Raw genomic sequence first — 68,761 nt, 5'->3', positions numbered from 1 at the left:
TTCAGGAAGTCCAGTTTGCAAAACTCACTGAGTCATGGGGAGTGTTGGGCGAGGCACAGAAATGTCTAAAGTGACTTCCAGGATATTGACTCAGGTTGTTCAGGAGGAAGGCCCTCCCACCAGTGGCAGGGGAGTGCACTCAGGACAATCGGGATGGGACAGAGATCTGTGAGGGTCTTCAGGGCAGACGTAGGACTGGAAGCACCAGGGCACGGGCTTACCCACGGGGTCACGCAGGAAGCAGCCAGAGGCCCGGAGCCTGGCAACAGGAAGCTGTATTTAAGATGCCTTGTGGGACAGTGTAATGTCATGGTCACAGGAGAAGCGGAGAATCAGGAAAAGGGAATGATGGCAATGAGGGGAGAGAGGTCAGGGGAGAGGAGGCAGCCATGGTGACAGCAAACGGTGGAATAGGACTCACAGTGATTCTAGAGAGTCCGGCCAGGGGGCGGGACCAGGGAGGGGATAAGGAGCCATGGGGTTTCATTCCATCAGACCCTTACAACATTCCCTTATCTGACCTCTGAGACATCAGTTGTGCCCCAGGTCTCTCCCACCTGTGCTATTTCCCCTGAAGATGCGGATGATCAGGTTCTGCGGAGCATCTGGAACAGGAACAAATAATTGGTCACCTGCAGTATTGTGAGGTGGTCACGAGCGGGGGCGGGGGGGGCCCGGGTATCCTCTCCATTTGAACCTGTGCTTCCAAGAATACTCCCTAAGTATCCCGCCCAAGCCCTGCCTCCCCCACCCCCAGCACCCACTGTCCTCAGGGACCCTGGCGTCCTGGCCTGGCACTCACAGGACACGTTGAGCTGGATGGTCCTCTCTGTGCTAACGTTAGCTCCGGGGAATCTCACTCGACAGGTGAGGTCGGTGCCGTGGTCCTGGGGCCCTGGGGTGAGGGTGAGCACTGAGAAGTGTGTCCTGTGGCCCAGGGAGGTGAGGGCATCCCCGATCCAGGAGAAGGTCGGCGGCGTCCCCTTCTTACAGGCCCAGGGCACGCTACAGGTAATCTTCTTGGGCTGGCCAGATTCTAGGGGCCCCTGGATGTGGATGTCAGGTGTCCGTGTGAGAGCTGAGGGAGAAAGAGAGACAGAGACGCAGGCCCTGCGTGTGCCCCCAGAAGCAGCCTCTACACCAGGCCAGCCGTTTCCTCCCAGCCAGGATTGAAATCAGGGGGTCCCCTCCCGGGCCTGCCCTGGGGCCCTCAGGACCCATGTATGTCCTCTCCTTGACCCCACTCCTTACCTGTCACACGCACAGAGAGCCGGTTCTTTAGGAAATTATATCTCACAGACGGCCCTCTCTCCACCCTAAAGAAGTATGTCCCCGAGTCCCTTCTCCGTGCGTCTCTGATGTCCAGGGAGCAGTCGTAGTCCCGGGGGTTTCCGAGGAGGCGGAATCGACCCTGGGTCTCCTTCTGCACTTTTCGACCTGGGTTGTTTGTGGCCACTGGAGCATCCTGTGCTACATTGGCCCCTTCCCGGAACCAGTAGCCATACACAGGGTAAGAGTCATTCCAACTATTCAGGGGATAGAGGAAATTGCAGGGCACGGAGACGCACAGACCCTCCTGCACCACCAGTGACTCCAGAACCTGCAGCCAGTATCTCCTCTCCTGAGCCCGGGACCCTGCAGGGAATTGAGTGTCAGTAGCGGCCCCGCCCGCCTGGCCCTCTCCCCTCCGCCCACTCACCTGCCCACAACAGGGGCAGCAGCAGAGGCAACAACATCTTAGAGACAGATGTCTGGGCTTCCTGTGGGTGAAGAAGGGAAGGCAGAGGGAGGCTGAGGGGGGCCCACGGGAAGCTGGGGAGGAGCACCAGGCCTCACGATTTCGCAAAAGGGGAACTGCCGCTGCGGAGCTCACCTCCCACCTGCAAGGTGCTGGTGACCCCCCGCACTCTCTCCTGGAGACCCAGGGAGGAGAGACCAGGAGCAGAACGCTGTGTCCTGCCCCCCGTCTCCACTCTTCCCTCCACCAACGGGGCCTGGACCAGGACCTCTGAGAGCATGTGAGGCATGGGACACGGTGAGTCTCCTAAGATCTTCCCATCTGAGGTGTTGTCTGAGCAGTGTTGTCTACACCAGGGAGCTAGTCAACTGCTGTCTACACCTGGAGGGCCAGAGCCTCATCCAGACCCTCGAGTGGTCGGTCCTGCGAGGTGGAGGACTCTTGAGGTCTGTGAACATCCGGGGTAGAAGGAAAGAAGGGATGCTGGGTGAAGTGAAGGCAGGAACCACTCATTTATTCATCCATTCCCCAAATGCTTAGTGAACATCTGTGTTGGGGGAGCTGGAAACACGACAGATGAGTCTGACCAGGTCAATCCGGTGACAGGGTCCCCACCCATGGTACCACTTCCTCCCTAGACGACGGTGCTGTCCCCATGGGGTGCAGAGCTGCAGGCATCTGTGACTTTGCTATGTGTCCTGGTGGCCTACTGGTTATTTTCTAAAAATCCAAGTGCAGGATTATTTTGGACTTGCGGTAAACAGGAACAACTCTTTTCAGGTTGCAGAACTTAAAGCGGTTCCCGTTAAGGAACCACCCCCCATTTCCCCTTCCCCCCAGCCCCGGAAACCACTGTTGTACTTCCTGTCTCCAGGAATTTGACTACTTTAGAGACCTCATATAAATGGAATCATTTCAATCGGCCATAACGTCCTCAGGGTTCATCCGTGTGGCGGCATGTGTCAGAATTTCTGCCCTTTTTAAGGCTGAATAATATTCCATGATGGGTTAGAACACATTTCGTTTATCTGTTCAGCTGTTGAGGGACACTTGGGCTGCTTTTTACCTGGCTATCGTGAATAATAGTGCTACGAACATGGGTGTGTAAATATCTCTTGGCCCCTGCTCTCGATCCTGCATATGCACCCAGAGGTGGGGCCACTGGACCATATGGTAATTCTAATACTAATTACACACACACACACACACACACAACACACACAGGGGAGGGGGAGGGGCAGATAGAGAAGGAGAGAGAGAGAGAGAGAGAGAGAGAGAGAGAATCCCAGACAGGCTCTGCATTGTCAGCATGGAGTCTGATGCAGAGCTCAATCCCACAAGGGTGAGATCATAACCTGAGCCAAAATCAAGAGTCAGACACTCGACTGACTGAATGAGCCCACCCCGGTGCCCCCGTGTTTAACTCTTGAAGGAAAGTCCAAAGAGTTTTCCACAAGGCTGCACCATTTTTCATTCCTGCAAGCCATGTGCATGGGTTCCCATGTGTCCACATCTTTGCCAACACTGGTTTCCTACTTTCTTCTTTTAAGTAGAACATCTGTCCTAACAGATGTGGTTTAGACTTGCATCTCGCTAGTGACTAATGATGTTGATTATTTTTTTCATGTGCTCCTTGGGGGTTTGTGTATCTTCTTTGCCGAAGTGTCTATTCAAGTCCTTTGAAAATTTTTTTAATGTGTATTTATTTTTGAGAGACAGAGACAGAGTGTGAGTGGATGAGGGGCAGAGAAAGAGGGGGAGACACAAAATCAGAAACAGGCTCCAGGCTCTGAGCTGTCAGCACAGAGCCCCAGGTGGGGCTTGAACTGGGGACGAGCAAGAGCATGACCTGAGCTGGAGTCGGATGCTCGACCGACTGAGCCCCCCAGGCGCCCCAACTCAAGTCCTTTGGATGACAGAGATTTTGAAGTTGTGTTCATGGTTGTACCCTGGCACCCATGAAAGTGCTGGCACGTAGCAGGTGTTCAACGATACTTGCCGGATGAGTCTATGAGTGGGGCTCCTTGGTTAAGCCTCCAACTCCTGATCTTGGCTCCGGTCGTGATCTCACAGTTGGTGAGTTCAAGCCCCGCATCGGGTTTTGCGCTGATGGCGTGGAGCCTGCTTGGGATTCTGTCTTTCCTTCTCTCTGCCCTCCCCTGCTTTTGCTCTCTCCCTCTCTCTCTCAAAATAAATAAGTAAATAAACTTAAAAAAAAAAAGAAACAAATATTTTTTAAAAATAAGTCTATGAGTAAATGACTGGCTATCACTCTTCCACTCAAAACCATACAACCACACATATGCACACATACACACACAGGTGAGTGGCATTTAAGACTGATCCTGAAGGTAATTAGGACTTGGAGAGGCAGGAATGGGGAGGGAACGGCATTTCAGGAGAAGGAACAGCATAGGCAAAGCCTCAGAGTCAGGAAAACCCTAACCCAGCTGGGTGTGGAGACGTTGTAAGATGCAGGGAGAGGTAGGGACCTGGGTGGAGAGTTCAGTGGGAAAGAGACCACATCAGGTCTTCAAATCTAGCCTGTTTGCCCCTCAGTTTGGACTGTGGAGAGGAATCCTAGGTCTTCATACTGTGGAGAAAGTGGATGATAATGGTGTCCCGAGACTCAATGTGTTGAGGACGGGGGGGGGGAGGCAAGAGACAGGTGCGTTAGAGGCCCGGGGAAAAGAGGAGGCTGCAGGAACAAGCAGGGTCAGGATGGGGAGGAGACGGGAGCTAGGATGAGCTTAGAGGAAGGATGGACAAGACCAGGTGATGTAGTGGACCAGGCAGAACAGAGGGAGGTCACGGTGGAGAACCACACCCCGGTTCTGGCCTTATAGATGAGGCCGTGCCAGCCATGTGAGGGAATCCCAGCGGAGATGAAGGTTCAAGAGGAACGTGGCAGCTCAACCTCCACTGTGCTGAGTGAAGCAATCCCGGGGCCATCCTGGAGGAGGTGATGGTGGGATGTTGGGTGGTGAGCTGCCCACATGACTCACCTGAGGGATTAACTGGGCGTGGTGTTGGCCTCCTCCACGCCCCCTGCAGGCCTGGCTTCTCCTTCCTGAGGAATCTCAGTCTGAGAGAAGACACTGGGGCCTTTCGGTCTGGTCCTGGGAATGCAGGGCCAACTGATTCACTCCGGTTCCCAGTTAAGGGGCTGGAGGGCAGACGAGGTGGGAGAGTGCAGGTCTGGCCCCGTAGACGGCTATGAGCACAGCAGGCGCAGCCCGTCCCGTCCTGGACACTGTGGAATCCTCACACCTGGTCAGCCTCCCCCCTGCCCTGCCCTCTGACCTGTTCAGTCCCTCCTGCGCTGGTTCTGGGACTCGGCCACAATCCCCACCCTCCTCAGGCCTCCCCTCCCCCTGGGGCAGTGCTCACACGAGGACGATGAGGCGAAGGAGGATGGATTCGTGGATTCATGAGCTTGACTGCTACACCGTGTCCTCTGCTCCCGGCTGGTCTCTGGACATCGGTCCCCCAGGCCCCCCTGCGTCACCGCTGTGGCACCCCATGTGCCTGAGCCGCACGCTACCCCGTGCCCTGGCCTTCCAGCAGCTGGACAGCGGGCTCTGGGGCTGCCTGCTCGGGGACCAGTGAGCCAAATGGCATTGAGGGGTTAGGGTCCACTGTGCAGCCCCTGGACACTCACCCTGCAGAGAGAGGCTCAGGGAGGCGTGCTGGGAGCCCACCGCACTCCGAGCTCAGCAGGTGTATTCCCCTTCATCTCTCTCCTGTGCCCGAGGCAGCTCCAGCACCCCAGGGTTCCAGGGCTTCGAGGAGCACAGGGTCAGCTCCCCGGGGCCCAGCTCAGCCTGACTGGGGGGGTTTGCTGTTGACACAGACCAGGCGCAGGGACTGGTCCTCCAGGACTGAAAGAGATGAGCCATTCTCCAAGGGCTGTGGTGGCGGAGAAAAAGAGACTGAGGGTCAGAGAGACAAAGAAATTGATACAGGTGGACACCAGCAGAGAGGGGCAGACTCAGACACACAGACATGGATGGAGATCGAGACTCTGGGCGTCTCCCTTTGGGAGAGGGATCCAGGGAGAGGCACTGAGCATAAGCCCAGAGGCTGCTCAGGCCCCTACTTTCTCTGCACTTTATATCTGACATAGCTTTATCTCTGCCCGGATGGACTCTGTCTGGCTGGATTCAGGCCCCAGGAAGCACAGGCAGAGGGTCCTGGGCTTTCAGGACACCCGTGCACGTGGTCATTCCTGCCCTAAATGCCGCGTCCTTCCATCAGGACCCACACTGACCCAGCGAACTCTGTCCTTTCTTCGGATTTCCACTTGACACTTGTTTACTGACTTAACAAGTCATCTCCAAGGGGACTTAGTCTTACATTTTTTTTTTTTTTTACATTTATTTAGTTTTGAGAGACAGAGAGAGACAGAGCACGAGGTGGGGGGAGGGGCAGCTAGAGAGAGGGAGACACAGAATCTGAAGCGGGCTCCAGGCTCTGAGCTGTCAGCACTGAGCCCGAAGCGAGGCTTGAACTCACGAACCGTGAGATCATAACCCCAGCCGAAGTCGGACACTTAACCGACTGAGCCACCCAGGTACCCCAAGGGGTCTTACTCTTAGAAACTCATGGTCTGGTGGGGAACAAGGACCCAGGAACAGGAGATCCCAACACCACCTGACTCATGTTGAGGTGGTGGGGACACTGGGCTGGGCAGCCTTGGAGCTGGCAATGTAAATGAGACTGGCAGATCCAGGAGGGCCTCCTGGAGGAGGTAGCTTCTGAAGTCAAGTGTGAGAGGCAAGCAGGGGCGGCAAAATGATGACAGGGCTGGGAAGAGCACGGCAAGAAGGAGGAACAGAGAGTGCAAAGACAACCAAGGACAGAACATGTCCAAAGAAAATCTAAGAGGACCTACCGAATCGGCGCTAAGGAGTGTAGGATAGAGGAGGGCCTTCAGAGAGGACACCACAGGGGGAAAGGCAGACAGTTTATTTTTAAAAACTCAAAGTGGTGGTGGGGGGGTGGCACCTGGGCGGCTCCGTTGGTTAAGCCACTGACTTGGGTTCAGGTCATGATCTCGAAGTTTGTGCGTTCGAGCCCCACATCTGGCTCTGAGCTGACAGCTTGGAGCCTGCTTGGGATTCTCTCCCTCTCCCTCTCTGTCTGCCCCTCCCTCCCCCCCCCCCAATAAATAAATAAACATTTTAAAAAGGTACAAACTGGGGTGCCTGGGTGGCTCAGTCAGTTAAGCGTCTGACTTCGGCTCAGGTCATGATCTCACAGCTGGTGAGTTTGAGCCCCGCATCAGGCTCTGTGCTGACAGCTCAGAGCCCGGAGCCTGCTTCGGATTCTGTGTCTCCCTCTCTCTCTGCCCCTCCCCTACTTGCATTCTGTCTCTCTTTTTCTCTCAAAAATAAATAACCATTAAACGTTTTTTTAAAAATAACATAAAATAAACATTAAAGGTTTTTTATAAAGGTAAAAACTTCCAGTTATAAAATAAATAAATCCTGGGGATGTAATGCACAAGGTGATTATAGTTAACAATACCGCGTTGCATATTAGAAAGTTGCCGAGAGAATAGATCTTGAAGCCCTCAAAACAAGAAAAAAAAATTGTAACTATGTACGATGATGTTCCCAGTTTTACCAAGGCGATCATTTTGCAACATATACAAATATCCAATCGTGCCGTTACACACCTGAAACTAATAAGTTGTTATATGTCAAGTTGTTATGCCTCAATAGGAAAAAAATTGAACACGTGACCCAGCTACTTACCTTTCAGGAATTTATCCCAAAGGCATAGACACACACCTGAGAAAGTGGGTACGAGTACAAGATTACCGATTGCAGCGTTTCCATTAATAGAATAAAACGAACGCCATGATGTTCCGTTAGTGGAAGGCTCACGCAGAAGCAGAACCCGCCCACGTGAAGGAATACTGCGCAGTCACAGAGCAGAAGGAGGACAGTCTGTGTTACTGACGGCAAAGGGCCCCTTAGATCCTTAGCAAACACACTGAGGCTCAGAGCATTCTCTGCACACGAGACACTTTCCGGGAGGGAACTGGACATCTGAGGCCGACTTTGCTGTGCGTTTTGAATACGTGTCCGTGTGAATAGATTAGCTGTTCAAAAGTACTCAGATAAATGGTTGGTAGGAAAATAAAAGGTGAGGGCGTCCGGAGGTGCATGATAAGGGGCAGTTCTGCCGGGCGAGTGTCGCCCTGTTCTTGCTCTCCTGATAACAGGGGGGAGGGGACAGCTGCTCACAGGGCCATGGGGGCCGGGGAGGGGGAGGGCCCCTGGGGGACCCACAAGAGGGACCCGGCCCTGCCCTTGCTCCCTGCACCCTAGGAGGAGCCCCTATCCTACCTGTGCCGTTTTCTTGGAAGACAGCGACGGTCAAGTTCCACGGAGAATCTGGGACAGAAAGACATGGCAGATTGGCGGCAACGGAGAGGGCTGGTGGACATTGGCCCTCAGTCCCCACGGGAGCTGCATAAATGGGAAGAGGGTGGAGATCCTCCTGACCCCCTCCCAGCCCACATGCCAGGACCTGACACCCAATGTCCCAGGCCCTGACCCCCCAGCCAACTGCCCTCAGGACCCCATCAGGGATCCGGGTGGCCCTGGCCCAGTTCTCACAGGACACGTTGAGGTGAATGGTCCTCATTGTGGTCACTCCGGTCCCAGGCAAGGTCACCTGACAGGTGAGCTCAGTGCCATGGTTCTGCAGCCGTGGGGTGAGGGTGAGCACAGAGGAGAGGTGGGTCTTGGGGCCCAGGGAAGTGAGGGCCGCTGACGTCCAGGAGAAGATGGGGGGCGTGCCCCACTCACAGGCCCAGGGCACAGAGCAGGTCAGGTTACTGGGGCATCCAGACTCCAGGGTCCCCGAGATAAGGATGTCAGGTGTCTGGGTCAGGGCTGGGGGGAGATGGGGAGACACGGGGATCAGGAGGAGGGTCCGAGGTGCAGCCTTGAGAGAAGCCTCAAGCTTTGGTCCAGCCCCTGCCTCTGAGCCCCAACATGCATTACCCCCAGCCCCTCCCGGGTTGTCCTGGGACCCCCAACCTTCCCCTGTGGCTTCTCCCACAATCTGCTCCTTACCTGTCACACGCACGGAGAGCTGGTCACGTGTGTAAGTATATCTCACAGAAGGCCCTCTCTCCACCCTAAAGACATATGTCCCCGAGTCCCCTCTCCGTACATCTCTGATGTCCAGGGAGCAGTCGTAGTCCTGGGGGTTTCCGAGGAGGCGGAATCGGCCCTGGGACTCCTGCTGCACTTTTCCATCTGGGTTGTTTGTGGCCACTAGAACATCCTGTTGTACACCGGCCCCTTTCCGGAACCAGTAGCCGAGAGCTGGGGTAGACTCAGACCAGCCTTCCCAGGGATAGAAGCATCTGCAGGACACTCGCACACACAGGCCCTCCTGCCCCTTTGCGTCCTGCACTTGCAGCCAGTAATCCCCCTGTGGCCCCCTCCCGGCCCCCCTCTGGCCCTCGGCCCCCTCTCTCCCCCAGAGCAGGGCCAACAGCAGCAGAAGCATGTCTGGGCTTGGAGGTGCCGGGTCCCCGGGGAGCCTGTTTCTCCGGGTCTGTCTCTTAGAAGCTAAGAGCTGCAAGATTGAGAGGAGGCCCCGACAGGAAGGTGACAGTGATGTCAGAACAGTGGCCCTCGTCAGAGAAGGAACCTCGCACGCAGACGCTGTCAGGGCCGGGACAGCCCTTGGGAATCAGCCATCCACCACCGCATCTCCACTGCTGGGGACCCTGGGCCTAGAGGCCAGAGAGGGTGAGAGCCTCGCCCAAATTCACACCCTGTGCAGGGCTCGAGCCCCATCTCCTGCCTTCCTGTCAATGCCCCTCCCTTCTGGGGTCATTTTTTTGCAAAGTGAAAAAGGGTTCCTTCCTTTGGGCCAGACCACCTGAATCACAGGCCGTACATGTCTGTAGAAGTCAGTGCTGCCGGTGGGGCGGGGGGGGGGGGGCATCAGGACCTGGGAGATGGGGGAGGCTAGAAGGGGATATGAGGAGGCCCACTGTCCTCCCTCCCTCGGAATCCACGTGGTGGGCATCCCTTCCCTGCTCACGAGGTCACACACTAGCCCCAGGCACGGCCTCAAGAGTCGCTGTAAAACAGTAAGTGTCCAGCACCTGGAGCTCTCTGTGACAAGTAACTGTAATTCTGTGATTATTTGTGCTTTGTGTGTTTCAAAATTCCATTTGTAGATGCCTACATATTACACTTGTATATTTGGGGTGTGTGTGAATTAAGCCTTTGATCTTTATGAAGTGCCCATTGTTTTTAATGTTTATTTATTTATTTATTTATTTTAATGTTTATTTATTTTTGAGACAGAGAGAGACAGAGCATGAACGGGGGAGGGTCAGAGAGAGGGAGACACAGAATCTGAAACATGCTCCAGGCTCTGAGCCGTCAGCACAGAGCCCAACGCGGGGCTCGAACTCACGGACCGTGAGATCATGACCTGAGCTGAAGTCGGACGCTCAACCGACTGAGCCACTCAGGCGCCCTGAATGTTTATTTATTTTTGAGAGAGAGGGTGCCCGCACGAGAGGGGGAGGGGCAGAGAGAGAGGGGGGCAGAGGATCTGAAGCAGGCTGGAACTCACGAACCTTGAGATCATGACCTGAGCACAAGTAGGACGCTAAACTGACTGAGCCACGCAGGCGCCCTACTAAGTGCCCATTCTTGATGCCTTTTGCCTCAAAGACTCATTCATCTGATTTTAGGACACCAACACCAGCTTTCTTTTGTTTCGTGCTTGCATGGTGCATGGTATCTCTTTCGACATCTTGTCATTTCAACCTTTCTGAATCTTTCCATTTTATTTTTTTAAGCTTACTTATTTATTTTGAGAGGAAGAGAGAGAGAGATACCATGCTGGGCGGGGCAGGGAGAGAGGGAGAGTGAATCCCAAGCGGGCTCTGCCCTGCCAGCACAGAGCCTGATACGGGGCTTGAATTCATGAACCGTGAGATCACAACCTAAGTCAATGTTGGAAGCTTAACCAACTGGGCCATCTAGGTACCCCTACGTTTTATTTTATTTTATTTTATTTTATTTTATTTTATTTTATTTTATTTTTATTTATTTTTATAATTTTTTTAACATTTATTCATTTTTGGGAGACAGAGAGAGATAGACTGTGAGCAGGGGAGGGGCAGAGAGAGAGGGAAACAGAGAATCCAAAGCAGGCTCCAGGCTCTGAGCTGTCAGCACAGAACCTGATGCGGGACTTGAACTCACAGACTGTGAGATCATGACCTGAGCTGAAGTCGGACGCTCAACCGACTGAGCCACCCAGGCGCCCCTACATTTTATTTTTTTTAATTAATTTTTATTTTATTTGAGAGAGAGGGGATGCACAAGCAGGGGAGAGGGGCAGAGAGAAAGAGAGAGAGAGAGAGAGAGAGAGAGAGAGAGAGAGAGAGAGAGAGAAAGAATCCCAAGCAGACTCCAGTGCAGAGCCCGACATGGGGCTCGAACTGATGAAACTGTGAGATCATGACCTGAACCGAAATAAGAGTTGGACGCTTAACTGACTGAGCCACCCAGGCGCCCCTGAATCCTGACATTTCAGGGGCGCCTTACCCACCTCATCACTCCAATATCTAAACATGGGGAGGCAGTCTTTCATTAACTTATGTTGCTTTGCATCCTCCAAACACATAGGGAGAAGTCCATTCTCTTCTGAGAAGAGATAGGGCGGGAATTTGACTGGCCAGGACACACTACTTACTGTTCAGTGGGAAGCTGGACAAGACACCAGGACACTAGGAAACTAGAAGGAATTGACAGAAGGGATACGACCAGGACTCTCAAGGTGACTACAGGAGTAGGGTCTTTAAAGGAACAATTTCAGATAAAATGAGGTCGCTAGGGTGGGCCCTAATCCAGTATATGTGGCGTCCTTATAAGAAGAAGAAATTGGGGCTCCTGGGTGGCTCAGTCGGTTAAGCGTCCGACTTCGGCTCAGGGCATGATCTCATGGCTTGTGAGTTCGAGCCCCGCATCAGGCTCTGTGCTGATGGCTCGGAGCCTGGAGCCTGTTTCAGATTCCACGTCTCCCTCTCTCTGCCCCTCCCCTGTTCACACTCTGTCTCTGTCTCTCCCAAAAATAAATAAACGTTAAAAAAATTTTTTTTTCAGAAGAAGAAATTGAGGGGCACCTGGGTGGCTCAGTTGGTTGAGCCTCTGACTTCAGCTCCGGTCATGATCTCATGGTTCGTGAGTTGGAGCCCTGCACTGGGCTCTGTGCTATCAGCAGAACCTGCTTCGAATCCTCATCCTCTGTCCTTCTCTCTCTCTCTCTCTCTCTCTCTGCCTCTCCCCTGCTTGCACTCTCTCTCTCAAAAAGAAAAAACACGTTAAAAAATGTTTAAAAAAATAAAAAGAAGAAGAAATTGAGACACGGACACACAGAGGGAAGACCAGGTAAGTTCACAGGGAGAAGACGGCCATCTACAAGCCAAGGAGAGAGACCTCTGCTGACACGTGATCTCAGACTTCCAGGCTCCAGAACTATGAGACAAACAATTCCTCACTTGTATGTCTTGATCTCTGAGTACTCGGTGTTGATGCCTTCCTGTTCCCGAGGCTTCAGCTTGGGAAATCGGAGGAAAGCATAGTGGAGTTCCTGTTCTTCTCCTGAAATGGGGCTAGTCCCAGCAGGAGCTGGGGGGTCTGCAGGGATGTCTGTCCAGACCCGGTGCCGATGCGCCTGAGTGAAAGGAAGAGGAGGAATTTGGAGCCAGTCAGCAGGGTCTGGGAGAAAGCAGCCAAGGGCCAGAAGGGGAAGGGCCCTGATGGAACTTTTATCATTCACCCATTCATTTATTTTTGAATGTTTAATAATTAAGGTTGGCCAGCCCTTAGTCGGTGTTTATCTTAACTGCATTACGTTTTTAAATTTTTTTTGTTTTTTTTTTTTTAATGTATTTAGTTTTGAGGGAATGAGAGCAGGGGAGGGGCAGAGACAGAAGGGAACAGTGGGCTCCACACCGACAGCAGAGAGCTCAGTGAGGGGCTTGAACCCATGACCTGTGAGACCACAACCTGAACCAAAGTCAAAGTCAGGTGCTTAACCAACTGGGCCACCCAGGTGTCCCTACTTTTTTTTTTTTTAAAGGCTGGGAGAAGATATTATTATCACATTCATCACACAAATAGTAAAACCAAGGCTAAGAGAGATTATATACATACATTGTCCTAAAGACACCTATCTCTATAAATGCACCACTGGGGCTCCTGGGTGGCTCGGTCAGTTAAGCATCGGATCTTGATTTGGGCTCAGGTCATGATCTCAGGGTCTTGAGATGGAACCCAGTGTCAGCAGGCTTTGTGCTCAGCACAGAGCCTGCTTAAGATTCTTTCCCTCCCTCTCTCTCTCTGCCCTTCCCCTGATCACTCTCTCAAAATAAAGTAAAATAAAATAAAATAAAATAAAATAAAGGCACCATTGAGCCAAGACTCAAAACCAATTCTTTCCAATGATAGTACCGTCCTTTGTCCAGCCAGTGTGTGAGGTGCAGTGCGTGGGGTGACAAAGAAAGCAGATAACAGATCCTGGTACCACACAGCTTATGGTTTCCTAGGAGAGGCAATTACTAAACAAATAGAAAACAAATACGTTCCAAGTTCTACATCTGGGTTAGGAGACATTTAGAAATATGAAGCAAGGCCATGGATGACATATCCCGTTTCTGGACAAGCTCTAGAAGGTGGAGCAGAGGTCAGTTCCCGCAGTCAAGATGGCAACCAGACACCCTCGCCCACACCTGCTCCCTGCCCGTGACACCCTCAGGCGACAGCAGCAAGAAACAAGTTCTCACAGGGGCGCCTGGGTTACTCAGTCGGTTGGGCGTCCAGCTCTTGGTTTCGGCTCAGGTCACGATCTCGAAGTTTGTGAGTTCGAGCCTTGCATCTGGCTCCTTGCTGACAGCGCAGAGGCTGCTTGGGACTCACTCTCTCCCTCTCTCTACGCTCTTCCCCCACTTGCAAGCTCTAGCTCTCTTTCTCTCTCAAAAATAAATAAATAAGCTTAAGAAAAAAAAAAAAAAGAAACAAGCCCTCACACAGGCGCTGAGAGAGGCAAAACGAGAAGTAATTCTCGGATTAAGAGGAAACTGTTGGGCATTTCTCTGGTCTCTGGGGACACAAGAGGGAATAAAACAATAGCTATAAAACAAACCGCTCTTAGGACTTATTTGCTAGAGGAGGTAACGACTCTGACTGTAGTAATGAATGCTGTGCTTACTCCGTGCCAGCTACTGTTCTAGACACTTCTTGTAACTACCCTCTATACTCTTAACATTCCCATGTCACCAAAAATAAACGGAGGTGTCTGCCACTTGCCCAAGGTCACCCAGTTTGTCCGTAGGGAAAGATGGGATTTGAATGCAGGAGTCCAGCTCGAGTCCATGCTTTGAACCACTATACTGTACTGACTACAAGAGACGTTCGCTTAAAGGAAAAAAATTGAGAATTTGAAGGTAAAGAAATGGAAGATATATGTCGTGATTCACGACAAGATGGGGATTTAGCTCATGTTAAGGGTTCTGTTCCCCAAGATCCACCAAGGAGAAACAAGACAGGGAATTACGTAAACTAAACTTTTAAAATGATATGGGGGGGGGGGCGCACCTGGGTGGCTCAGTCAGTTAAGCGTCCAACTCTTGGTTTCGGCTCAGGTCAGGATCTCACAGTTCATGGGCTCGAGCCCCATGTTGGGCTCTGTGCTGACAGCATGGAGCTTGCTTGGGATTCTCTCTCTCCCTCTCTCTCTCTCTCTCTGCCCCTCCCCTGCTTGTGCTCTCCCTCCCTTTTGAAGTAAATAAATAAACTTAAAAAAAAGATTTTGTGTGTACTTGTTCTACCAGTTACGGAGAGAAGAGTTTGAAATCATCAGCTACGATTGCCAGTATGTCTATTTCTCCTTGCTGTTCTGTCAGTTTTCAAGTATACTTATTTTGATGAATGGTGCTCTGTTATGGAAGGAATACATGTTTAGGATTTTTGTGTCTTTTCATGAAGTGATAGAAACCAGATAAATTAGTAAATATTGCATGATTCCTTTTTTTGTTTTTAGGGTTTTTTTTTAATGTTTATTCACTATTGAGAGACAGAGAGGGAGCATGAGCAGGGGAGGGGCAGAGAGAGGAAGACACAGAATCCGAACCAGGCTCCAGGTTCCAAGCTGTTAGCACAGAGCCTGACACGGGGCTAGAACTCACAAACTGCAAGATCATGACCTGAGCCGAAGTCGGACACATGACTGACTGAGCCACCCAGGTGCCCCTGCATGATTCCTTTTATATAAAGTCCCAGAAGGGACAAAAGTAATCCACAGTGATAAAAATCAGTGATTTCTGGAAAGGTTGAACTGACCAGGCAGGGGAACAAAGGAATTTAGGGACATGATGGAAATGTTCTACATCTTTTTTTTTAATGGTTTATTTCTTTTTAGTTTATTTATTTATTTTGAGAGCTAGAGAGAGAGCAGGGGAGGGGCAGAAAAAGAGAGAGACAGAGAATCCCAAGCAGCTGATAGCACGGGGCTCGAACCCATGGGGCTCGAACCCATGAATTGTGAGATCATGCCCTGAGCCAAACCAAGAGTCAGACGCTTAACCACCTGAGCCTCTCAGGTGCCCTGGAAATGTTCCACATCTTGATCGAGAACACGGTTACAGGGCAAACACGTTTGTCAAAATTCACATTCAAATGGGTGCGTTTTATTATACGTAAAGTGCATATAATAAATGAGGTTGATATTTATCTACCATCGACAGTGGGAGATTTGAAGGATGCAAAATGGGAGTGATGTGCAAAATGTGACTTCGGGGTGCCCCAGTCTCTACCCTAGGGCTCGAGTCACCACTTCCCTACTCAGTGGGTCTCACCCACGCTAAGCTTGGGCCCTTACGCTTCTGGGTAACCAATGCCACAAGAAAAAGGCTAATAGTCCAGGGGAATGCAATACTCTGACATAGGAGGCATAAATACCCCCCAACGAGCAACCGGATTATATCCCCACTCCATCAGAAGCACAAGGATTAGAGCAGTTGAGTCAATAATTTAAAACTGGAACTGGAGCAAGTGTTGGATGTTAAAAAGGGAAATGCTCGATTATTCGCTGAGGGCGGCTTCCAAAAGGCATAGGCTGGATAGGAGCTCGTGGTCTGTCACTCACCCCAGAGCCTGAGTCACCGGCTGGGTTCAAATCCATGATTTGCACTGGCTGGGCTGCTCTCTTCCTGAGGGTCTTCACTCTAAGGGAACAGCCCCGGGACTTTCAGTCTGGTTATTTGGGGCGTGCAGCGGGCAGACCATCCCCTGCATCCCACAAAGAGCATAGAAGGAGGCAGGTGGGTGTGGGTCCAGTCTCCAAGTGCTTCCCCTAATCCAAGAGCCGGACCAGGGGCTGGGAAGAGAACCCAGGTTTGGCCCGATTGGCTACGGGATGCTTCACTCCACCACGCAGCCTCCTTCCCTGGCTCTTGGAGTTCCAACCAGCCCGAGTTCCTCTAGCTCGGGCTCTGTAAGATTCCATGACCTCATGCCCTTTCCACTCCAGGCCTCTCCCTCCATCCCTGGAGCCCACTCTCACCTGAAGATGAGACAAAGGCAGAGAGAAAATAGCAGGGTCATGATGCCCGCTCCCCCGACGGCTCCCAGGACGCCACTGGCCCTGGGTTCTGGCTTATCTGCAGAAAATTTGAGTTCTGTGTAAGCTCCAGTTCCAATACATGACATCCTGTGTCCCCCCGCCACCCATCACATGGCATTCCATTGCCCTGTGCACGCTGGACCGGCCCCTTCCCCTAGCCTCAGGACTAAAGATCTTAAGCCTACAACTGCTCCATTTGGGGCCCTAGGTGCCTCCCTGCCCCAGCCCCATCTCTCTGAAGCTCTTGGGGGCTGAATTTTGTCCCCTGCCAAATTCCTATGCTGAAGTCCCAGCCCTCTGGTACATCCCTCCACCCTCACAATGTGACTTTCCTTGCAACAGGGTCTTTACAAAGGTAATCAAGTTAAAATGGGATGGCTAGGGTGGGTCCTAACCCAATATGACTAGTGTCCTCATAAAATGGGGACACAGACGCGCACCCAAGAGGGTGCCAGGGAAACGTGAAGGCGGAGAAGGGGTGATGCTTGCACAAGCTGAGGAGCATCAAAGATTGCCAGCAAACACCAGAAGCCAGGGGGAGGCTGGAACAGGTTCTCACAGTCTCAGAAGGAACTGATCTGTGGACACCTTGATTCTATCCAGAACTGGGAGACAGTAAATCTCCATTGTTTGAACTGCCCAGTTTGAGGGACTTTGTCACAGCTTCCCTAGCAAGGGATGTAGTGCAAGGACCAAGCTCCTAGTCCTCCAGGTAACACCCCCCACCCACCCCACCTCCCCACAGCCCCCAGACCTGGCTGCAGCACCAGGACAGCGGTGCTCTGGGCCCCGTCCTCATTCCGGGCCTCGCAGCTGAGTCTGAGGTCAGAGCCCAGTGGCCCCCTGAGGCTCAGGGAGCTGTTGGCCCAGGGCCCCTCAGAGCTGGAGGTGACGGTCAAGGAGGCGTCGCTGTGGTTCCCCTCCAGCAGCCCCTCCCCCAGCCGCCAGCTCAGGGTGGGGGCCGGCCGGGCTCGGGCGGAGCAGGTGCAGCCCAGCCCCTCGCCCTCCCAGGAGCAGGAGGGGCCGAGCAGCCGCGGGGGGCCTGCAGGGGGGGGGAGGGGCAGGGTCAGCGACGCCTCTGCTCCCCAGGCTCCGGGCGTCTCGCACCCCCCACCCTGGGGGTCCCCACACTCACAGACCACAGAGAGAAGCAGGGAGACGTGCTGGGAGCCCAGCGAGTTCTGAGCTCGGCAGGTGAGGACTCCTTCCTCCGCAGCCCCGACTTGAGGCAGCTCCAGGATGTGGGTCCTGTACACGGGGGTGGCATTCAGGGCAGGGGACCCCCGGAACCAGCTCAGCTCGGCGGGGGGGTTGCCGGCAGCAGCACAGAGCAGCCGCAGGTCCTGGCCCTCCCGGATGAGAAGGTTCGAGGTGTTTTGCAGAGTCTCTAGGGCTTTGGGGGAGAGAGATGCAGAGAGGGAGAGAGGAGTTGGGTGAGGCCGGTGACTCTCTCCTCTTGTGATGTCCACACTCGTTCTGAGGAGGGGACTGGCAGAGTCCAGGCAGCAGGCCTGCAGTCGAGACCGGGATGGTTTGCCCGGGAGCTGCCCCCACCGTCCAGCAGATGGAGGCCCGAGGGCTGAGACAGGGGATACATATGGTGCACAAACATTAACTTCAGGGAGTCCAAGTTTGTGCAGGCCTCTGGCCGGCCCACCGCTCCCTTTGTCTGAACTCAGTGTCCGGCTTCTTGTATGTGTCTCAGGCCTGTTCCTGGCCAGCAGAAGCTTGAGAGCCAAGTAGGGCTGTCCTGGCAGAGCCCGGGTTTCACCTCAGCCCCGGAGAAAAGAGGTTCTTTCCTACCTATTCTGTTTCCTTGGAAGATCCTGATGGCCGTGTTCTGTGGAGCATCTGGACAGAAGGATGAGGCTGCCTCGGCATTCATGGCGACGGAGGAGTGGGTGGTGGGCCATTCCCCCAGGACCCGGGGCCACAGATAAAGGGATTCCCTTCCCGCTTAGCTACCAAGACCCCACTGTTAAACCACAGCCTAGCTCTGCCCTGGCCCCACCCCTCAGGCACCTGGGTGCTCCTGGCCCTCCACTCACAGGTGACATTGAGCTGGATGGTCCTTTCCACCATCACACCAATTGCAGGGAATTGCACTTGACAGGTGAGGTTGGTGCCGTGGTCCTGGGGCCGTGGGGTGAGGGTGAGCACTGAGGAGAGGCGCGTCCTGGGACCCAGGGAGGTGAAGGCGGCTGACGTCCAGGAGAAGATGGGGGGCATTCCCCGCTCGCAGGCCCAGGGCACAGAGCAGTTCAGGTTCCCGGGGCGGCCGGACTCCAGGGTCCCCGGGGTAAGGATGTGAGGTGTGTGGGTCAGAGCTGGTGAGGACAGACACAATGTTGGGGCCCCTCGGTGTTTTGTCAGCCCGCCCCAGTGTCTTGTCATGCCCGTCTCCACTCCACACCACCCCCAAAGGGCACAGAACCTTCATTTTTCCATCTCTGATGCCCCACACCCTGGGGTCTTTCCCTGGGCCCCTCCCATACCTGTCACATTCAGAGAAAGCATATTATATAGATATGAGTGTGTTTCGACACGTAAGAAGTAAGTCCCACTGTCCCCCATGTTGACATCTGTGATGTACAGGGAGCAGTCCTTGGTCTGGGGGTCCCCAAGGAGGAAGAACCGGCCCTGGGTCCTCTCATGCAGCTTCCTGTCTGGTTTGTTTGTGGCCACTGGAGGATCGTAGTAAACATTTGCCCCTTTCTGGAACCAAGATATGGGGATGAATCCAAAGCTAAACCAGGGCAAAAAAAATCTGCAGCGCACGTGGACACACAAGCCCTCCTGGACAGTCACGGACTCCTGTAGCTCCAGCTGGTAGCCCAGAACCCGAAGCAGGGGCCCTGGAGAGAGAGGAAAAGACTCAGCTCGGAGCTTCGATGCCTCCCCCAAATGGGGTTCCCTCTCCCCTCGGTTCACTCACCTCCACACAGCAGCAGCAGCCACAGCGGCATCCCTCTGTCATGCCCTGGGACAGTTTGCCTTCTGTGGCCCCTCTGACAGAGAAAGGAATCCGTGGGCTGTGGGAGGACAGAGGAAGTTCAGACAGGAAGCCTGTGGTAGGTACAAGAGGCCACAAACCTAGAAAAGAGAACTTCAGACTCACAGTCAGCTGTGATTAATCTTTGAGATAATCTGGTCCCCTTTCTGCGTGGGGCAGGCGGGTCCTGAGACTCGGAGGAGGCAAGGGTCTTGCTCAAGTAAGGCAGTAAGGAAGGACAGGAGCCCCCAAGCCCTGCGTCCTGGGCTCATGCCCAGTTGTCTGTAGCCGAGAGCTGTTAACTGGACAGGAAGCTGGTCCTGAAGTCAGGTGCGGCCGCTCACCGCTTGGAAATAAATAATAGTCATGTAAACCAGTATAACTAAAACTAATATAATACTGCATGTTAACTATACTGGAATTAAAAGAAAAGAAAAAAAATCAATACTCGAAAGACGAGTCGATGGTGCTTTATTCAGGAAGCTGGCAACCTGGGAAGACGGCACAGGAAAAGGGAGGGGAGCTGAGTGCAGGAGAAGCAGGTGCCCAAGTGGTTAGTCATGGACCTGATACATGACCCTGAACAGACTGGCTGGCATCCATGGCAGCTGTCTTCGAATGGAGTCCCGCCTCTCTTCTGGGAAAGTCTGGTCCTTCACTCCTCAAGGTCAGTGAGCTGCAAACCTCAAAGAAAGCAAGCTAGTTCTGGTACAGATAAAGGGTCTGAAGTCAGCAAGCAAGGAGTGCATAAGCTTGAAGCAAGTTCACCCTTCCAGCAGGTCGGAGTGTTGTTACAATCCCACCTGGCCAGCCCCTCCGGAGAGTCAGAGCCTCGGGACCCTCGTGGAAGTGCCCTCCTCGGGATGGGTCTCAGGCTAGCCTACATAGTGTAAGAGGTATGAAAGAGTCGTCATCTGGACAAGTAACACACACCCTCACTTATATCGTTCATTCATTCATTCACTCACAAACTATCATAGAAATAAAAAAAAGGACAGATTTGAATCAGTCCTGACCCTCGACTAGTTCAAGCAGTGGGAGAAGACAGACAAGCTTGAGCTTTATCTGAAGGCAATGGGGAGCCATGGAAGGTTCTTGAGCAGGAAAGGGGCAGGATCATATAGTAATCAACATGATCCCTCTGAGGCCAGTGTAGGGAAGAGCCGGAAGGGAGAGGCTGGAGGCCAAAAGGTCAGAGAGGAAACTGTTGTGACTTTGGGGAAAAGGAAAACCCAAGCCCACGTGGAGACAGCAGCCTTGGTGATGGAAGCAAGAGTGATTTAAGACACTTTCAGGAACTGAAAATGAAAGATAGGTGCGGTGGGTGGGGGAGGGACTACTGGAGTGACTCCCGGAGCCCCACCCCAACTTCACCCTGACTTGGAGCTCTGAGACCCCACCTCTGCCCTGAGCAGCAGAAACTCCACTTGCATCACTGCCCCAGAGCAGAGTCTTTCTTCCCTACCTGCGCCATTTCCTACCAGGGCCCAACAGCGAGATTCTTATCAATATTTGGACCAGAGAATGACACCATGTTCTAATTCAATGGTGGGAAGGGGCTGGTTTTAATCCTTTGTTTGGATCCACAGAGGGGTGGTGAGGGGAGGCTGTCCGTGGGCTTTCTTCTCCTTCCTCAAGCCAGGTCTCTGGCCAGGCATCAGGTCACATAGGCCCTCGGGGACCCAGGTGTCCTGACCAGCAACAGTAGTAGGTGCTGAGCCAGGTGGTGGCTGAGCTTAGCTAAGCAAGATACCTAAGTAGGCAATTGAAGCAACAATGAGTCGAAATGAAAGGTAACAACAAGGCCTTTAATCACACACTGCGATGGTATATTGTACAAGCAAGAAGCTAAATCGGAGAAAGCACCCCCCGCTTTCCATTTCCTCCCCCCCAGAGAAAGGTGGTTGGGGGCTAAAGGGAAAAAAATATGATTGTCAAGGAAAAAATTATTTGTGACACTTATTAAGGAAAGGTAAAGACTGTATTTGGGGCCACAGGAACCACCACAATGGGGTGTGGCAGGAGGGGAGAGAGGCCAGTACTCCACTCTGAATACAGTAAGGAAAAGTGGGAATTTATCACCAAGGAGTAGGGGGTGGGTCAGTGGAAGGAGAATTACTGAGAGGAAATGACTGCAAGGGATGGGGGTGGGGAGCTAGGGGTAGCAAGTGCAGAGTCTGGGTGGGGAAAGTGTCTTCAAGTTTTCCTCCTCCTTCCCCCATCAGGAGGCCTCAGTGGAGGCACCTGAAGAACCCAGATAAAAAGAGGTAGGAATGAAGGCAGCTGGCCTAGGGTGCAAAGCATATGACCAGCCAGAGATGTCTGAGTCCTTGACGGGAGGAACTCCCTTCTGGGATTTTGATGCACTGGCTGTCACCAAGTCTGGAGTGGGGAGGGCAGCTTCCCAGCCCCCCACCCCCACCCGCAGGGGTCTGCCCTCCAGGGAAAGCCTTCATATTTGCCTATGATCAGGCCTGGAAAATCACATACATGCTTTAACCATGGGCTGACCTTCTCAGATGGTTCTGTCCATCACAGACCTAGGGAGGTCACCTGATGTGTAGTGCTGGGGTTGTGATCTTGGGATCTGAAGACATGAATGAGTACTCAGGGGTGGGGGTCTTGGGGTCTGGGGAGGAGAGAAGCATCCTCTTACGCAAGCTCCTGGCAAAGTGCTAATTATATTCTGAATTGACTCTGCACTACATGTTAGAAGGGTGTAGACTTGGGGCATCTGGTACAAGCTGGAGAAGATGAAAAGACTCAGACCCTGGAGTGTGATCCTGGGTACAACCTCTACAGTGTCCTCTCCTTCTATGAGCCTCAGGGCTCTGTACACCTTCCCCACCCTCTAGATAAGGAGATGAGTTCCCATCTCTGGGGTTCTTTCCTGGGGAGTTTTGGCTGTTTGTCATGTTCAGAGACAGTCTCATATATTGGAAGCCATATTTCTCTATCCTTTCCTTTTTTTTTTTTTTTTTTTTTAGTAATCTCTACACAGGGGTGGCTGGGTGGCTCAGTCAGTTAAGCATCTGACTCTTAATTTCCGCTCAGGTCATGATCTCACAGTTCATGAGTTCCAACCCCCTCATTGGGCTCCTCACTAAGAGTGCAGATTAAAGAAGTAATCTCTACACCCAACATAGGGCTCAAACCCACAATCCCGAGATCAAGAGTTGTATGCTCCACTAACTGAGCCAGCCAGGCGCCCCCATATTTCTGTATCCTAAACTATTTCCACTCATCTGAATTTGGGGAAATCTGATGCTCAGAGACCAACTGGGGGCCCCTCCAAGAGGAGGTTCTCACTTTTTGGTTTTGATAGGGTCTGTGGCCAGAGAAGGATTATGATGTTTTTCGGATCTGAAGGTGGGTGTGGATGGGTCAAAGTCGGTCCAGAATGGGATAGGAGTCACAGGCCTCCTTCACTGTCACTGATGGAAGGATACAAATCATACTTACACCATCCTCCGGGGACCATGGTAGCAAGCAGAGTGTCTGACCACAGCCCCACTCAGACCTCTTCCTCAGACCTCTCTTGCCCTCACAGTTGTGGCCACCACAGCAGCATTGGCATCTCTGGGATGCAGAGAATAGTCTAGATAGATTCCCTTAACACTTTATGATTATCCTCTCCCAGCTTGGAGGGGGAGGCATCTGAGGGATGGTAGAAGGGGGGATGCTTTCTGGATTCAATGAATGGTTTCTGTCCCCAGCTTCTCCCTTCAACAGGGAGACCTCTCTCTCCCTCAGGCCACTGCAGAGGAAGTGAAAGTGGAGCCCTTAACTCTCTGAACCACATTGTGTGTGTGTGGGGGGGGGCAGGGGGTTTCCTTCCTCCTGTGCCCCAGAACCCTGCCTCTCAACTTCTGAAGACCAGTCCACTTCCTTCAAGAGAGATGTGGAGTTTAAATGTCTGTTTTCCCCAGAGAGGTTTCTGGGAGACCCTCTTTTTTTTTTTTTAATGTTTAGTTTTGAAAGAGAGAGAGCTTGAACAGGATAGAGAGAGGGAGACAGAGGATCTGAAGCAGGCTCTATGCTGCCAGCAGAGAGCCTGATGTGGGGTTCAAACCCACAGATAATGAGATCATGACCTGAGCTGAAGTCAGAGGCTTAACTGACTGAGCCTTCCAGGCGCCCCTCTTGGAGACTCTCTTATGAAGATGGAGGAACAGAACACCAAGACACTCCTGGGAACAAATCCTCTCCATGTCAGACCCACCCTGGAGACCTCAGGAAGTACTGGCTGAACTGTTGAATTCGTCTGCAGGGATAGAGGTTGGGACTGAGCCTGGAGCCCTGACTCCAGCTCCAGACTTGAATCTGTAGCCCGGGTTCAGGGTGAGGTAGAACTTGTGACTGGGTCTTTACCTCTTCTCACATTTCCCTTGAGCTCTGCACATACAGAATCTCTCTCCCCCTTTCCCCCACACTCTTCCAGGTGCCACAATTCCTCTCCTCCATGGAGGCTCACTTAGCTTCCCAGTCTCCCAGGGACAGTGCTCCATCTCTGAGGTCACAGAACTCTTCCCAATCTAAGCAAGGTCCCACATGTGCCTAAACACTTTGAATGTCTTCCTTGGCTCCCAAAGACAATGCCTCAGTCAGCTCCTGATATTCCATTCCTTCATTTATCTGACAGACACAGAGGCATATTTTTAAACCATCTTTCAGGATTTGGGACACAGCTAGAATCAGGAAAGGGTGGTGAGTCTTGTTCTCAGTCCTCCAGAGCTCCATTTGGGTATTGGCCAGAGACTGAGCGAGAGAGAGAGAGAGAGAGAGAGAGAGAAGAAGAAGAAGGAGGAGGAGGAGGAGGAGGAGGAGGAGGAGGAGGAGGAGGAGGAAAGAGGGACACGTGGAGAGGAAGAGGGAGAGAGAGACAGGAGGGGGGAGGGAAAGAGAAGGGGGGAGGGAAAGGGGGAGGAAGAGATCAGCTTATTGGGGAGAGAATCCCTTCCTGTCTGTAAGAGGTGAGGAAGAGAATAAAGGTTTATCCCAGACAAGGAGGGATCTCTGAAGAGATTGGGGGTCGAGTTGGCCCCTAGAGGCAAGAAACCAAGGGCATGTGAGCAGTCCCACACGAAGGGTATGACTGACCCTAAGGCCCTAATTTTCCGGCGGTGGCAAGGAGTCTAGGAAGGGCAAAGCTAGACTGGAGCGGGGGTGGTGGGCACCTATCCCGTTCAAATCCGTCCGCAAGCCTCTCTCAATTCTCCCAGCACCTGCCCACCGGGGAGCGCGCTCTCCCGCCCAAAGCTGGATGTGGCGCTGTCCGTGGTGCTGAAGCAGGATGCGGTCCCGAGTTCAGGAATATCTGGGCGGTGTGGAAGGGTCTCAGTCCAGGAAAGCTGCTGAGTCAGGACTGGGCCCACCTAGGAGTGAGAAAACCAGGGAGGAGCCGGCCCCTCTCCCTCCTCTTTATTTGCCCCGGAGAATGTCTGGTGGGCTCTGCCAAGCCGCTGAAATCGAAGCTCCTAGCAGCCCATCTCTAGACATCGTGTTCTGTGAGAAAAATAAAGGCCCCTTGGGGCACCTGGGTGGCTCAGTCGGTTAAGCGGCCAACTTTGGCTCCGGGCATGATCTCAGGATTCATGGGTCCGAGCCCCGCGTCTGGCTCTGTGCTGATAGCTCGGAGCCTGCTTCAGATTCTGTCTCTCTCTCTCTCTCTTCCCCTCCCCTGTTCATCTCCCCCCCCCTCAAAAATAAATAAACATAACAAAGAAAGAAAGAAAGAAAGAAAGAAAGAAAGAAAGAAAGAAAGAAAGAAAGAAAAATAAAACCCTATTTATTAAGGTTCCTGAAATTCTGCCTCGTAATTTAGAGCAAAATGCATTCCTCATTGATACATTATGTGGAAAGTGGAGATGATTCTTCCAATTCTATTTGAAGCCAACATGACATTTTCCAATGCATTTAAATCTGCAGACACCCCATAAGAGTGCCTGGTATGATGGACTTTTTTTCACTTTTGCTAATTCAAGATTAGAAAAGTAGTTTTATATTTATATTTTCTTTATTTTGCATTGGTGTGATTATAAACAACTTTTCCCATCCGTTTCTTTTTTTAAATTTTTTGTTTATTTATTTTTGAGAGAGACAGAGCACGAGCAGGAGAGGGCAGAGAGAGGGAGACACAGCATCTGAAACAGGCTCCAGGCTCTGAGCTGTCAGCACAGAGCCTGACGCAGGGCTCAAACTCACAAACCATGAGATCATGACCTGAGCTGAAGTTGGACGCTTAACCAACTGAGCCACCCAGGCGCACCGCTCCCCCCCCCCCATAGACTATTTTTTAGAACAGTTTTCATTTTACAGAAAATTGAGCAGATAGTACAGAGAGTTCCCATATATACCCACTTCTCATCACAGTCTCCCCTTTATTAACATCTTGCATTAGCATAATACATTTATTACAATTAAGGACTCAATATTGATACATCATTATCAACTAAAGTCCATAGTTCAAACTAAGGTTCTGTTAGTGTATTGTACAGTCTTATGGGTTTGGACAAAAGCATAATATCATGTATCCACCATTACCCTATCTTACATACATGTTATCATATATGCATGACATATACTCATCATATATAACATGCAAATATATTTGTGTATAACAAATACATTTTGTATAGTGTATTTATATATAGTACCCAGGTTTTAATGAGTTTTGATAAATGTATTCACCCCCCCCCCCAATCAAGATGTAGAATATTTTCATCACTACACACATTTCCATCATACTGCTCCCTCCCTGAGGCAGCCTTTACTGATTTCTATCGCCGTAGCTTAGTTTGGGTCACACTAGGACTTCATAAGATGGAATCATATTGTAGACTCTTTTACATCTGGCTTCTTGTGATGCCTGCATGCTATCGTATACATCAGTGGGTCACTTGTTTTATTGCTGAGTAGTATCTCAGGAGCAGGGAACCCAGAATCTGCTGCTTCCTATGTCTGCCCTCAAGTTTTAGAGAACTGTTCCCGGAGCTTCTGCATACCTTGTACAGTCCATCCTGCTCCTCTGGGGCCTCAGCAGGCATGTCCTTTGGGCTTTATCTCTCAGTCTCTCTTGCTGACAACTCCACTTCCCCCAGGCTGGGTGAGCATCTGGTGGCTCCCATCAGAGCTGCTGGGAAGAGTCTGGCTGGGGTGTGAAGAGACCTGCAGCCTCGGTGATGTGGTCTGACCTGGGGGTTCTGCAGAGACACCAAAAAGTCCTGGAGAGGCAATACCCATATGGTCTCCACGTAAAATTTCCGGGCACCCTTAGGTAAAGGTCATTGTGCTAGACGGTGAGAGTAGTCAAGGCTCAAACTCAGAAAAATCAAACTCTACTACTAAGAAAAAGAAAGAAAAAAGAAAGAAAATACCAGGAGATTTGGACTAAGCTTAATGAAATTTATGATGATGACGAGTGTTGTGATGTAGTAACTCAGGCTAAGGAGGCAGCTCAATGAGACAACAATCAAGAGGGGCTTCCCGGAGGAAGAGGGACTTAAGCAGAGTAAGATGGACAAGTAGAAGTGTATATCTGATGATTTTGGAGTAGAAAAGCATGCTAGGAAGAAGGAAGAGCAGAGCAAAGACAGCTGTGGATCGAAATGGCCTTGGATTTTCAGGTTGTGGAAATTAATCCCGTAAGGCAAGAGGGAAGGAGTGTGTGTGGAAATGTGGAGGGCAGAGGTGAAAAGAGGAAAACTTGGCAGGATATAAATATAAGCATAAATATAAATATGTGTGTTTATACACACATACATTGTGTATTATATATACATTATATATAATCTCAGAGTTGGGAATGACAGCATTAGAAGTTGACTTATAAACTAAACTACAGGGGTACCTGGGGGGCTCAGTCAGTTAAGCACTCAACTCTTGATTTCAGCTCATGTCATGATCTCACAGTTAGTGGGTTTGAGCCCCACGTCGGGTTCTGTGCTGACAGCTCAGAGCCTGGAACCTGCTTCGGATTCTGTGTCTCCCTTTCTCTGCCCCTCGCCTGCTCACACTCTGTCTCAATCTCTCAAAAATAAATAAACATTAAAAAAAAATTCAACAAGTCTTTCTTGGGGGCCTCCTGGCTCACTCAGTCGGTGGAGCGTGCAACTCTTGATCTTGGGGTTGTGAGGTCTAGCACCATGTTGGGTGTAGAGATTACTTAAAAATAAAATCCTTCATTTTTTTTTCCTTGGGCACATGATAGGAACCTAATATTTGTTGAATGAATGAAATAGAATATTTTTCTCCAGTGACAGCTCATTCTTATTACGTAAAAGCACTGTTTCGAACATTTTGAATACGATCATTGTAGAGGCTGCTTTTAGGCAACAGCAACGGGATAGAGAAAGGGCCCACAGAGACCAACAGAGCATCAACTGAAAACAACCAGGCCCATCAGGGTGATGCGGTTTGGCAGTGGTGGTGGGGGTCCGGAGCTGATGGCCAAGAAAGAATTCTTGAGACGTCCTTGGTGCAAAAAGGTGACTTATTAAAGGACAGGACCCTTGGGCAGAAAGAGCCACACTGGGATTATGAAGAGTGACTGATTATATACTATGGAATTGGGGGAGGGAAGACGAAAGGGAGGCCTCCAGGACTTTCATGTGCTAAAGAGGACTCCTAAGATAAGGGAGGCCTTGCTATTGTTAAGCTAAGGTTGTTTTCCCTCCTGTAGGACATTAACTTTTGGACAGTAGGGGGTTCCTGGAGAAATGTTCTACTCTGTATTTGCCTCAAGTATTTGTCAATGGGCTGTAGGTTATGAGGAAATCTAATTTTACCTCCCATTTCCTTCTTGCCTTTGTTCCCCACATCACTATGGAGAGGAGGGTGATGTTGGGGCTCCAGGGAACTGAGTCTATGGGTTTCTGGAAGATTGCCTTTTTCTTGTAATTTACTAAGACATAGGTAAACTGATGGAGACTCCTGTCCTGCATGACTGTGCTCTCTATCAGTTAACCATTCATTTCCCCCTTTCCTTTGTTCTTGGGCAGCCGGGAGTCCCTGAGGGATATCACACATATCCCACCTGGCAGGGTGTTTGTGGGGTGAAGGCTTGCCTTCTGCTCCCACATCAAGGTGACCCACCTCAAAATATCCATAGGCCCTAACTAATCAATGGGTTACTTACAACCAGGCACAGTTACCAAATACCAAAAGGACCTTCCCCCTTAAAATTCTTTTTTAATGTTTATTATTTTTGAGAGAGAGAGAGACAGAGAGCAAGCAGGGGAGGGGCAGAGAGAGAGAGGGAGACACGGAATCGGAAGCAGGCTCCAGGCTCTGAATTGCCAGCACAGAGCCTGATGCAGGGCTCGAACTCACAGACTGCTAGATCATTACCTGAGCCTCTCAACCGACTGAGCCACCCAGACGCCACACTTACCCCTTTAAATACAGCCCCCACCCACTACCTCCCTGCAGCCAGTGTCTCCCTCACTGTTTTTCCCCAGTTCCCTTCTGGTGTATTCATTAAACTTCTATTTCCTTTGTTCTGCCTTGGGTGGATTCTTTCACTACCCATGCCACCACGCGGCTTTCACACAAATCCGGTTAGGTACCCCGCCAAAAGCACAACTTTATGAAACAAGAAACTGAAGAACAGAGGGGTTAACTAACTTGCCCAAATCTGAACAGCTGGCTTCAAACGCAGGGAGTCCAGCTCCAGAATCTTTGTACTGGATTATTATACATACATTATACATAATACATAAATGATGTGGAAATATTGGGGTTTGGAGCTGATCACCAAGAATTCTTAAGATGTCTTTGGGGCACAAAAGGGTTTTTATATTAAAGCACGGGGACAGGACCCAAGGGCAGAAAGAGCTGCATTGGGGTTGTGAGGAGTGACTGATTACATACTTGGGAATTGGGAGAAGTAAAGATTGGGAAAGTTTCCAAAAGGATTTTCATATGCTAAAGAAGATGTTCGGGATCCCGGAAGTCTTAGCTACCGCAAGCTAAGATTGTTTTTCCCTCTAGCAAAGCAGTAACATTAAAACAGTCGGGAGTTCCTAGAGGAACATCCTACTCACCTGTCTCAAGTATCTGTCAATGGGCTGCAGGTTATAAGGAAATTTAATTTTATCTACTTTTCCTTCTGCCTTTGTTCCCCACAACAGCAAATGCCTACAGAACTTTGTAAATAAATAATTAGACAATGGGGACTGAGAAACAGAAAGAGAGGAATTACTTCTGAACACTAGGTCTGGCTTTGTCTCTCTCTCTTTCTGTCTCTACCATTTTCTTACCACGGCTGCAGCGCACTGGGGAATGGCTCCTCTCTATCAGTCCTGAAGGGCCAGTCCCTGTGTTTGGTCTGCGTGATTGTCAGCAACTCCTGCCAGACTAAGCTGGACCCTTGAGAAGCAAGCCCCCAGCCTACCCAGTCCTCAGAGCCTGGGGTCCCAGCTGCCTCCAGGGGAATCTGGTGATGGATGGAGAGTTTGAGTGCCAGACTCAACACCCTCTGGGATCCCATTTGCCTCTCACCATTAGCATCTCTGTTGCAGGGTGAGTTGTGGTAGGGAAGAGGGAGCAGAACACCTGGATTTTGAGCATTTATTTATTTTTCATTTTTTAAAGCTTTCTTTAAAATTGTTTATTTCTTAAGATTTTATTTTTAAGTAAACTCTACACCCAGTGCGGGACTCCAACTCACAACCCGGAGATCAAGAGTCGCATGCTCCACCGACTGAGCCAGCCAGGCACCTCCTGAGTGTGGAGTTTTAAATCAGTGTGAAAATACAAAGAAAAGGTATTTTTCGGGATATACAATGCCAGTGTCTCCTAGAAATACATATGCAAACAAGTAAGTAATACATCTGCCAAGGTGGGATGGATCCCAAGACTTGGTGAGGTTGCAAACGCCCTCCCTGGCTGTACGGAATGGAAGTCTTTGGAAAATGGCGGCCTCCGGTATCATAATCCTCATGGACGCGGCCATGTCCTTCCCTTGACAACCGCTGTAAGAAGATGAACCGCCGAATAGACTGTAGTGCGCCATGATAACTACTGGCAGGGCGTGGCCTCACGGCTTCTACTAAGCCTGCGCACCATTCAATCGCCGGAGCGCCAAGAAACGCCCACGGGAATCGAACCCAGGCCGGAAGTGGCCCAGCGCGGCCATTTCGCTTAGGTTGTTAACTGGGTCTAACCTGTCCGTCGCCTGCGTGGGACGCTGCGGTGATTTAGGATGTCAGCAGTGGACGTCTTGTGGGGCCAATGAGGGGAACTCGGCTTGCGGTGAGTGTGACGGGCTCGGGGGACGAGTGGCGAGGGTCTGCGAGTGATGGGGTCTTTAGTGACGGGAGCTGTGGGGTAGGCGGCGGCTGCTAATCTGAGTTAGGTGATTGGCTCGGTCATTGTCAGTCTTTGCGTGTTTTCCGTGTGTGTAAGTATTTGGGGGGAACTTAAATTCCAAGTGTGTTTTAATACCAACTTTTATACTGTTGGTCCTTGACAGTCGTTCATTTGAGGACGGCGAACTGGCTTCTTGGACGGGCCTCAGGTGGCACTGGGGACGCTGGGGGAGTGACTCCCTGGAGGCAGTGATTGATGCAGGGGCAAGCGGCTTCAGGGATTGGGGGACTTGGAGGGCCCCATTGTAACATCGGGGACTAGTGTACTTGGGGACCTATAGAAATCAGTAGAGTGGGGCGCTGAGGGTAGCTTATGGGAGCCCATCCACTGGAGGCCTAGGGAATCTGTTATGGGGGTTTCCAAGGTCTCTCCTTAGGTCCCTGTGGACGTGATAAGGGTCAGAAATTGACAGTGGAACAGATGGATGAGGATCTCCTATTGGGTTGCATTAATTGGAAGCCGGTGTTGGGGATTATTCCGGGTCCTGTGCAACTCAGTCCCTGGGAGAGAGACATTTCTTGGCAGCCTGTGGAGCCTGGCTGTGACCGTGTTGTGTCGGGGGAGGCATTAGGCGACCTTCTGGCCATCCTGTGGTTCACTCTTCGGGGATTTCTGGAGGCCCTTGCTGTCATGACTGCATTTGGGTGCGGCGTTGGAAGGCAATTTATTATGTATTGTCAAGACATGGTAGGTGATGGGGTCCTGCAGGTTTTGGGGTGAAGGTAGGGGTTAAGTGCAGTAAACTTACTTTATTTTGGGAGGGAGAGGTAGAGAGCAAGCAGGGGAGGGGCGGAGAGAGAATCCCAAGCAGGCTCCGCTCGGTCAGCGTGTAGCCGGATGCTGGGCTCGAACGCAAAAACATTGAGATCATGACCTGAACCGAAACCAAGAGTCAGGCGCTTAACCGCCTGAGCCACGCAGGCGCCCCATAAGTACAGTAAATTTAAGTCTTATCTTTGTTAGAAAAGTCCGGGCTGTCTAGGGTGTTGTGGATGGGCACGGAAATGTCCAGAAGCTTAGACACACTAACGTGGCCGGCTCAAAGCCTCAGCTCTCTGAAGACAATGGGAGAAAGAGATGGTGTTTATGGAAGCTGACCGGGTAGGGGACCACGTGGGATAGAGGCAGCTGTGTGCAATTTAGGAGGCACACCTGGGGCGCTCAGTCGGTTAAGCATCTGACTTCGGCTTGGGTCATTATCTCACGGTTGGTGAGTTTGAGCCCCGAGTCGGCCTCTGTGCTGACAGCTCGGAGCCTGCTTCGGATTCTGTGTTTCGCTCTCTCTCTCTCTCTCTGCCCCCTTCCCCGCTCACTCTCTGCCTCCCTCTCTCTCTCTCAAATATAAATAAACATTGAAAAATAATGTTTAAAAAAAAAAAAAGGCAGAGGAAGGTCTGGTTCTCTTTCCTTCCTTCTGCGGACTGAGTGACCGCAAGGCAAATTATGTAACAGCACTCAGCTTCAGTTTCCTCATCCACAAAATGGGTAGAATCGTGATGGTAATGTTTAGTTGACAGGGTTACGTGCAAATAGAACCAGGTACCTGATAACCTTACTTAACTTGCTGATTTTTATCCAGCGTTCACCGCGTGCCGCGCAGGTGCCGGAGGCGTCGTAAGCCTCATCAGCACGCACCAGTTTCCCGTTGCCTGTGATAAAAACTTGCATTTCCATTTTGGAAACTGCAGTTAAAGTAATATCTTCATATTCTCACAGCTAAAAGGTGGCAGAGCTACAATTCAACCGTCCTCTAGAGCAAACTCTTACTGTGATTAGGATCTTGGGGCGCCTGGGTGGCTCAGTGGGTTGAGTCTCCGACTTCGGCTCAGGTCACGATCTCGCGGTCCGTGAATTCGAGCCCCGCGTCGGGCTCTGTGCTGACAGCTCAGAGCCTGGAGCCTGGTTCAGATTCTGTGTCTCCCTCTCTCTCTGACCCTCCCCCCATTCATGCTCTGTCTCCCTCTGTCTCAAAAATAAACGTTAAAAAAAAAAGTTAAAAGAAAAAACGTAAAAAAAAAAACTGGGATCTTCTGAGCTTTTATTCCATAGCAGTGGGGTTTTGGAGTGGTGGTGGGGGTTCAGAGCTGACGGCCAAGAAATCTTCAGGGGCGCCTGCGTGGCTCATTTGGTTGAGCGTCTGACTTCGGCTCAGGTCATGGTCTCGCGGTTTCTGGATTCGAACCCCGCGTCGGGCTCAGTGCTGACAGCTCAGAGCCTGCAGCCTGCTGCGGATTCTGTGTCTCCCTCTTTCTCTCTCTCTGCCCCTCCCCCGCTGGTGCGTGCATGCACGTGTTCTCTCTCTGTCTCTCTCTCTCTCAAAAATAAACATTAAAAAAAAAAAATCTTAAGACAGAGGTCTTTGATACACAATGGTGATTTTATTAAAGCATGGGAACAGGACCCGTGGGCGGAAAGAGCCACACTGGGGCTGTGACAGGTGACTGGTTATATACTATGGAGTTGGGGGAGGGAAAGGCAAAAGGAGGTTTCCAAAAACGATTTTCATGTGCTAAAGAAAAGAAGACTTATAAGATACTAGAAGCCTAGCTGTTGTTAAGCTAAAGTTGTTTTTCTCTATCAAAGCATTAAGACTGTAGGGAGTTCTGGGAGGAATGTTTCACTCTGGCCTCCATGCACTGCAGGTTATAAGGAAACTTAATCTTATTTACCGTTTCCTTCTTGCCTTTGTTCCCCACATCTTTATGCAGGGGAGGGTGATGTTAAGGCTTCAGGAGACTGAGTCTGGGTTTCTGGAGGTTAGGCTATTGATAAGATTGTCTTTTTCTTGTAATTTACCAAGACTTACGTAAACCCACCGGATTCCTGTCCTGCTTGACTGTGACCTCGGTCAGTTAACCATTCGTTTTCCCTTTTCCTTTGTTCTTGGGCAGCCACAGGTGCCTGAGGGATATCACCTGTATCCCACCTGGTGGGGGTGGGGGTTGCGGATGTTAGCTTGCCTTATGATCCCACATCAATAGTATCTAGCATAGGGGCACCTGGGTGGCTCAGTCAGTTAAGCGTGGCTCAGGTCATGATCCCAGGGTCGTGGGATCCAGCCCCGCATCAGGCTCTGTGCTGAAAGCTTGGAGCCTGCTTGGGATTCTGTTTCCCTCTCTTTCTCAAAATAAATAAATAAACATTAAAAAAAAAAATTATGTCTAGCACAATGGCCTTCCCCGAAGGACTCTCGAAAATACTTGCCTGGAGCAAATGTTCGATGAATGACTGTGTGGGTGTTCCCTTTCCAGGACTTTACGGTGGCTCTGCAGAGCCCCCGGATCAGACCACACCAGTGACGCTGCCGGTCTCCTTAGAAGCCCAGCCAGACTCTCCCCCGCAGCTCTGACTGAAGCCTCCAGGTGCCCACCCAGCTTTGGGCTCCCGGGAAGAAAGGACTTGCCCACAAGAGAGACCGAGAAGTGAAGCCTAGAGGAGACATGACTGCTGGCGAGAATTTGCCCCAGAGGTCCCAGGCCCTGGGTTCAGAGGAGCAGGATGGACCATGCGAGGTAAGCAGGAGCCACTCCAGGGACAGTTTCCAGAAATTGAGGGCAGATACAGAAAGCAGCAGATTCTGGACTTTGTGTCGCTCAGACCATGTGCATCCGCCTGCTGAGGGCGGGCCACGGGGGCTGATGTCCCCTCGTTCACAGGCCATCTGTATTGTAGAGGAAACCAAACCGGGCTGATGGAGGGGAGGGTTGGCCCTGGGGCAGAGGAAGAGGAAAAGGTAGCTCCTGATCCAGGTGAGAAGCCCCAGCCACTGGCAGGGAAATGCGAAACTTCATCCACCACTGGGTGTGTCCGCGTGTTCTCAGCCGCTTGCCCCCTACCTGACTTCTCTTTACCTGCTGGCAGGGGTTTGCTTGGTTTCCCATCTCCGCATGGTTTACAGGAACATAGCATACTAGAGCAAGAACTGCCTTCTAAGGACACGTGTGGGTTTTCCTGTTTTCACGATGAATAAAAATGCCAGAGAATAGTGTTTCTAAGTTGCCCCCAGATATTAATATTTAATATATGGAAATAAGAAAGAAAGATTCTTGGGTATACTCAAGACTTCCTAAATTACAAGTTAGTCTGTATTTAAAGACATTGTGTGTTGTTGTTTTTTTTTAATTTTTTTTTTTTTAACGTTTATTTATTTTTGAGACAGAGAGAGACAGAGCATGAACAGGGGAGGGTCAGAGAGAGGGAGACACAGAATCCGAAACAGGCTCCAGGCTCCGAGCTGTCAGCACAGAGCCCGACGCGGGGCTCGAACTCACGGGCTGTGAGATCATGACCTGAGCCGAAGTCGGACGCTTAACCGACTGAGCCACCCAGGCGCCCCAAGACATTGTGTGTTTTAAAACAGTAATGGATGGCCATAATAATAAACCGTGTGTCACTGCCTTGTGATGGGTTTATAATCAGTTACAGAGAGATGTCCTGTTTTTTAAGTATAGTAAATGCATGGGTTATTACCACTGTGAACCAACATACTGTGAGAAGATTATATATTTCAATTATGTTTAAAATCCACTCCACCTGACAGAAACATTTGATAATAGAAAACATCAAAGAACATTAAAACTATTAAAAATAAATGCCGAGTAAAAATCATTTAAAAATTAAAAGATATTGCCGCAGATACTTAAAAGTCATTCTTTTTTAAAAAATGTTTATTTTGGGGGCACCTGGGTGGCTCAGTCGGTTAAGCGGCCGACTTCGGCTCAGGTCATGATCTCGCGGTCTGTGAGTTCGAGCCCCGCGTCGGGCTCTGTGCTGACAGCTCAGAGCCTGGAGCCTGTTTCAGATTCTGTGTCTCCCTCTCTCTGACCCTCCCCTGTTCATGCTCTGTCTCTGTGTCAAAAATAAATAAACGTTAAAAAAAAAAAAAAAAGTTTATTTTTTGGGGCGCCTGGGTGGCTCCCTCGGTTAAATGTCTGACTTCGACTGAGGTCATGATTTCAGGGTTCGAGGGTTTGAGCCCCTCATCGGGCTGTGTGCTGACAGCTCAGAGCCTGGAGCCTGCTTCCGATTCTTTGGCTCTCTCTCTGCTCTCTCTCTGCCCCTCCCGTTTGCACTGTCTCCTCTCTCAAATACATAAATAAAAACTTAAAATGTTTATTTCTTTTTGAGAGTGAGAGCGTGAGCAGGGAAGGGGCAGAGAGAGGAAGACAGAGAATCCCAAGCAGGCTCTGCACTGTCCACACAGAGCCTGATGTGGGGCTTGAACTCCGAAACCATGAAGTCATGACCTAGAATCAGGAGTCAGACGCTTAACCTACTGAGCCACCCAGGTGCCCCCTAAAAGGCATGCCAAAAATGAAAAGGTAAAACACCCAAATTTCACCCAGAACTGTCCGAGATCTTTGTTGTGTGACTGTTAGTTTGCTCGGGCTGCCGTCACGAAGTGCTACAGCCTGGGTGGCATAAACAACAGAAATGTATTTTCTCATGATTCCAGGGGCTGGAAATGCAAAGTCAAGATGTCATCAGGGTTCTTCCTTCTGAGGCCTCTCTCCCTGGCTTGTAGATGGATGGCTTCTGACTGTCCTCGTGTGATCTTCCCTCTGTGGGGGTCTGTGTCTCATTTCCTTTCCTTTTTTTTTTCTTCTTTTTTTCCCTTAATGTTTACTTATCTATTTTGAGAGAGGGAGAGAGGATCCAAAGCAGGCTCCTTACGGGGGAGGAGCTTGATTTCATGAACTGAGATCGAGACCCGAGCTGAAATCAAGTCAGCTGCTAAACTAGTGGCTTAACCATCTGAGCCACCCAGGTGCCCCTTAATCTTTTATCAGGACCCCCAGTCATACAGGATCAGAGCCCACTCTACTGACCTCATTTTAACTTGGTTACCTCTTTTATTTATTTTTTTGAATGTTTCTTTATTTTTGAGAGAGAGGTAGAGACAGTGCCAGCGGAGGAGGGTGGGGCAGAGAGAGAGAGACACACACACACACGTACACAGAATCCGTAGCAGGTTCTAGGCTCTGAACCCACAAACCACGAGATCATGACCTGAGCCAAAGTCAGACAGACAGACAACCAACTGAGACACCCAGGCTTTTAAAAGACCATGTCTCCATGGTACTGGGGGTTAGGACTTCGCCATAAGAATTTTCTTGGGTGCGGGGAGCTTGGAGGGGAGACACAGTTGAGCCCATAAACGGTGACAAACAGTACATCGTAGGTAAATGCCTTTCCTTTTGCCTTGACATGTGTTGAACTGTTAAGAGCAGGATTGAAAGCGTGTTCAAGTGGGTGTTATGATACATGTTAGTTACTTCATATCGGCTCATTTCCTTTTAGATGATGAAAATAATTTTGCCGGCTTGCCCTGGTTTTCGTTTTGCCGTTTCAGTAGATCCTCCCGTTGCTAATTCAGATTTTCACTCAGCTTCTCGGTTCGTGTTAGGCTATTTGCCACCAACATTCGCATAGTCTTTTCATCGTGGTCTTCCCTCGGCTTCTGCCAATATTGTGTTGTTATTCTCTACTTTTTAAGCCTGTTAATCTGATCCAAAATAAATAGATGCCACGGCTGCTTTAATTTGTATTTTTTATGTTGTTGTTGCTTTATTGGTCTTTTTAAATTGGAGTATAGGGGCGCCTGGGTGGCTCAGTGGGTTGAGTCTCCGACTTCGGCTCAGGTCACGATCTCGCGGTCCGTGAGTTCGAGCCCCGCGTTGGGCTCTGGGCTGATGGCTCAGAGCCTGGAGCCTGCTTCCGATTCTGTGTCTCCCTCTCTCTCTGCCCTTCCCCTGTTCATGCTCTGTCTCTCTCTGTCTCAAAAAATAAATGTTAAAAAAAAAAAAATTTTTTTTTAAATTGGAGTATAGTGACACAATGGTACATCGGTAACAAGTGTACAACATATTAAATTGACAAGTGCTGTCATCTGTCACCACAAGTGTTCCCTACGCTGTATCTTTTATCCTTGAGACTCACTGGTTCCATAGCTGGAAGCCTGTACTCCCCACTCCCCACCTTTGCCCACCTCCCCATCCTCCTCCTCTTCGGCAGCCACTAGTTCTCTGTGTTTATGGGTCTGTTTCTACTTTGCTTGTTCATTCGTTTTGTTTTTTAGATTCCACATACAGGTGAAATCATACGGTATTTGTCTCTGACTTATTTCACTTAGCACAAGACCCTCCCGGTCTATACACGGTATATACACACACGTATGTCTAACATTTATATGCACACCACATCTTCTTTATTCATTCACCTGTTGATAGATACTTAGGTTGCTTCCATATCTTGGCTGGTGTAAATAATGTTGCAATAAACATAGGTTACCTCTTAAAAGACTGTGTCTCCAAATACAGGCACACTCTGAGGTACTGGGGGTTAGGACTTCGACAAGTCCTAACCTTTTCAAGTCAGTGTTTCCATTTTCTTTGGGTAAATATCCAGTAGTGGAAATACTAGATTGTGTGGTATTTCTATTTTTAATTTTTAGGGGACCCTTCGTGCTGTTTACCACAGTGGCTGCACCCATTTACGTTTCCACCCACAGTGCATGAAGGTCCTCTGGTCTCCACATCCTTGCCAACACTTGTTACTGTCTTTTTTGTTTTTTTTGTTTTGTTTTTGTCTTTTTATATGAAAGTTGTCAAATTGGTTTCCATACAACACCCAGTGCTCATCCCAAAAGGTGCCCTCCTCAATACCCATCCCCCACCCTCCCCTCCCTCTCACCCCCTATCAACCCCAAGTTTATTCTCAGTTTTTAAGAGTCTCTTATGGTTTGGCTCCCTCCCTAACTTTTTTTTTCTTCCCTTTCCCTCCCCCATGGTCTTCTGTTAAGTTTCTCAGGATCCACATAAGAGTGAAAACATATGGTATCTGTCTTTGTCTATATGACTTATTTCACTTAGCATCACACTCTCCAGTTCCATCCACGTTGCTACAAAGGGCCAGATTTCATTCTTTCTTATTGCCAAGTAATATTCCATTGTATATATAAACCACATCTTCTTTATCCATTCGTCAGTTAATGGACATTTAGGCTCTTTCCATACTTTGGCTATTGTTGAGAGTGCTGCTATAAACATTGGGGTACAAGTGCCCTTATGCATCAGCACTCCTGTATCCCTTGGGTAAATTCCTAGCAGTGCTATTGCTGGGTCATTGGGTAGATCTATTTTTAACATTTTCAGGAACCTCCACACTGTTTTCCAGAGCGGCTACACCAGTTTGCATTCCTACCGACAGTGCAAGAGGGTTCCCGTTTCTCTACATCCTCGCCACCATCTATAGTCTCCTGATTTGTTCATTTTAGCCACTCTGACCGGCATGAGGTGGTATCTCAGTGTGGTTTTGATTTGTATTTCCCTGATGAGGAGCGACGTTGAGCATCTTTTCGTGTGCCTGTTGGCCATCCGGATGTCTTCTTTAGAGAAGTATCTATTCATGTCTTCTGCCCATTTCTTCACTGGATTATTTGTTTTTCAGGTGTGGAGTTTGGTGAGTTCTTTATAAGTTTTGGGTACTAGCCCTTTGTCCAATATGTCATTTGCAAATGTCTTTTCCCATTCCATCAGTTGCCTTTTAGTTTTGTTAATTGTTTCCTTTGCTGTGTAGAAGCTTTTTATCTTCGTGAGGTCCCAATAGTTCATTTTTACTTTTAATTCCCTGGCCTTTGGGGATGTGTCGAGTAAGAAATTGCTGTGGCTGAGGTCAGAGAGGTTTTTTCCTGCTTTCTCCTCTAGGGTTTTGATGGTTTCCTGTCTCACATTCAGGTCCTTTATCCATTTTAAGTTTATTTCTTTGTGAATGGTTTAAGAAAGTGGTCTAGTTTCAACCTTCTGCATGTTGCTGTCCAGTTCTCCCAGCACCATTTGTGAAAGAGACTGTCTTTTTTCCATTGGATGTTCTTTCCTGCTTTGTCAAAGACTATTTGGCCCTACTTTTGTGGGTCTAGTTCTGGGGTTTCTATTCTATTCCATTGGTCTATGTGTCTGTTTTTGTGCCAATACCATGCTGTCTTGATGATTACAGCTTTGTAGTAGAGGCTAAAGTCTGGGATTGTGATGCCTCCTGCTTTGGTCTTCTTCAAAATTACTTTGGCTATTCGGGGTCTTTTGTGGTTCCATACAAATGTTAGGATTGCTTGTTCTAGCTTTGAGAAGAATGCTGGTGCAGTTTTATTGGGATTGCATTGAATCTGTAGATAGCTTTGGCTAGTATTGACATTTTGACAATATTTATGCTTCCAACCCATGAGCACGGAATGCTTTTCCATTTTTTTGTATCTTCTTCAGTTTCCTTCATAAGTTTTCTATAGTTTTCAGCATACAGATCTTTTACATCTTAGGTTAATTCCTAGGTATTTTATGATTCTTGGTGCAATTGTGGATGGGATCAGTTTCTTTGTCTTTCTGTTGCTTCATTATTAGTGTATAAGAATGTAACTGATTTCTGTACATTGATTTTGTATCCTGCAACTTTGCTGAATTCATGTATCAGTTCTAGCAGACTTCTGGTGGAGTCTGTCAGGTTTTCCATGTATAATATCGTGTCATCTGCAAAAAGTGAAAGCTTAACTTCATCTTTCCCAATTTTGATGCCTTTGATTTCCTTTTGTTGTCTGATTGCTGATGCCAGAACTTCCAACACTATGTTAAACAACAGCGGTGAGAGTGGACATCCCTGTCGTGTTCCTGATCTCAGGAAGAAAGCTCTGAGTTTTTCTCCATTGAGGATGGTATTAGCTGAGGGCTTTTCATAAATGACTTTTATGATGTTTAAGTATGTTCCTTTTATCCCGACTTTCTCAAGGGTTTTTATTAAGAAAGGATGCTGAATTTTGTCAAATGCTTTTTCTGCATCAATTGCTGGGATCATATGGTTCTTTTCTTTTGTTAATGTAATGTATCACATTGATTTGTGAATGTTGAACCAGCCTTGTAGCCCAGGAATGAATCCCACTTGATCATGGTGAATAATTCTTTTTATATGCTGTTGAACTCAATTTGCTAGTATCTTGTTGAGAATTTTTGCATCCATAGTCATCAGGGATATTGGCCTGTAGTTCTCTTTTTTTGCTGGGTCTCTGGTTTGGGAATCAACGTAATGCTGGTTTCATGGATTGAGTCTGTAAGTTTTCCTTCCCTTTCTATTTTTTGGAACAGCTTGAGAAGGATAGGTGTTATCTCTGCTTTAAATGTCTGGTAGAATTCCCCAGGGAAACCATCTGGTTGGTTATCGGGAGACAACCATCTCTTATTTGTGGGAGATTTTTGTTAACTGATTCAATTTCTTCGCTGGTTATGGGTCTGTTCAAGTTTTCTTTTTTTTTCTTTTTTTTTTTTTTTTCAAATTTTTATTTATTTTTGGGACAGAGAGAGACAGAGCATGAACGGGGGAGGGGCAGAGAGAGAGGGAGACACAGAATCGGAAACAGGCTCCAGGCTCCGAGCCATCAGCCCAGAGCCTGACGCGGGGCTCGAACTCACAGACCGCGAGATCGTGACCTGGCTGAAGTCAGACGCTTAACCGACTGCGCCACCCAGGCGCCCCTGTTCAAGTTTTCTATTTCTTCCTGTTTGAGTTTTGGAAGTGTGTGGGTGCCTAGGAATTTGTCCATTTCTTCCTGGTTGTCCAGTTTGTTGCCATATAATTTTTCATAATATTCCCTGATAATTGCTTGTATCTCTGAGGGGTTGGTTGTAATAATTCCATTTTCATTCATGATTTTATCTATTTGGGTCATCTCCCTTTTCTTTTTGAGAAGCCTGGTTAGAGGTTTATCAATTTTGTTTATTTTTTCAAAAAGCCAACTCTTGGTTTCATTGATCTGCTCTACAGTTTTTTTTAATTCTATATTGTTTATTTTTGCTCTGATCTTTATTATTTCTCTTCTGCTGGGTTTGGGGTGTCTTTGGTGTTCTGCTTCTATTTCCCTTAGGTGTGCTGTTAGATTTTGTATTTAGGATTTTTCTTGTTGCTTGAGATAGGCCTGGATTGCAATGTATTTTCCTCTCAGGACTGCCTTCACTGCATCCCAAAGCGTTTGGATTGTTGTATTTTCATTTTCATTTGTTTCCATATATTTTTTTAATTTCTTCTCTAATTGCCTGGTTGACCCACTCATTCTTTAGTAGGGTGTTCTTTAACCTCCATGCTTTTGGAGGTTTTCTAGACATTTTCCTGAAGTTGATTTCAAGTTTCATAGCATTGTGGTCTGAAAGTATGCATGGTATGACCTCAATTCTTTTACACTTATGAAGGGCTGTTTTGTGACCCAGTGTGTGATCTTGGAGAATGTCCCATATGCACTCGAGAAGAAACTGTATTCTGTTGCTTTGGGATACAGAGTTCTAAATGTATCTGTCAAGTCCATCTGGTCCAATGTATCGTTCAGGGCCCTTGTTTCTTTATTGATCCTGTGTCTAGATGATCTGTCCATTGTTGTAAGTGGGGTATTAAAGTCCCCTGCAATTACTACACTCTTATCAATAAACTTGCATATGTTTGTGATTAATTGTTTTATATATTTGAAGGCTCCCGTATTCAGTGCATAGAACTTTAATTGTTAGCTCTTCCTGATGGATAGACCCTGTGATTATTATATAATGCCCTTCTTCATCTCTTGTTACAGCCTTTCATTTAAAGTCTAGTTTGTCTGATGTAAGTATGGCTACTCCAACTTTCTTTTGACTTCCAGTAGCATGATAGATAGTTCTCCATCCCCTCACTTTCAATCTGAAGGTGTCCTCAGGTCTAAAATGAGTCTCTTGTAAACAGCAATTAGATGGGTCTTATTTTTTTTACCCATTCTGACACCCTGTGTCTTTTGGTTGGAGCATTTAGTCCATTTACAATCCAGTGTTATTATTGAAAGATAGGGGTTTAGAGTCATTGTGATGTCTGTAGGTTTCATGCTTGTAGTGAGGTCTCTGGTCCTTTGTGGTCCTTGCAACATTTCACTCACAGAGTCCCCCTTAGGATCTCTTGTAGGGCTGGTTTAGTGGTGATGAATTCCTTCAGTTTTTGTTTGGGAAAACCTTTATTTTTCCTTGTATTCTGAATGACAGACTTGCTGGGTAAAGGATTCTCAGCTGCAGATTTTTCCTGTTCATCACATTGAAGATTTCCTGCCATTCCTTTCTGGCCTGCCAAGTTTCAGTAGATAGGTCTGCCACTAGTCTTATGGGTCTCCCTTTATAAGTTAGAGCGTGTTTATCCCTAGCTGCTTTCAGAATTTTCTCTTTATCCTTGTATTTTTCCAGTTTCACTATATGTCGTGCAGAAGATCGATTGAAATCACGTCTGAAGGGAGTTCTCTGCGCCTCTTGGATTTCAATGCCTTTTTCCTTCCCCAGATCAGGGAAGTTCTCAGCTATGATTTGTTCAAGTACACCTTCAGCCCCTTCTCTCTCTTCTTCTTCTGGAATTCCTATGATATGGATATTGTTCCATTTGATTGCATCACTTAGTTCTCTAATTCTCCCCTCATACTCCTGGATTTTTTTAATCTTTTTCTCAGCTTCCTCTTTTTCCATAATTTTGTCTTCTAATTCACCTATTCTCTCCTCTGCCTCTTCAATCCGTGCTATGGCCGCCTCCATTTTATTTTTCACCTCATTTATAGTATTGTTTAGCTCCTTGTGACTATTTCTTAGTCCCTTGATCTCTGTAGCAATAGATTCTCTGCTGTCCTCTATACTTTTTTCAAGCCCAGTGATTAATTTTATGACTATTATTCTAAATTCTTGTTCCGTCGTATTGCTTAAATCGTTTTTGATCAATTCGTTAGCTGTCGCTACTTCCTGGAGTTTCTTTTGAGGAGAATTCTTCTGTTTCGTCATTTTGGGTAGTCCCTGTGGTGGCTCCAAACTGCAGGGCACTTCCCCTGTGCTGTGTGGAGTAACTTGTGTTGGTGGGCGGGGCTGCAGTGAGACCTGATGTCTGCCCCCAGCCCACCGCTGGGGCCACAGTCAGACTGGTGTGTACCTTATCTTCCCCTCTCCCAGGGGCAGGACTCACTGTGGAGTGGTGTGGCCCCTGTCTGGGCTACTTGCACACTGCCAGGCTTGTGGTGCTGCTTCGATGGGATCTGGCGTATTAGCCGGGGTGGATCCGCAAGGTGCACAGGGGTGGGAGAGGCAGGCTCAGCGCGCTTTGCCTTCGGTGGTCCGCTTTGGGAGGGAGGCAGACCTGTCGGAGGGATGGATCCCCAGAAGCACAGTGTTGGGTGTTTGCGTGGTGCAAGCAAGTTCGGTGAGGGGAACTGGTTCCTCTGGGATTTTGGCCGAGGGATGGGAGAGGGATGGCGCTTGCCAGCGCCTTTTTTCCCCACCATGCTGGGCTCTGTCCTCCGGGGCTCAACAACTCTCCCTCCCGGTGTCCTCTTGCCCTCCCCGCTCTCCCCACTCTCCGAGAGCAGACCTGTTGACTTTTAACATTCCAGATGTTAAGTCCCGCTGGCTGTCAGAACACACTCGGTCCGGCCCCTCCACTTTTGCAGGCCAGACTCGGGGGCTCTGCCTTGCGGGGCGGACTGCCCCCCCACCGCCCCAGCTCCCTCCTGCCAGTCCGTGTAGGGCGCACCACCTCTCCACCCTTCCTACCCTCTTCCGTGGGCCTCTCCTCTACACTTGGCTCCGGAGAGTCCGTTCTGCTCGTCTTCTGGCAGTTTTGTGGGTTGTTTAGGCAGGTGTGGGTGGAATCTACGCGATCGGCAGGACGAGGTGAGCCCAGCGTCCTCCTACGCCGCCATCTTCCTGTTACTGTGTTCTTGATACTAGCCATCCTGACAGGTGTCAGGCATATTTTTTGGGTGTGAATTAACTTTTTTCTTGCCGTTTGATTTATATTTTATGTTTATATTTTATATTTTTGTTTGTCTCGGCCTCTGGTTTTCAAATATATTTTATACTCATCACGCATATATGTACATTTCTAAGACATTTGGCACTTTTTCCTTTGCAGGTGGTTTTGGTTTTATTTGTACATAGAAAAGATTGTTTTGCTAGGCTTGTAAATAATAACAGCTGTCTTTGCAAGCACCACTGTGTGGCAGATGATGGAAATTGTGTGACACAGTATAAGCTTCCTCTCCTGGAAGGTCTGTCCTGTTCCACTTACCTCTCCTCCCAAAGACCAGCTGTTACATAGGCTTACACAGTGTTCCAGCTTAAAACAAACAAACAAACAGCTGTCAGCATTGTCTCTTCTCCTTAGAGGCGATGAACTTTTACCCTATTAACTAAATATTTTGGTATTTACTTCCTGATCTTTTTTTTTTTTTTTTTTTTTTTCAACGTTTTTTTTTTTTTATTATTTTTTTTTTATTTTTGGGACAGAGAGAGACAGAGCATGAACGGGGGAGGGGCAGAGAGAGAGGGAGACACAGAATCGGAAACAGGCTCCAGGCTCCGAGCCATCAGCCCAGAGCCTGACGCGGGGCTCGAACTCACGGACCGCGAGATCGTGACCTGGCTGAAGTCGGACGCTTAACCGACTGCGCCACCCAGGCGCCCCTACTTCCTGATCTTTTAATGACACTCTTACACAGCTGTGTGATACTGAGATTCAGGAGAAACGAGGATATTTGGTCTTCATCCATGGTTCCTGGCTCACAGCCCCCCAGATCCTTGGAATTTTCCTGAGCCCTAAGCAGCAGGGGCATCTTCTGTCATAATGTTTGGTCTTGTCTTCAGTTCCTGGCAAAAAAAACCAAACCCTTTAGAGCCATAACCGTGGTGTGTGTCAGCCCCTGTCCACCACTATTGGGTTTATACAAGTAAGGGGAATTTGGGAAATCCCCTAAGGATGGTGGTTGCCAAGGGAACCAGCCCTGTGATTGGAGGGTTGGGGCTTCCAGCCCCACCTCTTCACCTCCAGAGATGGGGGAGGGGCTGCAGGTGGAATCAGTGACCCAAGGCCAAGTCAATCACAGCTATGTAATAAAGCTTCCAGAAACACCCAAGAGGGTGGGGTTTGGGAGCTGCCAGGTGGGGTGGAGGTGCCCTGAGAGTGGCTCACTGGAGGGGAGCATGGGAGCCCTAGCCCCCTTCCCCCACACCCCCTGCCCAGGGCATGTCTTCACCTGGCTGTTAATTCATATCTTTTACTATCTTTATAGTGAGTGATCCAATGGAGTAAATGGGTTTCCTTAATTCCTCAAGCTGCTCTAGCATGGTTTTTTGTTTTGCTTTTTTTTTAATGTTTGCTTATTTTTGAGAGAGAGAGAGACAGCATGAACAGGGGAGGGGTAGAGAGAGAGGGAGACACAGAATCCGAAGCAGCTTCCAGGCTCCAGGCTCCAATCTGTCAGCACAGAGCCCGATGTGGGGCTCGAACTCACAAACCATGAGCTCATGACCTGAGCCAAAGTCGGACGCCTAACCCACTGAGCCACCCAGGCGCCCCTTCTCTAGCATGTTAATTGAGCCCAAGAAGGGGGTCATGGGAACCTCTAATTCCAGCCCCCCACCCCCTTGCTGATCAGAAGCATGGGTGATAGCCGGGGCTTCCAGGAGAGTGCCCTCACCTGTGGGATCTGACGCCACCTCCAGGTAGATGGCGTCAGAATTAAGTTGAGCTGTAGGCCACCCCACTGTAGGGATCCCGCCTGGTGGTGTGAGGGGATCCCCCTTCCTCCACCCATATGGTGGAACTTGGTCCAGAAAAAAAAAAAAAAAAAAACACTACCTCAGAGTCTGCTTGGGTTGCCATTGAGCATCTTTATTTTATTTTTTTGATTAAAAAAAAAGTTTAATGTTTATTTTTGAGAGAGAGTGAGTGGGGGTGGGGCAGACACACACACACACACACACACACACACACTATCCAAAGCAGGCCTTAGGCTCCAGGCTGGGTGCCATCAGCACAGAGCCCAATGTGGGGCTCGAACCCATGAACCTGAGATCATGACCTGAGCTGAAGTTAGAGGCTTAACTGCCTGAGCCACCCAGGCACCCTCACAGTCCCTGTTGTAAAGGGAAATCGCTTCTCCTGCGTGGCTCCTTTACCCACATAGAACACGGCGCCTCTGACTCTCCTGGTCACCAAATGCGTGGAGATTCTTCCCCACAGCCACTCATTTCCCTGTGATGCCAGCTGGGTGTCCTCCGGTTTGTCAGCAGAAACTCCTGGGATGCCACGATTTGGTCACAGGCGAGGGGAAGCTTTGCTGCCACGATATGCAGACTGGGGAGACCACAGCCTTCGGCTGTGAACGGAAAGCCCACTCCAGAGGGGAAGGTTTAGGCTTAAATAGGCAAAACCCGCAAGTTTGTCCCCTTGTCGAGGGTGGTCAGACCCCAGACTTCAACCTCAGGAGCAGACGACAAGCAGGACCCAGCCCTCCGTTTCCGGCAGTGGCTCCAGGGTGTGGCGGCTGAGGAGGAGCACGATACTGTGCGTCTTCCCGTGAATTTTGCTGAATTTTGTGCAGGCCCATCGCCACAGGCCGTGCTCACTTTTATTCTTCAGGGTCATCTGGCCTGATGAAAATTTCTGTTTTCTCTCCCTTGCCATGAGGGAACCCATCTTGTCCGTTAGTTGTTGCTGTCTGCTTATTGGGGTCTTTTGTTCTCAACGTTAAAAAAAAGTTTTTTTCTTGGGACGCCTGGGTGGCTCAGTCGGTTGAGTGTCTGACTTTGGCTCAGGTCATGATCTCGCAGTTCATGAGTTCAAGCCCCACGTCGGGCTCCGTACTGACAGCTCAGAGCCTGGAGCCTGCTTCAGATCTGTGTCTCCCTCTCTCTCTGCCCCTTCCCCACTCATGCTCTGTCTCTGTCTCTCAAAAATGAATAAACGTTAAAAAAATTTCTTTTTTTCTTTAAGTGTATTTATTTTGAGAGAGAGCAAGCATGAGCAAGAGGGAGGGCGGAGAGAGAGAGGCAGAGAGAATCCTAAGCAGGCTCTGTGCTGTGAGCACAGAGCCTGGCGCGGGGCTCAAACTCATGAATTGGGAGATCGTGACCTGAGTAGAAATCAAGAGTCGGACGCTTAATCAACTGAGCCACCCAGGTGCCCCTTTTGTTATCATATTGAACTCCATTCTGGCACTGTCTAACCATAGATAGGGTCAGATCCAACAGGGTAAGGGCTCAGCCTACAAGACAGCCCCTCTTCCCCAACTTCAGATGCCAACCAAAACACAAGGGGCCTTCGGAGGTTCCCAGGATCCCCGCCTTGGGTTTAGTTAATTTTCAGGAGTAGCCCCCAGAATCCAGGAAACCATTATTACGATACCCATTTGCTGCAAAGGATATTAAGTAATAAGAATCAACAGCCAGATGAAGAGATCCATCAGGTGAGATTCCAAAGGAGCTTCTGTCCCCAGTCAGAGGCCCCGCAGGGTGCCCTGGGGACTGGATCTGGTTATGCAGTCGGGAAGCTGTCCAGACCCCGCCCTTGTGGGTGTTTATGGAGGCTTCATGACACAGGCAGGGTGCACAAAATCATCGGCCGTTGGCCATTGTCCACCTCCAGCCCCTCCCCCCTCCCTGGAGGTTGGGGGTCAGTTCTAACCCTCTAGTCACTGCTCTGGTTCCCCTGGCAACCAGCCCCCCATTTCTAAAACTCAACTCATCAACATAATAAGAGGACACCTTTATCACTCTTCCTCACTTAAGAAATTTCAAGGGTTTGGGGCACATGGGTGGCTCAGTCACTTGAGTAGCAAACTTTTGCTCAGGTCATGATCTCACAGCTCATGGGTTCGACCCCGCATCGGGCTTTGTGCTGACAGCTCAGACCCTGGAGCCTCCTTCGGATTCTGTGTTTCCCTGTCTCCTTGCCCTGCCCCTGCTTGCACTCTCTTTCTTTCTATCAAAAATAAAATCAACATTAAAAAAAGTTAAAAAGTTTTCAAGGTTTTTTGTTTTTGTTTTTTTTTTTAATTTACATCCAAATTAGTTAGCATATAGTGCAACAATGATTTCAGGAGTAGATTCCTTACTGCCTCTTACCCATTTAGCCTCCCACAACCCCTCCAGTAACCCTCAGTTTGTTCTCCATATTTATGAGTCTCTTCTGTTTTGTCCCCCTCCCTGTTTTTATATTTTTGCTTGCCTTCCCTTCATCTGTTCTGTCTTAAATTCCCCATATGAGTGAAGTCATATTTGTCTTGCTCTAATTTCGCTTAGCATAATACCCTCCAGTTCCATCCATGTAGTTGCAAATGGCAAGATTTCATTCTTTTTGATTGCCGGGTAATACTCCATTGTATATATATACCACATTTTCTTTATCCATTCATCTGTCGATGGCCATTTGGGCTCTTTCCATACTTTGGCTATTGTTGATAAAGCTGCTATAAACATGGGGTGCATGTGTCCCTTCGAAACAGCATACCTGTATCCCGTGGATAAATGCCTAGTAGTGCAATTGCTGGGTCGTAGGGTAGTTCTATTTTTAATTTTTTGAGGAAACTCCATACTGTTTTCCTGAGTGGCTGCACTAGTTTGCATTCTCACCAGCAGTGCCAAAGAGGTCCTCTTTCTCCCCGTCCTTGCCAACATCTGTTGTTGCCTGAGTTGTTAATGTTAGCCATTCTGACAGGTGTGAGGTGGTATCTTTTTTTTTTTTTTTTACAATTTTTTTAAATATATGAAATTTATTGTCAAATTGGTTTTCATACAACACCCAGTGCTCATCCCAAAAGATGCCCTCCTCAATACCCATCACCCCCCCTCCCCTCCCTCCCACCCCCATCAGCCCTCAGTTTGTCCTCATTTTTTAAGTCTCTTATGCTTTGGCTCTCTTCCACTCTAACCTCTCTTTTGTTTTTTTTTCTTCCCCTCCCCCATGGGTTCCTGTTAAGTTTCTCAGGATCCACATAAGAGTGAAAACATATGGTATCTGTCTTTCTCTGTATGGCTTATTTCACTTAGCATCACACTCTCCAGTTCCATCCACGTTGCTACAAAAGGCCATATTTCATTCTTTCTCATTGCCACATAGTACTCCATTGTGTATATAAACCACAATTTCTTTATCCATTCATCAATTGATGGACATTTAGGCTCTTTCCACAATTTGGCTATTGTTGAGAGTGCTGCTATAAACATTGGGGCACAGGTGCCCCTATGCATCAGTACTCCTGTATCCCTTGGGTAAATTCCTAGCAGTGCTACTGCTAGGTCATAGCGTAGGCCTATTTCTAATTTTTTGAGGAACCTCCACACTGTTTTCCAGAGCGGCTGCACCAGTTTGCATTCCCACCAACAGTGCAAGAGGGTTCCCGTTTCTTCACATCCTCTCCAGCATCTGTAGTCTCCTGATTTGTTCATTTTGGCCACTCTGACTGGTGTGAGGTGATATCCGAGTGTGGTTTTGATTTGTATTTCCCTGATGAGGAGCGACGTTGAGCATCTTTTCATGTGCCTGTTGGCCATCCGGATGTCTTCTTTAGAGAGGTGTCTATTCACGTCTTCTGCCCATTTCTTCACTGGATTATTTGTTTTTCGGGTGTGGAGTTTGGTGAGCTCTTTATAGATTTTGGATACTAGCCCTTTGTCCGAAATGTCATTTGCAAATATCTTTTCCCATTCCGTTGGTTGCCTTTTAGTTTTGTTAATTGTTTCCTTTGCTGTGCAGAAGGTTTTTATTTTCATAAGGTCCCAGTAGTTCATTTTTGCTTTTAATTCCCTGGCCTTTCGGGATGTGTCGAGTAAGAAATTGCTACGGCTGAGGTCAGAGAGGTCTCTTCCTGTTTTCTCCTCTAGGGTTTTGATGGTTTCCTGTCTCACATTCAGGTCCTTTATCCATTTTGAGTTTATTTTTGTGAATGGTGTGAGAAAGTGGTCTAGTTTCAACCTTCTGCACGTTGCTGTCCAGTTCTCCCAGCACCATTTGTTAAAGAGACTGTCTTTTTTCCATTGGATGTTCTTTCCTGCTTTGTCAAAGATTATTTGGCCCTACTTTTGTGGGTCTAGTTCTGGGGTTTCTATTCTATTCCATTGGTCTATGTGTCTGTTTTTGTGCCAATATCATGCTGTCTTGATGATTACAGCTTTGTAGTAGAGGCTAAAGTCTGGGATTGTGATGCCTCCTGCTTTGGTCTTCTTCAAAATTACTTTGGCTATTTGGGGCCTTTTGTGGTTCCATATGAATTTTAGGATTGCTTGTTCTAGCTTCGAGAAGAATGCTGGTGCAATTTTGATTGGGAGTGCATTGAATGTGTAGATAGCTTTGGGTAGTACTGACATTTTGACAATATTTATTCTTCCAACCCATGAGCATGGAATGTTTTTCCATTTCTTTATATCTTCAGTTTCCTTCATAAGCTTTCTATAGTTTTCAGCATACAGATCTTGTACATCTTTGGTTAGATTTATTCCTAGGTATTTTATGCTTCTTGGTGCAATTGTGAATGGGATCAGTTTCTTTGTCTTTCTGTTGCTTCATTATTAGTGTATAAGAATGCAGCTGATATCTGTACATTGATTTTGTATCCTGCAACTTTGCTGAATTCATGTATCAGTTTTAGCAGACTTAGGGTGGAGTCTGTTGGATTTTCCATGTATACTATCATGTCATCTGCAAAAAGTGAAAGCTTAACTTCATCTTTCCCAATTTTGATGCCTTTGATTTCCTTTTGTTGTCTGACTGCTGATGCTAGAACTTCCAACACTATGTTAAACAACAGCGGTGAGAGTGGACATCCCTGTAGTGTTCCTGATCTCAGGGAAAAAGCTCTCAGTTTTTCCCCATTGAGGATGATGTTAGCTGTGGGCTTTTCATAAATGGCTTTTATGATATTTAAGTATGTTCCTTCTATCCCGACTTTCTCGAGGGTTTTTATTAAGAAAGGATGCTGCATTTTGTCAAATGCTTTTTCTGCATTGATTGACAGGATCATATGGTTCTTTTCTTTTATTAATGTGATGTATCATGTTGATTGATTTGTGAATGTTGAACCAGCCCTGCAGTCCAGGAATGAATTCCGCTTGACCATGGTGAATAATTCTTTTTATATGCTGTTGAATTCGATTTACTAGTATCTTATTGAGAGTTTTTGCATCCATATTCATCAGGGATATTGGCCTGTAGTTCTCTTTTTTTACTGGGTCTGTCTGGTTTAGGAATCAAAGTAATACTGGCTTCATAGAATGAGTCTGGAAGTTTTCCTTCCCTTTCTATTTTTTGGAATAGCTTGAGAAGGATAGGTATTATCTCTGCTTTAAACGTCTGGTAGAAATCCCCTGGGAAGCCATCTGGTCCTGGACTCTTATTTGTTGGGAGATTTTTGATAACTGATTCAATTTCTTCGCTGGTTATGGGTCTGTTCAAGCTTTCTGTTTCCTCCTGATTGAGTTTTGAAAGTGTGTGGGTGCTTAGGAATTTGTCCATTTCTTCCAGGTTGTCCAGTTTGTTGCCATATAATTTTTCATAATATTCCCTGATAATTGCTTGTATCTCTGAGGGATTGGTTGTAATAATTCCATTTTCATTCATGATTTTATCTATTTGGGCCATCTCCCTTTTCTTTTTGAGAAGCCTAGCTAGAGGTTTATCTATCAATTTTGTTTATTTTTTCAAAAAACCAACTCTTGGTTTCATTGATCTGCTCTACAGTTTTTTTTAGATTCTTTATTGTTTATTTCTGCTCTGATCTTTATTATTTCTCTTCTTCTGCTGGGTTTATGGTGTCTTTGCTGTTCTGCTTCTATTTTTTTTAGGTATTCTGTTAGATTTTGTATTTGGGATTTTTCTTGTTGCTTGAGATAGGCCTGGATTGCAATGTATTTTCCTCTCAGGACTGCCTTCGCTGCATCCCAAAGCGTTTGGATTGTTGTATTTTCATTTTCGTTTGTTTCCATATATTTTTAAAATTTCTTCTCTAATTGCCTGGTTGACCCATTCATTCTTTAGTAGGGTGTTCTTTAACCTCCATATTTTTGGAGGTTTTCCAGACTTTTTCCTGTGGTTGATTTCAAGCTTCATAGCATTGTGGTCTGAAAGTATGCATGGTACGATCTCAATTCTTGTATACTTCTGAAGGGCTGTTTTGTGACCCAGTATGTGATCTATCTTGGAGAATGTTCCGTGTGCACTTGAGAAGAAAGTATATTCTGTTGCTTTGGGATGCAGAGTTCTAAATATATCTGTCAAGTCCATCTGATCCAATGTATCATTCAGGGCCCTTGTTTCTTTATTGACCGTGTGTCTAGATGATCCATTTCTGTAAGTGGAGTGTTAAAGTCCCCTGCAATTACCACATTCTTATCAAGAAGGTTGCTTATGTTTGTGAGTAATTGTTACATATTTGGGGCTCCCGTATTCGGTGCATAGACATTTATAATTGTTAGCTCTTCCTGATGGATAGACCCTGTAATTATTATATAATGCCCTTCTTCATCTCTTGTTACAGCCTTTAATTTAAAGTCTAGTTTGTCTGATATAAGTATGGCTACGCCAACTTTCTTTTGACTTCCAGTTGCATGATAGATAGTTCTCCATCCCCTCACTTTCAATCTGAAGGTGTCCTCAGGTCTAAAATGAGTCTCTTGGGGCGCCTGGGTGGCGCAGTCGGTTAAGCGTCCGACTTCAGCCAGGTCATGATCTCGCGGTCCGTGAGTTCGAGCCCCGCGTCAGGCTCTGGGCTGATGGCTCGGAGCCTGGAGCCTGTTTCCAATTCTGTGTCTCCCTCTCTCTCTGCCCCTCCCCCGTTCATGCTCTGTCTCTCTCTGTCCCAAAAATAAATAAAAAATGTTGGAAAAAAAAAATTTAAAAAATAAAATAAAATAAAATAAAATGAGTCTCTTGTAGACAGCAAATAGATGGGTCTTGTTTTTTTATCCATTCTGACACCCTGTGTCTTTTGGTTGGAGCATTTAGTCCATTTACAATTCAGTGTTATTATTGAAAGATAGGGGTTTAGAGTCATTGTGATGTCTGTAGGTTTCATGCTTGTAGCAGTGTCTCTGGTACTTTGTCTCATAGGATCCCCCCTTAGGATCTCTTGTAAGGCTGGTTTAGTGGTGATGAATTCCTTCAGTTTTTGTTTGTTTGGGAAGACCTTTATCTCTCCTATTCTAAATGACAGGTTTGCTGGATAAAGGATTCTTGGGTGCATATTTTTTTCTGTTCATCACATTGAAGATTTCCTGCCATTCCTTTCTGGCCTGCCAAGTTTCAGTAGAGAGATCTGTCACGAGTCTTATCGGTCTCCCTGTATATGTTAGAGCACGTTTATCCCTAGCTGCTTTCAGAATTTTCTTTATCCTTGTATTTTGCCAATTTCACTATGATATGTCGTGCAGAAGATCAATTCAAGTTACGTCTGAACGGAATTCTCTGTCCCTCTTGGATTTCAATGCCTTTTTCCTTCCCCAGATCAGGGAAGTTCTCAGCTATTATTTCTTCAAGTACACCTTCAGCACCTTTCCCTCTCTCTTCCTCCTCTGGAATGCCAATTATGCATAGATTATTTCTCTTTAGTGCATCACTTAGTTCTCTAATTTTCCACTCATACTCCTGGATTTTTTTATCTCTCTTTTTCTCAGCTTCCTCTTTTTCCATAATTTTATCTTCTAGTTCACCTATTCTCTCCTCTGCCTCTTCAATCCGAGCTGTGGTTGTCTCCATTTTATTTTGCAGCTATTTATAGCATTTTTAAAAGCTCCTCCTGGCTGTTCCTTATTCCCTTGATCTCTGTAGCAATAGATTCTCTGCTGTCCTCTATACTGTTTTCAAGCCCAGCGATTAATTTTATGACTATTATTCTAAATTCACTTTCTGTTATATTGTTTAAATCCTTTTTGATCAGTTCATTAGCTGTCGTTATTTCCTGGAGATTCTTTTGAGGGGAATTCATCCGTTTCATTTTGGATAGTCCCTGGAGTGGTGCGGGACTGCAGGGCACTTCCCCTGTGCTGTCTTGAATAACTTGCGTTGGTGGGCGGGGCCGCAGTCTGACCTGATGTCTGCCCCCAGCCCACCGCTGGGGCCACAGTCAGACTGGTGTGTGCCTTCTCTTCCCCTCTCCTAGGGGCAGGATTCACTGTGGGGTGGCGTGGCCCGTCTGGGCCACTTGCACACTGCCAGGCTTGTGGTGCTGGGTATCTGGCTTATTAGCTGGGGTGGATCGGCAAGGTGCACGGGGGCAGGAGGGGCAGGCTCAGCTCACTTTTCCTTTGGTGATCCGCTTCAGGAGGGGCCCTGCAGCACTGGGAGGGAATCAGACCCGCCACCAGAGGGATGGATCCGCAGAAGCACAGCGTTGGATGTTTGCGCGGTGCAAGCAAGTTCCCTGGCAGGAACTGGTTCCCTTTGGGATTTTGGCTGGGGGATGGGCGAGGGAGATGGCACTGGCGAGCTCCTTTGTTCCCCGGCAAACTGAGCTCTGTCGTCTAGGGCTCAACAACTCTCCCTCCCGTTGTCCTTCTCCAAGCAGAGCTGTTAGTGTATAACCTTCCAGATGTTAAGTCCCGCTTGCTGTCCGAACACACTCCATCCAGCCCCTCTGTTTTTGCAAGCCAGACTCAGGGTCTCTGCTTGGCCGGCGGGCTGCCCCTCTGCCCCGGCTCCCTCCCCACAGTCCGTGTAGTGTACACCGCCTCTCCGCCCTTCCTACCCTCTTCCGTGGGCCTCTCATCTACACTTGGCTCCGGAGAATCCGTTCTGCTAGTCTTCTGGTGGTTTTCTGGGTTATTTAGGCAGGTGTGGGTGGAATCTAAGTGTTCAGCAGGACGCGGTGAGCCCAGCGTCCTCCTACGCCATCATCTTCTTCCTCAAGCCTTTATCGTGATGTGGTATCTCATTGTGGTTTTGATCTGTATTTCCCTGATGATGAGTGATGTGGAGCATTTTTTCATGTGTTGGTTGGCCATCTGGATGTCGTCTTTGGAGAAGTGTCTATTCATGTCTTTTGCCCATTTCTTCACTGGATTATGTTTTGGGTGTTGAGTTTGATAAGTTCTTTATAGATTTTGGATACTAACCCTTTATCTGATATGTTGTTTGCAAATCTCTTCTCCCATTCTGTCGGTTGCCTTTTAGTTTTGTTGATTGTTTCCTTTGCTGTGCAGAAGCGTTTTGTTTTGACGAGGTCCCAGTAGTTCATTTTTGCTTTCGTTTCCCTTGCCTCCGGAGACGTGTTGAGTAAGAGGTTGCTGTGGCCAAGATCAAAGAGGTTTTTGCCCGCTTTCTCCTCGAGGATTTTGATGGCTTCCTGTCTTACATTTAAGTCTTTCCTCCATTTTGAGTTTGTTTTTGTGTATGGTGTAAGAAAGTGGTCCAGGTTCGTTCTTCTGCATGTCACTGTCCAGTTTTCCCAGCACCACTTGCTGAGGAGACTGTATTCCATTGGATATTCTTTCCGCCTTTGTCAAAGATGAGTTGGCCATATGTTTGTGGGTCCATTTCTGGGTTCTCTATTCTGTTGCATTGATCTGAATGTCTTTTTTTTTTTCAAGTGTTTTAAGAGCTCTGTGCCAGACAGCTGGAGCTAACCACAATATCACGAGTATGTAGTCAGATTGCAGGGTATTTCTAAAAAGTTCTAATCCCCCAAAATACAACATGCAGTGGGTGGTTAGTGGAGAGCCATGTACATCATGGGGAAAAATCATTAAGAACAGGTCTGCAGGTGACCTCTTTCCAATAAGGAGTAATTTCGCATTGACCTGGGGTTTGATGTTACAGGTATCGGTGTCATTTGAGGATGTGACCATGGACTTCAGCAGGGAGGAGTGGGAGCAGCTGGGCCCTGCCCAGAGATGCCTGTACTGGGACGTGATGCTGGAGATCTGCAGCCACCTCCTCTCCCTGGGTGAGCACCCCTCCCCCCCCCCCCCTGCCGGAATCTCAGACAGACCTCGTCGAGATTTCCCTCCTTGTTGTGGGACGCAGTAGGGCAAATGAAGTATGTAATCTGTCTGCCTTTGATTTGTCCCCGTCTGGTTGTTCCTTTAGGGCCCTTTCGAATAGTACTTAGTTCCTAAGTAAAAGATGTTGACTTTTCCGAGGAGCCGATGCAAAGCTTCACTGAATGGCCCGTAAAGCCCAAGACCACATCCAAATCCGATATTCTTTCTCATGAACAGGGTACCCCATTCCCAGGCCAGAGATGATTTTCAGGATGGAAAAGGAAGAGGAGCCATGGATAAGGGAGGCTCAGCTCCCACATCAGTGGCGTCCAGGTGAGTGACTGTTTGTTACCTGGCAGACGCGTGGACATCTCTGGGGGGGGGGGCTTTATTCAACCTGCCACGCTACCCATCCCCTGGTGGGTGGACCGCATGTCCCGTGCTCTCCCGGTTTCTACAACTAACGCTGTGATGGCCGTGGGGGCAGGCGTAAGAATTTCTCAGAGGTGACTACACAGGAGCAGGTTTCCCTGATCCCTGGACACAAGCGTGCTCAGTGTGACTAAGTAAACCATAGACTCTTCTGATGGGCTACAGAATCCGTGCTCCGGCGTGAGAAGGCTCAAGGACCCACCCTTGTACGCCTCGCTTGCCAGCGTGGCCTTTATCAGGTTTCTCCTGGCCCATGTGATAGGCCATTGGGCTGTTTCTTGTTTTAACGTTTTTAGCTAATACCGAGTTAGAGTATCTCCTCATATCCATCATGATCGGGCTTTCCGTCTGTACGTTGCTTCTACATCTTGTTCGGTCCTTTTGTGTCCATGGAGTTTTCGTAAGGCCCTTTTTCTTTTTTATTTGCCCCCTGAATTCACTGGTTTGTCTTTTCTATGGTAGATATTCTTCCTTCTTTTCCCCTAGTTGTGGCTCCTCCCCCTCAGAGCCCCAGGCTTACCCTCTGGTCATCCCTTCATGGTAATTCCCTTGAAGGGCCCTTCTCTTCACCACACCAAGCCTCAGGGTTTTTTTTCTGGTGATCTCTAGATCAACCCCTCCAGTTCCTGTGCCTAAACCCTTCTCTTACCTTATTCAGCGGTGTGGTGGACAATTCCTGCGGGATGGCTCACTTTTCTTATTTGCTGGAGATGAGAAATTGGAATCCTTACCAAATCAAACATTTTTCTCAGCCTTTTACATTTTGTCAGATTCTTTTTTTTTTTTTTTTTTTTTAAGTTTATTAGAGCAGGTCACGTGGGTGGCTCAGGCAGTTAAGCGTCTGACTTCAGCTCAGGTCATGATCTCATGCTCATGAGTTCGAGCCCCACATCGGGCTCTGTGCTGAGAGCTCAGAGCCTGGAGCCTGCTTAGGATTCTGTGTCTCCTCTCTCTCTGCCCTTCCCCCGCTCACACTCTGTCTCTCTCTCTCAAAAATAAATGAAAGCATTAAAAAAAATAATAAAGTCAGACACTCAACTGACTGAGCCAGCCACCCAGGCACTTCACGTATTTCTACATTCAGATGTATCCAGAGAGTTTCACCGCTTGTGCTGTACCCAGTGTTCCTGTTTCCTTCCGTGTCTACTACAGAGATGGATATACATCAGTATAGACAGTATATACTGTCTGTAGGATGATCCTGTCTGCGTGGTCTGATTGATCTCTACTTTCCCTACTTAATCTTCGTTATGTCAGTATCGAGCATGAGGAAACCATTCAGGATATAGAAATTACTGAATTTCTGAAGATGGGCAAAAAAATAATACTTTTTTCTATTTTGGAAGGAAACAAAATACCTGCTGAGGTAAATTCAAAGACACCAAGATTGGGGCACCTGTGTGGCTCAGTCGGTGAAACGTCTGACTTCGACTCCCTCTCCTTTGCCCCTTCCCTGTTTGTTCTCTCTCTCTCTCCTGTGTCTCAAAAACAAAGACACCGAGATCATCATTAGACAGAGTGGGTAACAACATGAGATGTTAAAACCATCAGCCTTTTGGCATTAATGTTGTCTGTTTAATGGAGGCCAACTCAAAAAATACATATCAGGATGAAGGGTGTAGGGAGTGACTGCTTATGAAGGTCCAAGGCGATGGCATCAGCCCAGAGGAGTGGCATTGGGGTAACGTGAAGGACATGGTACTTGTAACTGCTCTGCATGGCAGCTGTGAGCTCTAAAGCTAAATTGGGGTAGAAGAGGTGAGAGTATGCTTGGATTTGGGAATAAATTAGACTTTTTTTGGAAACAGCTTTGTGGGGGGTTTTTTGTTTTGTTTTAATATTTGAGGGAGAAAGAGAGCGAATCCAACTGCTGGAGGGTTAGAGAGAGAGGGAGACGCAGGATCTGAAGCAGGCTTCAGGTTCCGAGCTGTCAGCACAGAGCCCGACGTGGGGCTCAAACCCACAAACCATGAGATCATGAGATCACGACTTGAGCCAAAGTCGGACGCTTAACTGACTGAGCCACCCAAGTGTTCCTATTTGTTTTTTCAATGTTTGTTTATTTTTGAGAGAGAGTGACCAGGAGAGGGGCAGAGTGGGGGGACAGAGGACCCAAAGTGGGCTCTGTGCAGAGAGCCTGATCCAGAGCCCTAACTCACAAACTTTGATTCTGTCACTTGAGCCCAAGTTGGGTGCTTAACCGACTGAGCCACCCAGGCGCCCCGAAACGGCATTATTAACGTTAAGCTGTCTTGGAGAATTATGGACAAGCTTTTCTGCATAGTGCTGATATTTTACATTGAGCATCTTTAGTAGTGATGTACATTTCATTGGGTTCTCCAAGAGTTTTATGATCTGAATGAACCGTTCAAAATGTTCAAATCACTCTCTGGGAACTCAAAGTAGAATGTCTTCAGAAAACGTGAAAGCCAGTGTTTAGGTAAAATTGCTATATAAGAACGCAAAATGGAAGAAAAAACCAAATAGCCTGATATAAAAAGTCAGGGACTCGAGTAGCCGTTTCTCCAGAGGTGACATATGAGCGGGCAACAAGTATATGAAAAGATGCTCAGTATTAGGGTGAGGCAAAGCAAAACCACAGTGGTAACCAACTCACCCGCTAGACTGGCTACTGTTAAAAAATCAAAATAGTAAGTGTTGGCAAGGATGTGACCCTCACACTGTTGTTGAGAATGTAAAATGATGCAGCCACTATGGAAGACGGTACGGTGATTCCTCAGAAAACTAAGCCTGGGGGCGCCTGGGTGGCTCAGTGGGTTAAGCGTCCGACTTCGGCTCAGCTCATGATCTCATGGTTCATGGGTTCGAGCCCCGCGTCAGGCTCTGTGCTGACAGCTCAGCACCTGGAGCCTGCTTCAGATCCTGTGTCCCCTTCTCTCTCTGCCCCTCCCCTACTCGCAGTCGGTCTCAAAAATAAATACACATTTAAAAAAAATTAAGCATAGAATGACTATATGATGCAGCCAGCAATTAATTCCACTTCTGTATATATATCCGGGAGAATTGACAGGATCTTGAAGAGAGATTTGCACACCTGTGTTCACAGTAGCTGAGAAGTGGGTGCAACCCAGTTGTCTATTGATGGGTGAACGGATTAAGAAAATGTGTGTACACACCATGCGATGTGATTCAGCCTTAAAAAGAAAGGTAAATCTGACCTATGATATGGATGATTCTTGAGGATATTATAAGTGACAAACAGAGAAATGCTATCTGATTCCAGTCACAATAGGAGGTTAGGAGGTGTCTAGAGAGAGTCCTGTTCACAGAGACAGAAGGCAGGATGGTGGTTTCCAGAGGGGGGAGGGGGAGCTGCCATTTCAGTGGCATCGCGTCTGTTGCAAAACAAAAGCTGTGGAGGGGCGCCTGAGTGGCTCAGTCAGTTAAGCATCCAACTTCAGCTCAGGTCTTGATCTCTCGGTCCATAGTTCATAGTTGGAGCCTGCATCGTGCTCCGTGCTGACAGCTCAGAGCCTGGAGCCTGCTTTGGATTCTGTGACTCCTCTCTCTGCCCCTTCACCTCTCATGCTCTGTCTCTGTCTCTCTCTCAAAAATAAATATTAAAAAAAAAAAAAATTTAAATAAAAGTTGTGGAGAGATGGGTTACACAACAGTGTGAACATGCCTGACACTGTTGCACTTAGAAAGGCTGAAGGGGTAAATTTTACACTATGCATTTTTTTTAACCACAGTTTTTTTTAAGTTAACGCTAAAGACAAAAAGCATTCTCATTTTTTAAAAAAGTGAATGATGAGTGAGGTTTGGGGACAGGACAAAGGTCTGAGATACAGTTTCTCCAGGGGACTGACAGAAGAAATAAGATACGATGTTCTCTTCACAGTCGGTATTTAAATCTCAGGGCAGATGAAGGAATAATAAAATGCCATCACTCTTTTTGTATTTCTTTTTTTAAAAATTTTTTGATGTTTATTTTTGAGAGAGAGAGAGAGAGAGCACGAGTAGGGAAGGGGCAGAGAGAGAGGGAGACACAGAATCTGAAACAGGCTCCAGGTTCTGAGCTGTCAGCACAGAGCCCGACACGGGGCTCGAACTCACAAACCATGAGATCATGGCCTGAGCCGAAGTCGGACGCTCAACCGACTGAGCCACCCAGGCGCTCCTTCCTTTTCTGTTCGGCATCTCTTGCGTCTTGTGTTCTGTACTAGTCAACTGGATGAGCGATGACTCCTGTTCTTGGTGGATAAAAAACGGTACATTAGGTTAGCGTAAGGCTGAAAGTTCTACAAAGAGACCAAGGTTCAGTATAGTAATTTCTAGAATACGTTTCTCTCCTGTAAAAAGTTCAAAAGGCAGATGAGCAGGAAGCCTCACTTCTTGTATTCTCTGGGCGTCTAAGGTTTTCCCTCGCTGTTGCACTGTGCTTTATGACACTGTCCATCTGCGTGACTGGTGGAGTCTTTTGGGTTTTCCACGTAGAGTGTCCTGTCATCCGTGAAGAGTGCAAGTTTGACTTCTTTGCCAAGTTGGATGCCTAACATTTCATCTTGTTGTCTGATTGCTGAGGCTCGGACTTCCAACGCTATGTTCAACAGCAGCAGTGAGAGTGGACATCCCTGTCGTGTCCCTGATCTCGGGGGAAAGCTCTCAGTTTTTCTTTCTTTTTTTTTTTTTTTAATTTTTTTTTTTAACGTTTATTTATTTTTGAGACACAGAGAGACAGAGCATGAACGGGGGAGGGTCAGAGAGAGGGAGACACAGAATCCGAAACAGGCTCCAGGCTCTGAGCTGTCAGCACAGAGCCCGACACGGGGCTCGAACTCACTGACCGCGAGATCATGACCTGAGCTGAAGTCGGCCGCTCAACCGACTGAGCCACCCAGGCGGCCCAAGCTCTCAGTTTTTCTGTCGATGTGCGCGACTGAATGTGCACTGCATCCCAAGGCAGGTTCTGTGAGGCAGAAGGGGGGTGCGGGGTATTGAGAAGCTGTGGTCTTTCCCCCCTGGGGCCGGAATTGGTGCATCACGTCGTATGCGTATTCCATCAGCCAAAACCATCTGCCTGTCACATCTCATCACGAAGGACGTTGAGAACTGTTACGTAGCTTGGCAGGCATGTACCTGGTCATGGCTAACTTCTATGAAAGACAGTGACACAGATTTCGGGGGACAGCTTGTCCACTCTTCCAGTGTTCCCTTTCCTGGGTTGTAAGTTCATTTCTAGGTTCAAGCAAACAGATTTCAGCTTCCTGGAGAGTTGCCTTTGGGCAGCGGTACCCTCTTGCTGCTTGGCCATGTCAGGGCTGGTGCCGTCTCCGTTTTCCAGACGACATGCAGGGCGGGTGGACTCACCAAATCCACCTTGCTTCTGACAAGCGGGGGGAAACAGGGGATGAGTCACGACTTAGATCCGAAAGCTAATGAGCTGGCCGCCGAGCCCCTCCGGCCTGCCCCGGCCGTTGCCCCGTGCTGCCCATGTCTGTGTTTCCTGGAGTCGTCCATAGGTGTGCGTATCTGTGGGTCTCTGGACCGTCTGCCTGCGGAAGTGGAGCCAGGCTGCCCTTGTTCGAATCTGACTCCCGCCAGAGCTCAGCGAGGTGACTGTGGTCAGTTCCTTATGCTGCACCTCCTCCTCCGTGAGACAGGGGTAGTAAGTGCCGTTACGCATGGAGGGGTGTGAGGGTTGAAGGAGTTTCTGTGGCACGATGTCGCACGGTCTGGCACGCGGTCGTGCCGTCCGCAGACAGGCTGACACGCAGTAAAGTCTGTGGCTGTTTCCTCGTCATCACCAGCCTCGCCCCCGTCATTATCCTGCGACTTGCAATTTCTGTGTTCGGTCTCCATCTGCTCTCTGACGTGTCCTTCCTCTGTTAACTTGTGCCTACCTCTTCATCTTTTTCTCCTTCTAGAAGGGGAGTTTGGACTCAAAACCTCCCGACAGAAAATTTTTGAAAAAGCTTCGTTTCGCGACGGTAAGGAACTTGCGGCCCCGGGAGGCGGGTCACAGTGCTTCATCTTGGGAGATGTGAACCCCACAACGAGGGGTCCGCAGAAGCAAGGGAAACCTTCGCGGCACGGGGCTCTCCTTGGCAGGGAAACCCCGGATACAGAGAGAGACCGCGGGTGTAAAGACCCGGGAAAAATCGCTCCTGTGAGGCCCCATCTTGTTTCTAAACGTCGCTCATTTGCGAAAAGTTTGAAGCCCAACCTAGAAGGAAATCCTCAAAAGCAAAGCGATGGCACAGAACACCTCGATGGGAGTGTCGGCTCTGGCCGGCTACTCCCCCATAGCCCTTCCAGTCCTGGCTGCAAGAATGTTCGTCCGGGAGAGAACCTGTGTGAAGGGAATCCACATACGAAAGTCGGCAGCCGTAAGCCGCCACACGCAGAACATCGAGTTCATACCTGGGAGAAACCCGATAAATGTGCCGAATGTGGCAGGGGCTTCGGCCAGAAGCCACCCCTCGAGCAACAGAGATTCCACAGCGTGGAAAACCTCCAGGAGAGCGGGAAATGCACGACGAGCCTTGCTCCGCGGCCAGACCTCGGCGCGTATCTGCCCGCTCACGCAGGACACGTTCCGTACATATGTAAGGAGTGCGGGAAAGTCTTCGCTCAGAGGTCGGAACTGACGACACACCAGAAAAGCCACGCTAGACAGAAGCCCCACAAATGCCAGGAATGCGGAAAAGCCTTTTTCCAGGCCTTATCTCTCTTCAGACACCGGAGAACCCACACTCGAGGGAAGCTCTACGAGTGCGGCGAGTGTGGGAAAGGCTTCTCCCAGAAGTCCACCCTGGCCATCCATCAGAAAATCCACGCCGGCGAGCGGCAGTATGCGTGCGGCGAGTGTGGGAAGGCCTTCACCCAGAAGTCCGCGCTCAGCCTGCACCGGAGGATCCACTCGGGGGAGAAGGCCTACGCGTGCCTCGCGTGCGGCCAGGCCTTCGTGCAGAAGGCCCACCTGACCGTGCATCAGAGAAGCCACACCGGAGAGAAGCCCTACAAGTGCAGCGACTGCGGGAGAGCCTTCGTTTGCAAGTCGCAGCTCGACATACATCGCCGCATCCACACCGGGGAGAAGCCGTACGAGTGCCGTGACTGCGCAAAAGCCTTCACGCAGAAGTCACACCTCAACATGCACCGGAAGATCCACACGGGAGAGAGACAGCACGTGTGCCGTGACTGCGGCAAGGCCTTCACCCAGAAGTCCATCCTCAACATGCACCGGCGCACCCACACCGGAGAGAAGCCCTACAAGTGCAGCGACTGCGGCAGAGCCTTCACCTCCAGGTCACAGTTCAGAGAGCACCAGCGGGTCCACACGGGCGAGAAACCCTACGTGTGCGCCGAGTGTGGGAAGGCTTTCAACGGCAGGTCCAATTTCCACAAACATCAGATGACTCACACGAGAGGGAAGACCTTTGCCTGCCACACGTGCGGGACCGCCTTTGGCCAGAAATCAGAGCTGATGGCACATCGGCGAACTCACGTCGGACAGAGGCCTCACGAATGCGGGGACTGTGGGAAATCCTTCAGTAAGAAACCACAGCTCCAAGTGCGCCGGCGAATTCACACGGGAGAGACGCCCCATGCGTGTTCTCAGTGTGGGAAGGCCTTCAACAACAGATCCAATTTTAATAAACACCAGACAACTCATACCAGAGACAGACCTTATGAGAGCAGTTACCGCATGAAAGGCATTACCCAGACATCCGTTCCTAGTATGCATCGGCAATAACATAAAGTGAAAGTCTAAATTTCTCGAAGGAAAAAAAAATCTCCCGAGAGTCTGATTCGATTGTATGTTACAGAATCCACGATTCAGAAGAACCCCCGGAATGCACTACATTGTTGCAAAGGTACACCTTGTTTTATATGAAGGAAATCACTTAGACAAGAACATTTAAGAATGAGGGGAAGTGTCCATATTCGTACTAACCTCGTTAAGGATTATAAAACTCTTTTGGGAAGAAACCCGGACTAACCTTGAGAAAAGCGTCTCTGTAGAAAGTAGTACAAGAGGGGCGCCTGGGTGGCTCAGTCGGTCAAGCGTCCGACTTCGGCTCAGGTCATGATCTCACGGTCCGTGAGTTCGAGCCCCGCGTCGGGCTCTGTGCTGACAGCTCAGAGCCTGGAGCCTGTTTCGGATTCTGTGTCTCCCTCTCTCTCTCTCTGACCCTCCCCCGTTCATGCTCTCTCTCTGTCTCAAAAATAAATGTTAAAAAAAAAAAAAGTAGTACAAGATAAAATTTTGCCAGATTTTTGGATAAATGCATAAATGTGATTTTGTGATGTATACTGGTCTTCACGGGGCACCTCTTCTCTTACACGACTAGCCCAGCTCTCCCCTCCCCACTTCTTTCCACCCCCACCGCTTCTGGCGAGCATCTCCGTAAATAACCAGCGTCAACCTTTCGGTGTGGACTTTTTCCCATTTTTATACAGCCTCCTGGTCACTTCCCCCGAGTCAGCAAACTGGCCATCGGCCAAAGCGGGTTACCCACCCGGGTTTTTTGAATAAAAATTTTACCGGACACGGCCACGTTCATCTGTTTGTGTATGGCGGGCGTGAGTAACCCGTGGTGGAGCCCACGTGGCCCGCAAAGCCGAGAATAGTTACCCTCCGGCCCTTACCGGAGATTGCCAGCACCTGGTGTCCGCACACACTCATCCCTGTGCTCATAATCCTACACCTGTGTCGGAGCTCTGTCCTTGGTTCTGTCAGTATCGGATCCCGTCACAGGCGTGTGTGCCTCGTTCTTCTCGAGCTGCGACACGTCCGTTCGGTGGCTGCACCATATGCTGTAGGGTGAACACGCTCTAACATATTCAACCAGCCTCACGGGTTTTACTCTCTTCCCCACGTTTTTTTTTTTTTTTTTGCTACAAGAAAGAATAGCATAGTGTTGTCGGACACAGGCCCAGGAGCCAGGCACCTGTATCTGATCCTATGTCAGTTGGGCAAGTGTTTAATTCCTGGGTTTCAGAAGGACGATGCCAACCGTCCTTTTGTGAGAAGTAAACGGGTAGGTCCGTGTTAAGCACTTGGAACCAACAGATGCGTGGAAGTGAAAGGCGGGGGATTAAGGCTGGTGGGGAGAAGTGAGTAAAATCAGCTGTCCTTTAGTAAGAAACCAGGTGGGAGCTCTGGTCCCGGGGTTCTGTTCCAGCCTCCAGCAAACCGTCGGCTTGGCACTGGGGCTCCTAGGGCCGTGAAGTTGATGTCCGTGGGGAGGCTGGTGTGGACGGGCTGTAGCTCCTTGGAGAGCAGCCTGGAGCCCTAGGAGTTCATGCCATCTGCAGCTGACTGGGGCCAAAAAGCCAGGATGGGGGGAGGGGCAGCCACACGAGCCCAGGACCTAAGGACCGCCCAAGACAGAATATTCTACCTCCAGCCCCAGTTTACCTCTGGCGGCTCTGCTCCTGGCAGGGGTCTCGGCCCTCCGGCAAACAGGTGGTGGCTGGAGAACAGACAGGATGGTAAGAGGAGCGTCTTTGCAGCCTTACAGAGGGGAGGGCAGGGAGGCCAGGTGGCCTGCGCCCCCCACACCGTGGAGGGACCTGTGGCTCCCTGTGGGCTCCTCAAGCAGCACCCCCCTCCCGGGCAGCCATGTCCTCATCCTCACGATCCCAGCCCCGGTGGGAGTTGGGGAAGCCGTTTATACTCAGGTAGCGAATGGGGCACGGAGCAAACATGCCTCCAAGGAAGCCACGGTAGGGGAGCCTGGAGAGGCAGAGAGAGCTGGAAGCCAGGAGTTTCAGGCAACAGGGCCCTGGCCCTGGCTTTCTATCCCTAAGCTTTATTTCTGCATTCCCCCTTCTCCACTCACCCCGGTGATAACCTCTCCCCTGACCCTTCGGGTGTCCCCTTCCCTGATCTTGCGGTCGCCCTTCCTCTGCCTCTTCAGACGGGTCCTCGACCTCTGGGATATGCCCTCCTCTAAATCCTCTGACAGGCCCACCTGATGACCACTTGATGGCCCTTTCTCCCCAGATCCCTAAGAACACCCTTTCCTGCCCCCTGGCCAGCCCCTCCTTTCATACATTCCTCTTCTCTGGCTTTTGTCATGACCCCCTCTGTCTACCACTGGACCCCTGTGACACCCGCATCCAAAAGGAAGGTTCTTCCCTGTCTACCAGGATTTTCCCCGCCCCATTGTCCCAGAGTCGGCCCCAGGGATCAGGGCCTGGACCTTACAGATGGGCAAGGCGGCGTCCAGGGAAGCGCAGGGTCTGGCCAACTGTCCCCCACAGGCGGCCCCCTCCCTCCATCCACTCATAGCTGGACTTGTCTATACCAACAGACACAAGGGTGGGGAAGATGTCACAGATGTAGAGGTCGCTGTCATCCTCTGGGAGGAGGTTCACATGGTGGAAGCAGGCAGTCTTATTCCTCTGTGCGGCCTCCCAGAAGCCCACACTGTGCAGCCTGCCCAGCGCTGAAGGCGGTATTGTGTACCTGGGATGGACGGAGATGCTCAATGCTTCCTCACCAGCAGGCAGGAGCATGCCCCCACCTGCCAGGCCCCTCTTCTCCCCTTTCCAAGTTCCATTCTCTTGCCTGGACTCTATTCCCACCAGAGCTGGCAAACCCAGACCCGTCCACAAGGGCACAGTTCAAAGGTTCCCTCCCATGGAAAACTTCCCTTGGATTCCCACCCCCATCCTGGGCAGGGTCACTATCTTTAGCCTCCCAGCTCTGCCTCCTTGGCCATGTTCAGGGTTCTCAAGGATGATCCCCTGCAAGAGATCATCTGAGGGAGGCAGAGATTAGGGTGAGCAGGGACCACCTACATTTAAGTTTGTTTATTTTGAGAGAGAGAGAACGCACAAGTGGGACAGGGGCAGAGAGAAAATCCCAAGCAGGCCCCACGCTGTCAGCATAGAACCTGACTCGGGGCTCAGTCCCACAAACCGTGACATCATGACCTGAGCCGAAATCAAGATTCAGACGCTTAGCCAACCGAGCCACCAGGCGCCCCCACCATGACCACCTTAATCATTACCATCACCGTCATGTTCATCATCAGCGCTAATTAGCACTGTCAGCACTCTCTTCATCATCTCCAGCACCATCGACACAGTCCCCTCCCTCCATCACTATTACCATCGCCATCCTCACCGCCGACAGCAGCAGCATCTCAATCATCACCAACGGAATCACCATGATCATTAGCACTATCGTTACTGAGCACCTACCATGGGCCAGGCCTTGGCCTCGCAGCTTTATAATGTCATTAACTCAACGAATCCCTCCTGCAGCCCAGTGATGGAGGTGTTATTATCATCCTTGTCTCATGAATGAGAAAACCGTGGTGCAGAGAAGTTCCCCAAGTTCATACATGATTATACTAAGTGACAATGTGATGGGTGGATGATGGATGGGTGGACAGATGGACGGACGGACAGATGACTGGTCCCACACTCTGACCACACAAGTAGTAATGGGCAAGGCTGGGATTCAAACAAACATCTAAGGGACTCCAAACCCAGTGCTTTAAGTGACCGCTTGGCTTCACTGCCCAACCTGGCCCAGCCCTGGTCTCAGGGAGACTCAGACTCAGCAGGACTGAGCCTTTCAGAGAGTCATTTAAGCTGATCCCGCACTCGGCCAGTCTATAGCTCAGGCTCTGACTTCCCCCAGTTCAAGTTCTTCTTGGCTCATAAATCCAGCCCCACAGGCACTCTCTGGCCCACACGCTGTCAGCCCAGAGACTGAAGACTTCAGTGTTGACTCCACAGCCATGTTCAGACCCATCTTCTCGCCTCCGGCCCTCCCCTTTCCGACTGCACCTGATTCGC

The 68,761-nt window shown here is 49.0% G+C and overlaps 4 protein-coding genes and 1 non-coding gene across 8 annotated transcripts in view; 2 read left to right on the top strand and 3 right to left on the bottom strand.

Annotated features, from left to right (window-relative positions):
• Window positions 1-1,835, bottom strand: part of LOC102969618 (sialic acid-binding Ig-like lectin 14) — a 3,435-nt gene extending 1,600 nt beyond the window's left edge. Inside the window, exons 1-5 of one of the 2 annotated variants that reach the window (XM_042970365.1) lie at window positions 1,700-1,835; window positions 1,252-1,635; window positions 992-1,078; window positions 803-895; window positions 558-605 (exon numbers count right to left, since the gene is read on the bottom strand). In XM_042970365.1, coding sequence (XP_042826299.1) covers window positions 558-605; window positions 803-895; window positions 992-1,078; window positions 1,252-1,635; window positions 1,700-1,736 — 649 coding nt within the window. In that variant the 5' untranslated portion in view covers window positions 1,737-1,835. Of the gene's footprint in view, window positions 1-557; window positions 606-802; window positions 1,079-1,251; window positions 1,636-1,699 lie in introns of both variants that reach the window. The other variant, XM_007074217.3, reaches the window with a different exon arrangement.
• Window positions 1,836-7,201: 5,366 nt separating this feature from the next.
• Window positions 7,202-10,066, bottom strand: LOC122234353 (sialic acid-binding Ig-like lectin 8). Of its 2 annotated transcripts, none has more exons than XM_042970378.1 (3): window positions 8,830-10,066; window positions 8,368-8,646; window positions 7,202-8,217 (listed from the first exon to the last, which is right to left on the bottom strand). In XM_042970378.1, the coding sequence occupies exons 1-3, from the start codon at window positions 9,269-9,271 to the stop codon at window positions 7,862-7,864; spliced, it is 1,077 nt and encodes a 358-aa protein (XP_042826312.1). In that variant the 5' UTR covers window positions 9,272-10,066; the 3' UTR covers window positions 7,202-7,861. The 2 variants fall into 2 exon arrangements, with proteins under 2 accessions (XP_042826312.1, XP_042826313.1); XM_042970379.1 differs by having other exon boundaries at window positions 7,202-8,142; window positions 8,830-10,061.
• Window positions 10,067-12,209: 2,143 nt separating this feature from the next.
• Window positions 12,210-19,432, bottom strand: LOC102955063 (sialic acid-binding Ig-like lectin 5). 2 transcript variants are annotated; one of them, XM_042970352.1, is made up of 9 exons: window positions 19,353-19,432; window positions 18,913-19,272; window positions 18,466-18,744; window positions 18,221-18,268; window positions 17,553-17,810; window positions 17,172-17,459; window positions 16,358-16,454; window positions 15,941-16,019; window positions 12,210-12,469 (listed from the first exon to the last, which is right to left on the bottom strand). In XM_042970352.1, exons 1-9 carry the CDS (start codon window positions 19,381-19,383, stop codon window positions 12,290-12,292), a joined length of 1,620 nt encoding a protein of 539 aa, XP_042826286.1. In that variant the 5' UTR covers window positions 19,384-19,432; the 3' UTR covers window positions 12,210-12,289. The 2 variants fall into 2 exon arrangements, with proteins under 2 accessions (XP_042826286.1, XP_042826287.1); XM_042970353.1 differs by lacking the exon at window positions 18,221-18,268.
• Window positions 19,433-30,508: 11,076 nt separating this feature from the next.
• On the top strand, window positions 30,509-65,043 carry ZNF175 (zinc finger protein 175). Its single transcript, XM_007074218.3, has 5 exons — window positions 30,509-30,662; window positions 34,031-34,291; window positions 56,382-56,508; window positions 56,783-56,878; window positions 62,866-65,043. Exons 2-5 carry the CDS (start codon window positions 34,220-34,222, stop codon window positions 64,695-64,697), a joined length of 2,127 nt encoding a protein of 708 aa, XP_007074280.2. The 5' UTR covers window positions 30,509-30,662; window positions 34,031-34,219; the 3' UTR covers window positions 64,698-65,043.
• Window positions 44,781-44,905, top strand: LOC122234407. Its single transcript, XR_006212202.1, has one exon. It is a non-coding gene; the product is annotated as a small nucleolar RNA SNORA28 (small nucleolar RNA).
• Window positions 65,044-68,761: the final 3,718 nt, after the last annotated feature.

This window comes from Panthera tigris, chromosome E2, assembly GCF_018350195.1.
Source record: "Panthera tigris isolate Pti1 chromosome E2, P.tigris_Pti1_mat1.1, whole genome shotgun sequence".
NCBI lineage: Eukaryota > Metazoa > Chordata > Mammalia > Carnivora > Felidae > Panthera > Panthera tigris.
This window is presented reverse-complemented; position numbering and strand designations above follow the sequence as displayed.

Bases quoted from the DNA above. Each gene is read 5' to 3' on its own strand.
- LOC122234353 (XM_042970378.1), bottom strand. From the start codon at position 9,271: ATGCTTCTGCTGCTGTTGGCCCTGCTCTGGGGGAGAGAGGGGGCCGAG. The intron at 8,647-8,829 runs GTAAGGAGCAGA...ATCTCCCCCCAG, and splicing joins GCTCTCCGTGCGTGTGACAG to CCCTGACCCAGACACCTGAC. The intron at 8,218-8,367 runs GTGAGAACTGGG...CCATTTATGCAG, and splicing joins CATTCACCTCAACGTGTCCT to CTCCCGTGGGGACTGAGGGC.
- LOC102955063 (XM_042970352.1), bottom strand. From the start codon at position 19,383: ATGCCGCTGTGGCTGCTGCTGCTGTGTGGAG. The intron at 19,273-19,352 runs GTGAGTGAACCG...CTCTCTCTCCAG, and splicing joins GCTGCTGCTGCTGTGTGGAG to GGCCCCTGCTTCGGGTTCTG. The intron at 16,455-17,171 runs GTCTGGGGGCTG...AATTTTCTGCAG, and splicing joins TGTCCTGGTGCTGCAGCCAG to ATAAGCCAGAACCCAGGGCC.
- ZNF175 (XM_007074218.3), top strand. From the start codon at position 34,220: ATGACTGCTGGCGAGAATTTGCCCCAGAGGTCCCAGGCCCTGGGTTCA. The intron at 34,292-56,381 runs GTAAGCAGGAGC...TTGATGTTACAG, and splicing joins AGCAGGATGGACCATGCGAG to GTATCGGTGTCATTTGAGGA. The intron at 56,509-56,782 runs GTGAGCACCCCT...TCTCATGAACAG, and splicing joins CAGCCACCTCCTCTCCCTGG to GGTACCCCATTCCCAGGCCA.